General features: G+C 43.2%; 3 protein-coding genes across 8 annotated transcripts in view; 2 read left to right on the top strand and 1 right to left on the bottom strand.

The window, feature by feature from the left end:
* LOC118390712 (vacuole membrane protein 1-like) overlaps positions 1-2,199 on the top strand; it is a 115,095-nt gene extending 112,896 nt beyond the window's left edge. For all 4 annotated transcript variants that reach the window (XM_052457014.1, XM_052457012.1, XM_052457013.1 and 1 more), the window contains one exon: positions 1-2,199. This exon is cut by the window's left edge and continues 727 nt beyond it. The gene's annotated coding sequence lies outside the window, so the exon portion shown is untranslated.
* Positions 2,200-18,025: 15,826 nt separating this feature from the next.
* LOC118390082 (ribosomal protein S6 kinase beta-1-like) lies at positions 18,026-38,330 on the top strand. Of its 2 annotated transcripts, XR_008060489.1 has the most exons (15): positions 18,026-18,243; positions 21,702-21,745; positions 22,114-22,234; positions 22,357-22,425; positions 26,451-26,598; positions 26,724-26,781; positions 31,945-32,136; positions 32,324-32,414; positions 32,577-32,684; positions 33,637-33,699; positions 33,822-33,899; positions 34,019-34,126; positions 34,388-34,500; positions 34,727-37,687; positions 37,735-38,330. XR_008060489.1 is itself a non-coding variant. In XM_035780282.2 (14 exons), the coding sequence occupies exons 1-14, from the start codon at positions 18,103-18,105 to the stop codon at positions 34,980-34,982; spliced, it is 1,590 nt and encodes a 529-aa protein (XP_035636175.1). In that variant the 5' UTR covers positions 18,026-18,102; the 3' UTR covers positions 34,983-38,330. The 2 variants fall into 2 exon arrangements, 1 of the variants encoding a protein (XP_035636175.1); XM_035780282.2 differs by having other exon boundaries at positions 34,727-38,330.
* Positions 38,331-39,679: 1,349 nt separating this feature from the next.
* Positions 39,680-46,304, bottom strand: LOC118390083 (E3 ubiquitin-protein ligase RNFT1-like). 2 transcript variants are annotated; one of them, XM_035780283.2, is made up of 10 exons: positions 46,090-46,303; positions 45,848-45,939; positions 44,892-45,355; positions 44,715-44,791; positions 44,525-44,625; positions 43,365-43,518; positions 41,460-41,618; positions 41,244-41,309; positions 40,964-41,065; positions 39,680-40,776 (listed from the first exon to the last, which is right to left on the bottom strand). In XM_035780283.2, exons 2-10 carry the CDS (start codon positions 45,874-45,876, stop codon positions 40,642-40,644), a joined length of 1,287 nt encoding a protein of 428 aa, XP_035636176.1. In that variant the 5' UTR covers positions 45,877-45,939; positions 46,090-46,303; the 3' UTR covers positions 39,680-40,641. The 2 variants fall into 2 exon arrangements, with proteins under 2 accessions (XP_035636176.1, XP_035636177.1); XM_035780284.2 differs by lacking the exon at positions 45,848-45,939 and having other exon boundaries at positions 46,090-46,304.
* Positions 46,305-72,089: the final 25,785 nt, after the last annotated feature.

Below are 72,089 nucleotides of genomic sequence, written 5' to 3' on the forward strand. Positions count from 1 at the left end.
GTGTGCACTGTAATGCAGGGACTGATGTTATATATTATTTGAGTTGTGTAAGGCCTAATTTGTATTCCCAGTTCATTTATTAGGGTTTGTGTTTGTTGTTGTTGTTGTTGTTTCAACTGAAATGGGATAGACATGGAATGTACATCTTGTAAATATAGCTATGATCATATAGGATTTTCATAACTTCACTTCTACAAATCTGATGTAGATAGATCTGAATAAATCAAAACAGGGAGTTAAATCACTTGATTTTTATCTGTACCTATACTACTATTGATGTCATTTCTATGCTGTAAAATTCCACAGAGTGAGCACCTTTGGATCAGACTTCATAAATCGTCCATGAATCATTCTCCTGGTCCCTTTGTCTGGAGTTATTTTCTACTTCCAATAAGAGAGCACATGAGTCAGACCTGGGGCTGCTCAACCAACCAGATGCACTGATGGATTGAATCAGATCTGTGTTTGTGCCACTTCTGGAACTCTCTTCCTTATAGAGCCTTTCATTCGGATCACAAGTCGTGTTTGGTGGTATCTGTTTAGTTTATATGATCTTTTAGGGGTTGTGCCTGGTTTGAAGCTTGTGGTAAGTGATTCCTTTGTCTTCAGTGCCTGGCTATGGAGGGAGTTTCAGACAGTGTGTGTGTTAATGCAGCAGACTCCTCTGCACTCTCTCAACTCCCATGTAAAGCTTGAATGCTCCGCAAGCTCATGTTCACAATTCCTCTGGGAGGAAGGGCAGCACTTAAAATTATGTTATGTCATCAATATGTTACTTTTTCTGTCTTATGCTTGTTGGATAACGTCAGCTGGCTTGTGATCCAAGATTCCTATTTTTCGTAATTGCTTGTGAATTATTTGTGTATTATTTTGTACTGTTGCCCTGGTATGTTGGTTTGGGAGCTCCGGGCGGACAGGCAGGAAAGGGGGGGAGTGAGTGGAGAGAAAAAGAGAGCGAGCGCAGTGAAACGGGTCTGTGGCGTTACCTCCAGTGAACCCTCCTATGAACTCGCTGCACTGCCCCAGTGACGGAGCCAGGAGACGAATCAGTCGAGTAGATTCAAAACAGAGAGGCACTGTTGAACGCACAGAGCCTCAGCCTCCCTCCAGTCTGCTGCAGCTCTGCTAATCACCCAATTCAAATACAGCCTCTCTCTCTCAGGGTAAGTAATGGAAGGATTTTTTCCCCTCCTCTTTCCTCATGTTACGTGTGTGTTTGTGTCTCAGGCATGTCCGTCACTCTCTCGGCCTGTCAGATAGCTTATCAGACTGGTGTTGGCTGTTACATTGCAAGGCGACAACAGTCTGTAGGCTGTCTGACATTTCGGGCTCTTTCATCTGACCAGCATCCTGTTTTCTCCTTGTCCGTCTGTGGTTGTTATCATTGTGTTGAAGCATCGGTTCCCATTTTGAGCTGTGTGGTCTGATGTTATTGTTCCTTTGTTGCAAAATATTTTAGACATAAGTTTGGTTTATTCGCTCTCTTATTGATGTATTCTTTGTTGACTTCTTTTAAAGTGGTTATATATGTATATCTGTTTGTAAATTAAAATGTATTGCCGTTAATTTGTCCGATCGGTGTGTGTGTGTGTATGTATGTGTGCATGTATCATTGCCTATCTGTTAAAAGGGATTGTGTGTGTTTCTGGAGTTTGTCTCAATCCCCTTGAATTTCCAGAGAATCAAGAAAGCACACACCTTATTGCAACACTCCATTGTGACAGCCAGCCAGTATTTGCTATGGTACACACAGTCCTCACCTCAGATAGTTCCTCCTTCCACTTTACACTTCTCTCTTTTCTCTCACACACTTCTTTCCATTTTCCACTATTGCTCAATAGCTGATATTTTTTTGTCTAACGTTGCATTTTATTAGTACAGCTTTTTTCTTGTTTTTGCTTCAGGGTTTGTATTTAGAAGTAGCTGAAATCATGGCTTGACCAGTACATGTTCTTTTTGTGGTCATAAATTTGCTGAGCCAAGATGACTTAGCTTTTGAGAAATGACTTATGTTTTCCTTTGCAGTTTTAGAACATCTTGTTCCATACGGGAGCCCCATTTTTGCGTGTGTGTGTCTTTCTCTGTGTGTTTACATTTCTATGTGTAAATGTCTGTGTAATGGTAAGTGTCTGTACTTCGGAATTCTTTTCGATGTATGTATGTCCTGTTTTATCTTTAAATAAAGTGGACTGAAATAAAGTCACTGGGTTTTGTTCATTATTTTTGAATCATGTGATATGCCGTGACTGTGGCCACACAACCCATTAGGACTGGCCCTAGAGTCCTCAGAGACACTCACATATCAGCCTTGGGGAGGGACAGGGAGTATATTGACTTCTCTCTCACATTTCATCTACTTATGTTTCACATTCAATGGTTATCACGTTACAGAGCGTCTCTTTTCCTTAAACATTTACATCATATCACTTTCAGATTGCAAATCATGTCAGCGCTGTGAGGTTACAGTAACACATCTGATTGATTATAGTTAATGAAAAATGACTATTCCAAATCAAATCCATTTTTATTTGTCACATGCGCCGAATAGAACAGGTGTAGACTTTACCCTTATCCAACAATGTTGTTTTGAGAAAATGGAGTTAAGAAAATATTTACTAAATAAACTAAAGTAAAACATGTAAGAAAAAGTAACACAATAAAATAACAATAACGAGGCTATATTCCGGGGGTACCGGTACCGAGTCAATGTGCAGGGGTACAGGTTAGTCGAGGTAATTTGTAGATGTAGGTAGGGGTAAAGTGACTATGCATAGATAATAAACAGTGAGCAGCAGCAGTGTACAAAGCAGCAGTGTAAAAACAAAGGGGGGGTCAATGTAAATAGTCCGAGTGGCCATTTGATTAGTTATTCAGCAGCCTTATGGCTTGGGGGTAGAAGCTGTTAACCTCTTAGCGCACGGATCCCGCTGGCTTGGCCCCAGTGATGTACTGGGCCGTACGCACTACCCACTGTTGCGCCTTACGGTCGGATGCCAAGCAGTTGCCATACCAGGCGGTGATGCAACCGGTCAGGATGCTCTCAATGGTGCAGCTATAGAACTTTCTGAGGATCTGGGGACCCATGCCAAATCTTTTCAGTCTCCTGAGGGGGAAAAGGTGTTGTCGTGCCTTCTTCACGACTGTGTTGGTGTGTTTGGACCATGATAGTTTGTTGGTGATGTGGATGTGAATGGGGGTGTGTTCGGCCCTCCATTTCCTGTAGTCCACGATCAGCTCCTTTGCCTTGCTCTCTTTAAGGGAGAGGTTGCTGTCCTGGCACCACACTGCCAGGTCTCTGACCTCTTCCCAATAGGCTGTCTCATCGTTGTCGGTGATCAGGCCAACCACTGTTGTGTCGTCAGCAAACTTAATGATGGTGTTGGAGTCGTGCTTGGCCACACAGTCGTGGGTGAACAGAGATTACAGGATGGGACTAAGCACGCACCCCTGAGGGGCCCCCGTGTTAAGGATCAGCATGGCAGATGTGTTCAGCCTACCCTTACCACCTGGGGGCAGCCTGTCAGGAAGTCCAGGATCCAGTTGCAGAGGGAGGTGTTTAGTCCCAGGGTCCTTAGCTTAGTGATGATCAGGCACTCATTGGACTGCAAATTGAACCAGGGTTGACCATCTAAATGTTAGTTTGCAACCACTTGCATGATGAGGCAGTAATATTAACAAGTGTTGCTTATTTGCAAGTCATTATCAGTGATTTGTATGTAATTGTGGGAAAAAGTGAGAGGAAAATCTTATTCTGCTCCATTCTGCACAAACCACATTCATTAATGCAAGTCACCAGTCTCTGTTTGTCTTCTGAATATGCATATGGTTTCATTTCTGAGTAAGAAACACCTCACCTGTTCCAAACTAACCATAGTAAAGCTATTGGGTTCCTCTGAAAACACACACACCACCCACTGGGCATAAACATCAGTTCAACATCTAGTTTTGATTTACATTTAGTTCAGTTGTCAACTAACGTGAATTCACCTTAAAATCAACCAAACATTTCACCCTGACATTCAATTTAGGTGAAAAAAATGTGAAATGTTTGGCTTTTTGCAAATCCAATCAGTTTTCCAGATTTATTTAACGTCCTCACTCTTCACATGACATTTTCTGGTTTAAATGAGTTTGAAACAATGTTGATTTATCCAGTTTTCGCCCAGTGGGCACTTCCAAACTGTCTATTGTGCCGTTACAGTGTCTTTCCACTAAAATCACACATGCACACAGGCTCACACAATAACCACTTCTGAACAAAGGAAACTACAAATGTATTTCACAGCTATGGCATAAATCATTATTTTATTGTGATGTTATAGCCTACAACAATCTAATTAATCAACTGCTTCAAACAACATGTTCTCATGTTGTTATAACTCAGTTAATCTGAGTGTGTAGTCATAGTGGCATTCATGTTAATTGATATGCTGTTTCGGAATGACTGTAGCTGCGTGACTGAAACAGCTTACTGAGAGGTTTTAAAGCCAGTAGAATTGGTGTTACTGATGGTGATTGTAGACCAAAAGTGGTAAATTCCGGCTCCTCTGCACCACACCATTGCCAATATGGCAGAATGCTTCACCCTTAACCTAACTGGCAATGCCAGCAGGATACAGAGAGTGTGTGTGTGTGTGTGTGTGTGTGTGTGTGTGTGTGTGTGTGTGTGTGTGTGTGTGTGTGTGTGTGTGTGTGTGTGTGTGTGTGTGTGTGTGTGTGTGTGTGTGTGTGTGTGTGTGTGTGTGTGTGTGTGTGTGTGTGTGTGTGTGTGTGTGTGTGTGTGTGTGTGCGAACTGTGAGAATACAGAAGAGAACAGACACACCCTGGTAATCACCAGGCTGGCACAACCTGTTCTGCTCTGTCCCGCTGTACAAATCTCACCAGATTCCATTGACTCCAATTCAAAATTTGCATAACTGTAATCATGACATTTTTGGTGGTTGTTGTGTCACTGACTAATACATAACAAAAGAGCACCCTTGAATCCTTGTGGTGCATATCCTTTAGAAAGAGCGCCATCATGATTTTGTAATGATTCTTTTAGTGAAGAACCCGACAACATAACCATGTAAGTTAATGTCCAACTTTTCCCCCCTCCATCTTCTTTGAAGCCATTTTGGAAATTCCCTTTCGCAATAATTGTTAAATAAATGTTTTCTCTGTCTTTCAACACGTATCAACACCAGAAAGCCCCCGTTTAAATCTAGAGAGAATGGAGCCGATAGAAGGGTGCCATTTGTTACTGACAGACAACACTTGTTTCTACCTGGCATGGTCATCTACAGCAGTGGAAGCTGCTGAGGGGAGGGCGACTCTTAATAATGGCTGGAAAGGAGCTAATGGAATGGCATCAAACGCATGGGTTGATACCATTTATTCTGCTCCAGCCATTACCACGAGCCTGACCTCTACAATTAAGATGCCACCAACCTCCTGTGATCTAGTCATCTCTACAGCATATACACCCACAGTCTCTCTATGGCCATGAAATACAACCAATATTGTCTATTGATTTGAACACGTTTGTCTGCCTCTTTCTCTCTCAATTCCTCTCTTCTACTAACCCATTTTAATATTTTCATTCTCTCTTCCCCTCACCAACAATCTGGTCAAAGGATGCACATCACTCAGTCGTGTCTCAGACAGTTACTCACTGGAACAGACCACTAATGAATCAAACATCCTAACATCCTAATGTGCATGCCAAGACATGCCCACTATACGTGCATACACACACACACACACACACACACACACACACACACACACACACACACACACACACACACACACACACACACACACACACACACTCACACTCACTCTCTCACTTTCTCTCTCTCACACACACACACACACACACACACACACACACAGCCCCTTGATCAACCATCTGAAGAACGCATGCAAGTCCTCTTCCCCACTGTGTGTGTGTGTGTGTGTGTGTGTGTGTGTGTGTGTGTGTGTGTGTGTGTGTGTGTGTGTGTGTGTGTGTGTGTGTGTGTGTGTGTGTGTGTGTGTGTGTGTGTGTGTGTGTGTGTGTGTGTGTGAACAAATACTCCCAGGTATGTCGGTCATCATCACAGGCATGAAGGTGAAGCTATAAGTGCAACATAAAATCATAATATATTTCACACCTCCTCAACCCAAGGTGAGTGTGTACATTTATGTGGGTTATTCTACAACAGGAAGACAAGTGGACCTGAATCAGGCTGAGGCAAACTGTAACACTACCGAATACGGTTTAGCTACACAAATCTTTGGTAACACCATATGGGCGCCCCCTGTTGACACTTTAAGATCACTGCAATACTCAATACTCGAGGTTCAAAGAAGGATTCCTTTGTTCTCACTGCCATCTTTTGCTGACAAAGGGAAACCGCACAGAAACACTTATTCTGGTTACAGTTTAGCGTGATTACAAAACACAATATGATCAGAATCAATCATGTGATGATACAGAAAAAGGCTGTGAACATTTTTCCACAGTGCAATCACACTTGTTTTTGGAAGGAAGATACCAGTCCATTCGTGCCTGTGACTGACTGACTACAGTATCACCATCATGGCTAACTCCTGAGCCATACCACACACATCCCTTTGTGCCTGATGAAGGATAAGATAACTAAGAAAATGCCAAATATAAGATGGCAAAATCTCCTTAAAAAGAAAATACACAAATGGGGCCTCATGGACATTAAGCTACTATAATAATACCGAAGATTGTATAGTAGGTTTACAAACTCTGTGATAATACCAAAGATTTGTATCATTGTTCTATTGTTCTACTAAAGATATTTATAACTAACCCAAGTTAGTTAATCTGTGTTGTTTTCAATGGGAGCAAATGAAGCATAGTGGGCAGAACAAGCAAGGTGGGCAGAGCCAAGCAACAGTTAGAGAGATCCTATTGGAGCGTTCTAGCATGTATTTGCATATTATAAAACGATGGGGTCTAATCCTGAATGCTGATTGGTTAAAACCGCATTCCAGCCTGTGTCTATTCCACAAGTTACCACCTGCTAAATCTATGACATTAAAATGCCTACTTACTCTGTTCCATCTGACTGCGCAATCCACTGTCTCATCAGCCCAGCCAGGCAGTTTATAAACTTGATCTCCACTATAAAAAGCATCCTGACATTATCTCACATTTCTTTTAAACTAACATTTAGTTTTCAACAGCAGATATTTGTATAGACTTTACCATCTGCCTTGCCGACATTTGCAACATTATTTAAATGTATCCAGCTGACCAATATTATTGAATGTGTTGGGAGTAAAAAGGCAAAACGAAACGAAGTGCAGCTAGTTTGCAGTCTTTCCAGCTTCAGTTTGAAGTGATTGTGTTAGCTGTGTTGTTTACTAGCTCCTCTGAAGTGTCCTGACGAGTGAGCACGTGTTCTATGCCAACCGAAATCGGACCTCATTAGCTCATTGTTATGGATGTACCCAAATAAATAACACTAGATAACAGCTTAAACAAATGCAGCTACTTTGCTGTTCTTCTGGATGCACTTTTTGACATGACTGTAAGTTAGCCGTAGTTGGATACCTAGCAAGCAAGGGATAAGAACTTTGCCAGCCAGTATGGCAATGGAATATTCAGAACGAATGACTGGGTCACGTCTATATATACAAAACAAAAAGCCTGAACGACTGGGTCACGTCTATATATACAAAACAAAAAGCCTGAACGACTGGGTCACGTCTATATATACAAAACAAATAGACTGAACGACTGGGTCACGTCTATATATACAAAACAAAAAGACTGAACGACTGGGTCACGTCTATATATACAAAACAAATAGACTGAACGACTGGGTCGCATCTTTGGCAACTGAACTGATAGAAAGAACAACCTGCCGGATTGGGTAGCAACCCTAGATTTGTGTTGGGACTATATCTTGTGGAAGGAAATAGTAGTGTAACGACCCTGGATTTATAAGCGTGGATATCGATTCTGCCGCTGGAGCATGCTTTTGTGGAACAGTCGATAGCGCGCTGGACTCCGGGCTAGAAGATTGAGGGTTCAAGGCCTGCTCCCTGTTGTTTCATTACATTGGTGTCAGAAGTGATCAGACCTTGCATCCACGCATTACATTGGTGTCAGAAGTGATCAGACCTTGCATCCTCGCATTACATTGGTGTCAGAAGTGATCAGACCTTGCATCCTCGCATTACATTGGTGTCAGAACTGATCGGACCTTGCATCCTCGCATTACATTGGTGTCAGAAGTGATCAGACCTTGCATCCTCGCATTACATTGGTGTCAGAAGTGATCGGACCTTGCATCCTCGCATTACATTGGTGTCAGAAGTGATCAGACCTTGCATCCACGACAGTGCGTGTGCTTGGCCGGTGAGCGCATTCCTATAAGATGTTGAGTCGCAAGCTAGTGCTCTTTGAAAGGAGGGAGTAGTGCAGTGTTGCCAACTCCTCAGTAAGGAAAGTAGCTATTGGCTGTCCTAAAAGTCGCTAAATGACGCCATCGCCTAATTTGCATAATTGGCCATGTGCATGTTAATTGTGATGGACGCTGTAGGAGAGAGGAATAATGTCATGGGAGAGACAAAAAGTGATTTAAAAACACCCTAAATATATTTAGAACTACAAATTAACTTTCCTCTGTCGATTCTTGTTTTTTTTCTGTCACAATTCCAACTCTCCTCCTTTATCCGGGCTTGGGACCTACAAAAGTGACCAAGAGACACTTAGTTTTTTACATTTACATCCAGCGCTGAATGTAAGCCGCATGCGCAGAGGTGAACATCTCCTGCTCTGACTGCAGCGCGAGGACTGGGCCGCCTGTGACCTAAAGATTTTGCAATTGTTTTAGATGCCATTCCCTCAGGTGTTGCTATGTTATTCAGGAACATGTCAAGACCTGACCCTCAGAGCCTACCTTCTGTTGACCCTATTGACTCATCAGTAGGAAAGATTTGTTTCTCTTTTGGTCCATTCAACAACAGAGCGATACGATCCTTGTTTCAGCAGGATGTTGTATCTATCTATACCTTATGTCATGCCTTATTGGAATGGATTTATTGATAATATCTGTTGGAAAAAAGTTTGGATGTTGCCACACACATACCTACTTGTTAACAAAATTAAGGAAGTTTCCTTTAAAATTATTCATAAATATTATCCTGCCAACCACTATATGAAGAAGTTTAAGGAAAACATCAAATCAAATTGCTCCTTTTGTAATGACCACCCAGAAACAGTTGTGCATCTTTTTTGGCATTGTATGCATGTAAGAAAACTGTGGCAAGACATCAGTAGGTTTATAATTGAACACATTTATGAAGATTTTACACTATTGTGGAGAGATGTACTGTTTGGATTCTTTACATACAATAGAAATAAGCGGAATCATTTTTATGTAATTAATTTCATTATTCTTTTGGCCAAATTTCATATACACAAATGTAAATTTACAAACAGAAAACCACATTTTCTTACCCTACAAAAAGAAATTGAACTGTATTTTAAGAAATGCTCTACTAACAAAAGAGCTGTTAGAATTCTAAGTATATACATGTCCCTTAAGGTCCTTGTGTAATTGTAATGTGATATTGTACCCCCTAGCTCGATTGTCCATTGTTTTTTGGAATCTATGTATGTTTGTGTTCCCTCATGTGCTTTATGTGTTGATTTGTTGTTAATATATATATATTTTTTAAATAAATAAAAAAGACTGGGCCGCCTGTGAGTGCTTTGGGACTGGGGTGTGGCCCACGGCAGCACCTGCTGCTCGTTGAGAAGAGTAAGACCAATACGTGCTTTCACGTCAGAGTCTCCAAAAGTATACAATAACACCAGAAAAAGTCGCTAGATGTGTCGCAAGAGGGCTCTGAATACTAGCTAGACTTCGGGCTAGAAGATCGAGGGTTCGAGGCCTGCTCCCTGCCTGTTTCATTACAGTACTATAAATAAATTAATCAAAGTAACGTTTTTAATCAGCATATGTCAATCATAATTTGAATATGTTTGTAAACCGTTGTATAAAAGTGATAATGCCCTCGAAGCTGGTGTATGGAGGATATATTGGCACAGTTTGCCGGGCCTTCACTTCTTCTCGGGCCTAACAAAACACCGTATTTTTTTCAGCATTATCACTTAATTACCATTAAGGAATGCCTTCTCTGTGAAGTGCAGGTGTGCAAGAACTAAATTCGCACTTGTAAACAACGCAATTTTTTAGGAACTTTGGCAAATGGTCAAGTCTAGAACACTTGGTGCACTCTGTTCGTAACAGATTTTTAGTTTTCGGAACAGGAAACATGATTGAGATCGGGCTTTTCTTAGATTTGAAAATCAGCAGAATTTCGGCCCAGTTCCATCTCGCGCCATACTCTCCCGCTTCCGGCCACTGGGCATCCTCTCCTCACAATATTTGGTGGGGAGTGGAAATTGCTTCTTATTTATACATAAAGTAAAATATCTTACTCCTTGTTCTGTGATAATACCAAATATGTTTTATAAATAAACAAAGACAGACCACAGCCTGTCGTTTCCAATGTGGAACAAATTAGCCATAGTCTGCAGAAGAAGCCGGAGGGGGGCAGGCAGAGCCAAGCACGAGCTCGTGAGATCCAATTGGCGCGTTCTAGCATCGTCTGCATATTTCCGTAAGGGAATTGCTACCCTGTGAGGTGCGCGTGTACAATAACTCAATTCGCCTTTGCGCTCCTTCTAAACACTGGTTTAAATTCGGTTTCGAACAGTAGACCACTCTGTTGGAACAGAGAACTGTAATTCAGATCAAATGTTTAATCGAATGTCGGTCAAAAACTATCTCGTTCCATCCTCTCCCACTGTTCGCCAGTGGGCTTTCAATTCAATTCAATTCAAGGGCTTTATTGGCATGGGAAACATGTGTTAACATTGCCAAAGCAAGTGAGGTAGACAACATACAAAGTGAGTGGAAACGACGAGCGGATGCTTCACATTTAAACATCCAGTGAAATATCTGTCCCATTGTTCTATCTGTGGTAATACTGTGTCATTTCAGCAGTGCGCATGCTCGCTCACCGTCGTAGGGCACATTACTGCGCAAGTGTATTATTGCACCAGTAGGGAGGGAAAAGTTCCCGACCAGACGAACGAAAGATACGGAAGCGGATGAAGAAGTGGAATCTGAAAACAATGGCGTAGAATCAAGGAGAATTTGAGAATTGTCCAAAATAATGAAAAACAGAGTAAACTAGTGTACAGTGATGAGAATGACCATTCGTATCTAGTAGGAGTACGGTTTGTTAAATGAGGAGCAGTTGAGCATAGTACAAATCTTGAAGAAACCAGTTGAGTTATCCAAACTGTTGGAGAGAGTGCTGGGTAAAGTGAGGAGGCAGTCTTGTTTCGATTTTTTTGTTGTGATTCTTTGGATCAGAAGGGACGTGCGTTGTGTCCTAACCGATTTGATACGTTTGAAGTCTCGTGTGTGTCTCTTCGGAACAGGGCATCCCTCAAATGGTTATATCTAATGGTTATATCTGGCGTCTCGTGGGAAGTCGATTTTGAGGAGGTATGTCTTGCTTGATAGAAGCACGGCGGATGACGTATGTTGTCTACCTCACTTGCTTTGGCAATGTTAACACATGTTTCCCATGCCAATAAAGCCCTTGAATTGAATTGAATTGAATCGTGTGGCCAGTCCACCTGGCCATGCTGCTGCTCCAGTTTCAACTGTTCTGCCTTACTATTATTCGACCATGCTGGTCATTTATGAACATTTGAACATCTTGGCCATGTTCTGTTATAATCTCCACCCGGCACAGCCAGAAGAGGAAGGGCCACCCCACATATGCTCTCTCTAATTCTCTCTTTCTTTCTCTCTCTCGGAGGACCTGAGCCCTAGGACCGTGCCCCAGGACTACCTGACATGATGACTCCTTGCTGTCCCCGGTCCACTTGACTGTGCTGCTGCTCCAGTTTCAACTGTTCTGCCTTGTTATTATTCGACCATGCTGGTCATTTATGAACATTTGAACATCTTGGCCATATTCTGTTATAATCTCCACCCGGCACAGCCAGAAGAGGACTGGCCACCCCACATAGCCTGGTTCCTCTCTAGGTTTCTTCCTAGGTTTTGGCCTTTCTAGGGAGTTTTTCCTAGCCACCGTGCTTCTACACCTGCATTGCTTGCTGTTTGGGGTTTTAGGCTGGGTTTCTGTACAGCACTTTGAGATATCAGCTGATGTACGAAGGGCTATATGGCTATATAAATAAATTTGATTTGGTGAATGGTGAAACAGTGAAGAGTAACGTTATCTGTTCTTATATCTTTTGATATGGAGTCTCTCCCTACTCAAGTGCAGTTAGGGTATATTAACTACAGAGTCAGAGCATTTATCCCAATACCAATGCAGTGTGATCACTGTAAAGCTTTTGGTTATGCAGCAAGTGTTTGCAGATGGGAGAAGCCGACATGTCCTAGTTGTGGACAAATGCCCCATGAGGGTGAAAGAGAATGAGGTGGTCAGGGTTGTACAGAGCATTTCATATGCAGCAGCTGAAAAGGTTTTGAATGGTAGTGGATAGGCCTAGGCTGCAGGGGTTGCCTTTCATCAGCAGGATCCTGATATGTTATAGGTTAAGAAGGTGGATTTTGTGGCATTTATAGCTATGGTAATGAATGGCAATAAATGGCACTGCCAAAGTGTAGAGAAGGTCCAGGAAGATAGAAATAACAGTGATTGCGGCAGAGCAATCGATTTCCAAGATGGCGTAGCAGTCGGACGTGTGTTTTGTCTTGTCCCGTCCTGTCTAGTGTAAATATAGTTTTCTTCGTTTTTTTTCTGTATATATTTCGTACATATTTTAATCTCACTTTCAAACTAGAGCTGAATATACTCTCCTGCAACCCGCATCACCCAATGTGGTACGGATCTGCTTTTTCTATACTTTACTTTAGAACCGGAACCACCATCAGAAGCTAGCCAGCTAACTAGCTACTAGCTCGTACTCAGTTAGTCTTTGCTAGCGGTCTTCTAAGCTAACTAGGACACCAGCGCGACATCAACCCAGAGCATATCAGACTGCTCTTTCTCTACCACATCTCCGGATTCCTACCGCAAGCTCTGAACCTTTACACCGGATCATCGCAACTAGCTAGCTGCAATCCGAGTGGCTACTCCTGGCTAACGTCTCTGTTCCAAAACAAGCTACAGTTAGCCTTGAGCTAAGCCCATCTCCCGACTAGCCGAAGAGGCCCAACAATACCTCTTTTGCCAATTGGCCTGGACCCTTTACTGCCGACACGGAGCCCCGCCGATCCATCACGACTGGTCCGCCGACATAATCGTCCGAGGTGGTTTCAACAGGCTTTTTCGTTGCGACATCGCCAAAGATCCATCTGCTGGCCAAGGCCCGCAAGCTTTCTGAAACGCTGTGTCTCCAGCTCACCCAGCGTACTAGAGCTCCTGTAGCATACTCCTGGGCTACAATTACCCGGGCCCACGACCGGTCTGTCGATGTCACCGCAAGAAGAGGAATAAACAGACTCACCCCATCGCGACGTCCCCCAAAGGTTAGCTCTCTAGCCCTCGCTATCTCCCTGCTTGCTAATTCGGCCTGCTAACGGCTAGCTTGTCTAGCCCGGGCCTACGAACTGTTAGCTTGTTAGCACAGGCCTGCTAACCATCTGACTCACCGCATCCCAAACACTCTGAACCCATTTACTTTCTATCTCTCTTTGATTTTTATTTTGTTTATACCTTCCGGAAACCTGCCTCACCCACTGTGATACGGAATCGCTATCACTTTTAATTTTTATTTTATTTTTATGACACACTCAAGAACCTCCAGACGCTAACCAGCTAACTAGCTACAAGCTATTTAGTCATTGTTAGTTTTAAAAAAAAAAACCTGGATAACACTCGCCAGCCCAGCTTCCCTGCCCATCCACCGCTGCCCCCTGGACACTGATCTCTTGGCTACATAGCTGACGCACGCTGGACTGTCCATTACTCACGGTACCCCATTCTGCTTGTTTGTTTATCTGTCGGCCCAGTTGCCTAGTCAACGCCATTTTACCTGCTGTTTGTTGTGCTAGCTGATTAGCCTCGCCTACTGTTTTTAGCTAGCTTTCCCAATTCAACACCTGTGATTACTGTATGCCTCGCTGTATGTCTCTCCCAAATGTCAATATGCCTTGTATACTGTTGTTCAGGTTAGTTATCATTGTTTTAGTTCACAATGGAGCCCCTAGATCCACTCTGCATACCCCTGTTACCTCCTTTGTCCCACCCCCCACACATGCGGTGACCTCACCCATTACAACCAGCATGTCCAGAGATACAACCTCTCTCATCATCACCCAGTGCCTGGGCTTACCTCCGCTGTACCCGCACCCCACCATACCCCTGTCTGCGCATTATGCCCTGAATATATTCTACCATGCCCAGAAACCTGCTCCTCTTATCCTCTGCCCCCAACGCTCTAGGCGACCAGTTTTGATAGCCTTTAGCCGCACCCTCATACTACTCCTTCTCTGTTCCGCGGGTGATGTGGAGGTAAACCCAGGCCCTGCATGTCCCCAGGTACCCTCATTTGTTGACTTCTGTGATCGAAAAAGTCTTGGTTTTATGCATGTCAACATCAGAAGCCTCCTCCCTAAGTTTGTTTTACTCACTGCTTTAGCACACTCTGCTAACCCTGATGTCCTTGCCGTGTCTGAATCCTGGCTCAGGAAGGCCACCAAAAATTCAGAGATTTCCATACCCAACTATAACATCTTCCGTCAAGATAGAACTGCCAAAGGGGGCGGAGTCGCAGTCTACTGCAGAGATAGCCTGCAAAGTAATGTCATACTTTCCAGGTCCATACCCAAACAGTTTGAACTACTAATTTTGAAAATGACTCTCTCCAGAAACAAGTCTCTCACTGTTGCCGCCTGCTACCGACCCCCCGTCAGCTCCCAGCTGTGCCCTGGACACCATTTGTGAATTGATCGCCCCCATCTAGCTTCAGAGTTTGTTCTGTTAGGTGACCTAAACTGGGATATGCTTAACACCCCGGCAGTCCTACAATCTAAGCTAGATGCCCTCAATCTCACGCAAATCATCAAGGAACCCACCAGGTACAACCCTAACTCTGTAAACAAGGGCACCCTCATAGACGTCATCCTGACCAACTGGCCCTCCAAATATACCTCCGCTGTCTTCAACCAGGATCTCAGCGATCACTGCCTCATCGCCTGTATCCGCCACGGAGCCGCAGTCAAACGACCACCCCTCATCACTGTCAAACGCTCCCTAAAACACTTCTGTGAGCAGGCCTTTCTAATCGACCTGGCCCGTGTATCCTGGAAGGACATTGACCTCATCCCGTCAGTTGAGGATGCCTGGTCATTCTTTAAAAGTAACTTCCTCACCATTTTGGATAAGCATGCTCCGTTCAAAAATGCAGAACCAAGAACAGATACAGCCCTTGGTTCACTCCAGACCTGACTGCCCTCGACCAGCACAAAAACATCCTGTGGCGGACTGCAATAGCATCGAATAGCCCCGTGATATGCAACTGTTCAGGGAAGTCAGGAACCAATACACGCAGTCAGTCAGGAAAGCTAAGGCCAGCTTCTTCAGGCAGAAGTTTGCATCCTGTAGCTCCAACTCCAAAAAGTTCTGGGACACTGTGAAGTCCATGGAGAACAAGAGCACCTCCTCCCAGCTGCCCACTGCACTGAGGCTAGGAAACACGGTCTCCACCGATAAATCCATGATTATCGAAAACTTCAATAAGCACTTCTCAACGGCTGGCCATGCCTTCCGCCTGGCTACTCCAACCTCGGCCAACAGCTCCGCCCCGTAGTTCCTCACCCAAGCCTCTCCAGGTTCTCCTTTACCCAAATCCAGATAGCAGATGTTCTGAAAGAGCTGCAAAACCTGGACCCGTACAAATCAGCTGGGCTTGACAATCTGGACCCGCTATTTCTGAAACTATCTGCCGCCATTGTCGCAACCCCTATTACCAGCCTGTTCAACCTCTCTTTCATATCGTCTGAGATCCCCAAGGATTGAAAGCTGCCGCAGTCATCCCCCTCTTCAAAGGGGAGACACCCTGGACCCAAACTGCTATAGACCTATATCCATCCTGCCCTGCCTATCTAAGGTCTTCGAAAGCCAAGTCAACAAACAGGTCACTGACCATCTCGAATCCCACCGTACCTTCTCCGCTGTGCAATCTGGTTTCCGAGCCGGTCACGGGTGCACCTCAGCCACACTCAAGGTACTAAATGATATCATAACCGCCATTGATAAAAGACAGTACTGTGCAGCCGTCTTCATCGACCTCGCCAAGGCTTTCGACTCTGTCAATCACCAAATTCTTATCGGCAGACTCAACAGCCTCGGTTTTTCGGATGACTGCCTTGCCTGGTTCACCAATTACTTTGCAGACAGAGTTCAGTGTGTCAAATCAGAGGGCATGCTGTCCGGTCCTCTGGCAGTCTCTATGGGGGTGCCACAGGGTTCAATTCTCGGGCCGACTCTTTTCTCTGTATATATCAATGATGTTGCTCTTGCTGCGGGCGATTCCCTGATCCACCTCTACGCAGACGACACCATTCTATATACTTTCGGCCCGTCATTGGACACTGCTATCAAACCTCCAAACGAGCTTCAATGCCATACAGCACTCCTTCCGTGGCCTCCAACTGCTCTTAAACGCGAGTAAAACCAAATGCATGCTTTTCAACCGATCGCTGCCTGCACCCGCATGCCCGACTAGCATCACCACCCTGGATGGTTCCAACCTTGAATATGTGGACATCTATAAGTACCTAGGTGTCTGGCTAGACTGCAAACTCTCCTTCCAGACTCACATCAAACATCTCCAATCAAAAATCAAATCCAGAGTCGGCTTTCTATTCCGCAACAAAGCCTCCTTCACTCACGCTGCCAAGCTTACCCTAGTAAAACTGACTATCCTACCGATCCTCGACTTCGGCGATGTCATCTACAAAATGGCTTCCAACACTCTACTCAGCAAACTGGATGCAGTCTATCACAGTGCCATCCGTTTTGTCACTAAAGCACCTTATACCACCCACCACTGCGACTTGTATGCTCTAGTCGGCTGGCCCTCACTACATATTCGTCGCCAGACCCACTGGCTCCAGGTCATCTACAAGTCCATGCTAGGTAAAGCTCCGCCTTATCTCAGCTCACTGGTCACGATGGCAACACCCATCCGTAGCACGCGCTCCAGCAGGTGTATCTCACTGATCATCCCTAAAGCCAACACCTCATTTGGCCGCCTTTCGTTCCAGTACTCTGCTGCCTGTGACTGGAACGAATTGCAAAAATCGCTGAAGTTGGAGACTTTTATCTCCCTCACCAACTTCAAACATCAGCTATCCGAGCAGCTAACCGATCGCTGCAGCTGTACATAGTCTATAGGTAAATAGCTCACCCTTTTTCACCTACCTCATTCCCATACTGTTTTTATACTGTTTTTATTTATTTACTTTTCTGCTCTTTTGCACACCAATATCTCTACCTGTACATGCCCATCTGATCATTTATCACTCCAGTGTTAATCTGCAAAATTGTATTATTCGCCTACCTCCTCATGCCTTTTGCACACATTGTATATAGACTGCCCATTTTTTTCTACTGTGTTATTGACTTGCTAATTGTTTACTCCATGTGTAACTCTGTGTTGTCTGTTCACACTGCTATGCTTTATCTTGGCCAGGTCGCAGTTGCAAATGAGAACTTGTTCTCAACTAGCCTACCTGGTTAAATAAAGGTGAAATAAAAAAAAGAGCGGTTCCTGGGGCTGAAAGATTTATATGGAATATATTGGCACTTACCACACTCCCAGGAAGATAAAGATAAATGGGGGGGAAATGAAGTTTTGGCAATGTAGAATTTTATTAGGGTGGATTAAGTTAGTTTCACTATTACGTATGGATTAATTTATTTAATTTTATTTGGTTTCAAACCGTCCAGTTGGTGGCGGCAATACACCTTTTGGGGTGTAGTCCGCCATAAAACCCACAGAAGAAGTGCGCATGCTCAACACTTGAACTTGGTTTTGATTTTGGTCGGCAGCATGGTTTCTACTGTAGCCGGTATGGCGGCGATGTATGTTGTTCCATGAGGCAGTGAAGAAGAGCCTTTCATTCGCACTGAGTGAGAGGGAACAAGCAAAGGCCATGGCAGGAGTATTCGACATTGATTTGGATCAGCAGGACGAAAATGTGTCTGAGGACGAACTCGAGGATGGAGTGAGTTACCAAGCAAAACATAAGCTAGCTAGGTTCTATCGTTATGTTACTTAGAGCTAGTGAAGTAGGGAGGTGCAAACTAACTCGCGCTAGCTAGCCATTAGCTAGCGGAACCCAAGGCGGTCTTGACGTTGGTGGCTAGATGGTTAGCTAACCAACTAAAACAGAGACCTGCTATGTCTTCTCAAGAAACTATCCATGTTTCGCCTGATGTATTGTCTAATAGTTACCTTCTTCCCCTTTGTGCTGTTGTCTTTGCCCAATGTTTGCACCATGTTGTGTTGCTAATATGCTGTGTTGTCATGTTGCTGCTATGTTATTGTCTCAGATCTCAATGTAGGGTTATGTGTTTTGTCCTATATTTTTATTTTTAATTCCCGTCCCCGCGTGAGACCTTTTTGTAGGCCGTCATTGTAAATAAGAATGTTCTTAACTGACTTGCCAAGTTAAATAAAAATGAGACACGCATTGATGGATTCGTTTAACAACCATAATATTTTTTGAAGTGCATCAGCTAATAATTGTCTCGATTACATTTTTTTTTAAACACGTGAAACCGCATGATCTCTGTCATGCGCATAATAATCAGATTTCTGCATTAAGTGAAACAAGTGGTTGTACTCTTTCAAACGATTTATTTTAGCGTCATTAGCTTGTTTTTCTTCAGCAGTCTGCCACTTGACTGAGGTGCAGTCAGTCCCTTATGAATAAACAGTAGCAAATAGTAGTTTAATTTCTGAGATACAAAAGTATTTTATTTGTGTACATTAACCTGGTAATTGATTGTGATATGATTAAGAGGGGGGTCTGTGCTAGGGTGTGGTGCCTGGCTTTAACAGGACACCTGTTCCAGTACCATTAAGTGCTGTAAAATGTATTTCCTTTATCATATCACTATCAACTGAGTACCAGTTGAATGTAGATGCAAATAAAATATTTTTTTTGTTTACAATTTTGCCTGAAATATTTTATTAAAATATGCAAATGATGCAATCTTATTAAATATGAACATATTTGAAAAGAGATTCTGGACACTGGATGACGTCAGTCTAAATCTTTTGGTTTTATTTTAAGACACTCCAGGCCTGGACTTGTCCAGAGCAGAGTGTATAAATACTCTTCATCTTTCTATCTTCAAAATGCTAAAGATGTAAAATGCATTTATGGAGAAAATAATATTTTTTAGAATAAAACGCATAGTCAACAATTCCCTCTGGGCAAGTTGGGAGAATATATCTAAGGATAACCACACAACATTTGGACAATGCAAATGCTTCTGAAGCTGAGAATTTTTGGGGGGGGGTGTGTGAAGTCTGACTTTCAGGAAGTTACAGTTAAAGACTAGTACACTGAGTTAAAACTACCAAAAGCCTATTTAGACCCAATCACCATCTCTTCATAGTAAATTACTTAGGGTGCGTTTGTAAATTTAGTCAGGCTATCTACTCTCGTGTGAGTGTGCCAGAGCACAGAATAACTAGGAATTTACGAACACTCAACACCTGTTGAATATGGCTGGTGTCAGTCAGTAAATGTCTGCAAAAAAAGCTTAATTAAATTCATGCCAGCTGCAGAGTTAGTCACAAATGCTCTGGATAACATGAAAACAGCCTAACCAGCTGTGCTCAGGTGAGTAAAATGGTCAGTGAGGTGTTCTCTCATTTGTCTGGAAGTACCTAGCTAGCCAACGTTAGCCAGTTAACTTGGGTGCTTGACTGCTGTTGTGTGGTCAGAATGCTCAGATCAACCCTACTTCTCAGCCAGAGCGTCTAGTGTGCGCGCTGAACGCTCAGAGAGCGAAACTATCTGAATTTACGAACTGACAATCTGACAACGCTCTGTATTTACAAACCGCGCACTTCGGCACTACAGGTTGAATTTACGAACACACCCTAAATGTCATTCAGTTTGTAGCATTCTCTATGAAATGGGCTTGGAAATTATGTAATTCAATGTAGTGAGCTTTAAAATTGTTGACAATAGTAGGATAAACTAAAAATATACATTAAATTGTAAAAAATATATATCTTCCTCAATCTACACACAACTCCACAATGACAAAGTAAAACAGGTTTCTAAAATGTTCAGAGACTTGTCCCAAATCCACCCCTGCATTGTCTTGTTGGAAAGTGAACCTTTTCTCCAGTCTGAGATCCTGCTCCAGAGCACTCATGAGTTCATCAAGGATCTCTCTGTACTTCTTCCGTTCATCTTTCCCTCGATCCTGACTAGACTCCCAGTCCCTACCGCTGTAAAACATCCCCACAGCATGATGAAGCCACCACCATGCTTCACCATAGGGATGGTGCCAGGTTTCCTCCAGACATGACGCTTGACATTCAGGCCAGAGATTTCAATTGTGATTTCATCAGACCAGAGAATCTTGTTCTTGTGGTCAGAGTCCTTTAGGTGCCTTTTGTCAAGCTCTAAGCGGACTCTCGTGTGCCTTTTACTAAGGAGTGGCTTTTGTCTGGCCACTCTACCATAAAGGCCTGCTTGGTGGAGTGCTGCAGAGATGGTTGTCCTTCTGGAAGGTTCTCCCTTCTCCACAGAGGAACTCTGGACCTCTGTCAGTGACCATCGTTTTCTTGGTCACCTCCCTGACCAAGGCCCTTCTCCATTGATTGCTCAGTTTGGCCGGGCGGCCAGCTCTAATCAAAATCACATTTTATTTGTCACATGCGCCAAATACAGTGGGTTTCTTCACCTTACAGTGAAATGCTTACTTACAAGCCCCTAACCAACAACGCAGTTAAGAAAATTCCTTTTAAAAAAAGGAGATAAGAATAACAATATAAGAGCAGCAGTAAATAACAATAGCTATATATACTACAGGAAGAGTCTTGATGATTCCAAACGTCTTCCATTTAAGAATGATGGAGACCACTGTGTACATGGGGACCTTCAATGTTGCAGGAACTTTATCATTCACCAGATCTGTGACCCGACACAATCCTGTCTCGGAGCTCTACGGACAATTCCTTTTACCTCCCTCCCGTCTTGGTTTTTGCTCCGACATGCATTGTCAGCTGTGGGACCTTTTTATATAGACAGGTGTGTTCCTTTCCTAATCATGTCAAATCAATTAAATAACCACATGTGGACTCCAAGTTGTAGAAACATCTCAAGGATGATCAATGGAAACAGGATGCACCTGAGTTCAATTTTGAGTCTCATAGCAAAGGGTTTGAATAGTTATGTAAATAATAGATTTGCACTTTTTTTTATATACATTTGCAAACGTTTCTAAAAAACAGTTTTTGCTTTGTTGTAATGGGATATTGTGTGTAGATTGAGGACACTTAAAAAATATATGTGTATGTATGTGAATGAGTAAGGTTGTAACGTAACAAATTGTGGAAAAGGGAAGGGGGTCTGAATACTTTCTGAATGCACTGTAGATGCAAAAAAAATAATTTCAGCCTTTGGGGCCTGGCCTTCTTTTTTATTGTTGCTAGATCCAAATGAGCGAATATGGGCGACAATGCAGCGGGTTTGAATTGTGAGTATTTACAAGAGTTTCAGACTGTATTTTGGCACTCAAGCTTTATGTAGCACACTTGCCATAACATGTTTGACAACACAATTCTTCTTTGTCGTGTTATCCTGTTTTGTCTTAGTTGTCAATATATTTGCCCTACGGGCATCAGTGTAATCTGATCTTTGTCAATTACAGGAACACCTTTGATCACTTTTATGATGTATGCTTCGATGAACAGATACGGGACAATTGTGATGTTAGTCCAGAGATGATAGAACTCCTTGTGCAGAACTTGTCATTCAGGTCCATTCAACATTGACTCTGCAATGATGATGTGTATTTGACATGTATGATTTATGTTTCAACGGTTGTCTTTTTTATTTTTCAAGTAACATGGATGACTGTGAAAAGTTTGAAATCTCTGAAGACAGCGTCAACAAAGGAACGGAGCAGATTCGTCCGGAATGCTTTGAGTTGCTCCGAGTTTTAGGAAAAGGAGGCTATGGAAAGGTGAGCTATCCCTAATCGCCCTATGCCTGGATCAAGTATTCTCATGTCTTCCCCTTAGATTAGATGGCGTCAATTCAGTGAAATTCATGTTTTTTTTCTTCTTTTCCCCCAATCACATTCAGGTTTTTCAAGTTCGTAAGATGTCGGGTGCCACTTCGGGAAAGATCTTCGCTATGAAGGTCTTGAAGAAGGTGGGCTGTTTGGGTTATCTGGCTGAGATACTTGTCTCGTCTGCCCCTAAGGAACTGCACACTTAACTTCTGTAATATTTATTCTAGAGTTATTCTCAAAGTATTCCCATTGACATGACAATGAGCACAGATTGAACACTGACCCTCTTGTTACAGTAGTATAAAGAACGCACCGGTGCAGTCATTCAGACACGCACTCAGAAGTGAAGCTGCCGAACACACAACTTTAAAAAATTTGACTGAACAACTTACCATGAAACCTCAGGGCTGTTCGTTCTCCCCATTTTCTTTCCAACAGCTTTGCCTCCTTTCTGTAATTGACGACCGCCTGTCTGGTTTGCATCTTGGCCCAAGAACCCACCTCTGTTTCCCAGAAACCTTACAGGTTTTGGTAATAGGGGTTCTGTTTATAGTTTGTATGTGTCTTTATTTACTGTTGCTACCATGCAGGAGCTAAGAGCTCAGATTCCTATTCTACCTCTGTTACTGAGGATGAAGGTGTTTAAACAGGCAACCAGCAGCCATCATCACTGCCAAATGAAACCCAAGGGTCCCCCGCCTCTTTCCCTCACGTCTTGGAAACCCTCTCGCTGATTGGCTGATCTTTGTCCATCACCATCTAGCATAACCTTTAGAACCACCCCTTAGGATTTCATAGTGCAAGCAGCACAAGTGATTTAGGCTAAACAAGGAAGTGAGTGCGAGAAATCGTAAAGTATGCGTCTTAGAAATAGTTTTCACTAACTTTATATGTGCTAACTCCGAATCAATTGGGTTTTGAATGATATGGTCACTGTGATGGAACATTTATTTTGATTGCCGATTTTGATTATATATATATATTTTTAAAAAAAAGTGAATTTTTCAAAGTCCCATCTAATAGGCCTACAGCTGTAGCAGGCTTTCCTGCCTTGATATCACAACGCTCTTTTCAAGTCCCACTTTGTTGCAGTGTTTCCAGGTTCTACAGTGGGGCAAAAAAGTATTTAGTCAGCCACCAATTGTGCAAGTTCTCCCACTTAAAAAGATGAGGCCTGTAATTTATCATAGGTACACTTCACCTATGACAGACAAAATGAGAAGACAAAAATCCAGAAAATCTCATTGTAGGATTTTTAATTAATTTATTTGCAAATTATGGTGGAAAATAAGTATTTGGTCAATAACAAAAGTTTATCTCAATACTTTGTTATATACCCTTTGTTGGCAATGACAGAGGTCAAATGTTTTCTGTAAGTCTTCACAAGGTTTTCACACACACTTGCTGGTATTTTGGCCCATTCCTCCATGCAGATCTCCTCTAGAGCAGTGATGTTTTGGGGCTGTTGCTGGGCAACATGGACTTTCAACTCCCTCCAAAGATTTTCTATGGGGTTGAGATCTGGAGACTGGCTAGGCCACTCCAGGACCTTGAAATGCTTCTTACGAAGCCACTCCTTCGTTGCCCGGGCGGTGTATTTGGGATCATTGTCATGCTGAATGACCCAGCCACGTTTCATCTTCAATGCCCTTGCTGATGGAAGGAGGTTTTCACTCAAAATCTCACGATACATGGCCCCATTCATTCTTTCCTTTACACGGATCAGTCATCCTGGTCCCTTTGCAGAAAAACAGCCCCAAAGCAGGATTTTTCCAGCCCCATGTTTCACAGTAGGTATGGTGTTCTTTGGATGCAACTCGGCATTCTTTGTCCTCCAAACACGACGAGTTGAGTTTTTACCAAAAAGTTATATTTTCTTTTCATCTGACCATATGACATTCTCACAATCTTCTTCTGGATCATCCAAATGCTCTTGAGGCAACTTCAGACGGGCCTGGACATGTACTGGCTTAAGCAGGGGGACACGTCTGGCACTGCAGGATTTGAGTCCCTGGCGGCGTTGTGTGTTACTGATGGTAGGCTTTGTTACTTTGATCCCAGCTCTCTGCAGGTCATTTGCTAAGTCCCCCTGTGTGGTTCTTGGATTTTTGCTCACCGTTCTTGTGATCATTTTGACCCCACAGGGTGAGATCTTGCGTGGAGCCCCAGATTGAGGGAGATTATCAGTGGTCTTGTATGTCTTCCATTTCCTAATAGTTGATTTCTTCAAATCAAGCTGCTTACCTATTGCAGATTCAGTCTTCCCAGCCTGGTGCAGGTCTACAATTTTGTTTCTGGTGTCCTTTGACAGCTCTTTGGTCTTGGCCATAGTGGAGTTTGGAGTGTGACTGTTTGAGGTTGTGGACAGGTGTCTTTTATACTGATAACAAGTTCAAACAGGTGCCATTAATACAGGTAACGAGTGGAGGACAGAGGAGCCTCTTAAAGAAGAAGTTACAGGTCTGTGAGAGCCAGAAATCTTGCTTGTTTGTAGGTGAACAAATACTTATTTTCCACCATAATTTGCAAATAAATTCATTAAAATCCTACAATGTGATTTTTCTGGATTTTTTTTTCTCTCATTTTTGTCTGTCATAGTTGAAGTGTACCTATGATAAATTACAGGTCTCCTCTTTTTAAGTGGGAGAACTTGCACAATTGGTGGCTGACTAAATACATTTTTGCCCACTGTATATGCGGTAGAAATTGAGCCTGGGATGAGGTTATGGAAACTCCTATGTGTGCAGCAGACATTTTCCAGCATTGGTTTTTAGCATGGTTGACTTAATCTGCCGTGTCAGAACCCAGCACTGGGCATGTAAGTGGCTATGTAGCACAGTAGGCACAGAACCTCACACAAATGACTGACCATGCTCTGCTCTTGTGCTCTGGCTTCTAGTTCTGCCACAGGGCTCCGGCTTAATCCAACTGAAACGGATCTACTATTGGACCCGACGGCTGAAATACAGTATACTGATATAAATGCAACATGCAGCAATTTCAAAGATTTTACTGAGTTACAGTTCATATAAGGAAATCGGTCAATGTAAATAAATTCATTAGGCCCTTATCTATGAGTTTTTTAGGACTGGGCAGGGTGGGCAGCTATGGGTGGGCCTGGGAGGGCATAGGCCCACCCACTTGGGAGGCAGGCCCAGCCAATCAGAAAGGGCTTTATTATAGACGAATACTCAGCACCCCCCCACACCTCCTCAGACTATCCTGCCAGGTGTGGAGGTCCGTCCAGGGATGGCGTGGTTACATGTGGTCTGTGGTTGTGAAGCCGGATGGATGTAATTGCCAAATTCTCTAAAACGACATTGAAGGCAGCTTATGGTAGAGAAATGATCATTTAATTCTCTGTCAACCACTTGATGGACATGCCTGCAGTCATCATGCCAATTGTGCGCTGCATCAACTTGAGACATCTGTGGCATTGTTGTGTGACAAAACTGCATGTTTTAGTGGCCTTTTATTGTCCCCAGTACAAGGTGCACCTGTGTAATGATCATGCTGTTTAGGCAGCTTCTTGATATGCCACACCTGTCAGGTGGATGGATTATCTTGGTAAAGTAGAAATGCTCACAAACAGGGATGCAAAACACTTGTGCACAAGATTTGAGCCAAAGGTTTTTGTGCGCCTGGAAAATTCCTGTGATTTTTAAAAACAATTTTTATATCAGCTCATGAAACATGGGACCAACACTTCATATGTTGTTTATATATTTGTCCAGAGTGGTTTGAATGTTTTGGATTCCTTTTGAGCCAACAAGATTTGCAAGTGATCTGAACCTGAGGGCGAAGATAACTACATTAATGACATGGTTCAGAGCAGAGAGGTTCCCTCCCTTTACTAAGGCTGGGCTGGGGAAAAAGGGAGAGCAGGGAAATAATCATCTAAACCAGATACCAAATGATAATTTTCTTCATGCTGTCATGTCTTCAGAGCGTCTGGATCCGGTAGTCAGTTACCTACCATAGTGTCCTTTTCAAATGCATATCATACCTCAGTTTCTATCTGTAAGAAATGTTTCATTTGGGCTGACTAACTTACCATACTATTACCAGGTTATTACCACTTTGTTCTCTGCTGTGAATATAAAGTGCTACCTTTGTTATGATACTGACAATGCTTGACAATCCAAGCCTTGTTTGATCCCTCCAGGCCATGATAGTGCGTAACGCTAAGGACACTGCTCACACCAAGGCAGAGAGGAACATCCTGGAGGAGGTGAAGCACCCATTCATAGTGGACCTCATCTATGCCTTCCAGACAGGGGGCAAGTTGTACCTCATCCTGGAGTACCTTTCTGGTGAGTGGCTGAGGCATGGTGTGTGCGCATACACACAAACCACACAACACAGCGTAGTGTACACCTACATGCATTATTCGCTCACACATTGGCAAATAATTAAATGCTGTATTTGTTATTTGTAGGTGGGGAGCTGTTTATGCAATTGGAAAGGGAGGGGATCTTTATGGAGGACACAGCGTGGTAAGTGATCAGTCATGCTGGAGATGTGTATCTTTAGTGTGTAGAAAAGATGAGTTTCTGGACCCTGCAGTCCTCACTCCCATGTGTCAACAGATGGCAGATGAAGGTAGTGATTACATAGCATAAGGTTGAACCATTTCTAGAAGCAGACAAATGTTTCATGCTCGAATCTAGCGATAGAAAGTTTTAATATTTTTTTTAACTCTTACCTTTAAACATTCGGAGTTAATGCCTGAACTTAACCTTAAACACTTTGAAATTTGACGTTTGGAACCACTTTGAAATGTTATGTTTGAGAAACATGGATGAATGTCTAATCCTGACAGAGGTTTTTGGACATATTCCATGTTTTGTTGTTTCAGCCTGATTTCAAAATGGATTAAATGTATATATTTTCTCACTCATCTACATGCATTACCCCATAATGACAAAGTGAAAACATGTTTTTAGAATTTAACACATTTATTGAAAATGTAAATGCTTAATTATCTAATTTACATAAGTATTCACACCCCTGGGTCAATACTTTGTAGAAGCACTGTTGGCAACGATTACAGATCTGAATCTTTCTGGAAAGGTCTTTAATAGCTTACTACACCCGTATTGTCCAACATTTGCCTATTGTTTATTATTTATTTGTTCAAGTAGATTTAGTCAACTGTAACTTGGCCACTCAGGAACATTCACTGTCTTCTTGTTATGCAGCTGCAGTGTAGATTTGGCCTTGTGTTTTAGGTTATTGTCCTGCTGAAAGGTGAATTAATCTCCCAGTGTCTGGTGGGAAACAGACTGAACCAAGTTTTCCTCTAGGATTTTTGCCTGTGCTTAGCTCCGTTTCTATTTTATCTTTAAACTCCCCATTCCCACATTTTGAATATTTTTATTCTGTGCAGGCTTCCATCTTTTCACTCTGTCAATTATGTTTAGTATTGTTGAGTAACTATAATGTTGTTGATCCATCCTCAGTTTTCTCCTATCACAGTCATTACTACTCTAACTGTTTTAAATTCACCATTGGCCTCATGGTGAAATCCCTGCTGGTTTCCTCCCTCTCCAGCAACTGAGTTAGGAAGGACACCTGTATTTTTGTAGTGACTGGGTGTATTGATGCACCATCCAAAGTGTAATTAAGAACTTCACCAAGCTCAAAGGGATATTCAATGTCTGTTTTTATCTTATTTTTTAGGCTAGCCATAACAAAGTGGTTGAATACTTATTGCCTCTAGACATTTCAGCTTTTACATTTTTCATTTGTCAAATGTCAAACACAATTCCACTTTGACTTTATGGGGTATTGTGTGTAGGCCAGTGACAAAACAATCTAAATGCAATCCATTTTAAATTCAGGCTGTAACACCACAGAATGTGGAAAAGGGCAAGTGGTGTACTTTCTGAAGGCACTGTCGATGTCATATTTGCTGAGGCACACTGAATGTACAGTTGAAGTCGGAAGTTTACATACACTTAGGTTGGAGTCATTAACTCGTTTTTCAACCACTCCACAAATTTCTTGTTAACAGACTAGTTTTGGCAAGTCTGTTAGGACATCTACTTTGTGCAGGGCACAAGTAATTTTCCCAGCAATTGTTTACAGACAGATTATTTCACTTATAACTCACTATCACAATTCCCGTGGGTCAGAGGTTTACATGCACTAAGTTGACTGTGCCTTTAAACAGCTTGGAATATTCCAGAAAATGTCATGGCTTTAGAAGATTCTCAGTCTAATTGACATCATTTGAGTCAATTGGAGGTGTACCTGTGGATGCATTTCAAGGCACCTTCAAACTCAGTGTCTCTTTGCTTGACATCATAGGAAAATCAAAAGAAATCAGCCAAGACCTCAGAAAAAAAATTGTAGACCTCCACAGGTCTGGTTCATCCTTGGGAGCAATTACCAAATGCCTGAAGGTACCACGTTCATCGGTACAAACAATAGGAAGCAAGTAGAAACACCATGGGACCACGCAGCTGTCATACCGCTCAGGAAGGAGACACGTTCTGTCTCCTAGAGATTAACTTACTTTGCGAAAAGTGCAAATCAATCCCAGAACAACAGCAAAGGACCTTGTGAAGATGCTGGAGGAAACAGGAACAAAAGTATCTATATCTACAGTAAAACGAGTCCTAAACCGACAACCTGACAGGCTGCTCAGCAAGGAAGAAGCCACTGCTCCAAAACTGCCATAAAAAAAGCCTGACTACGATTTGCAACTGCACATGGGGACAAAGATTGTACTTTTTGGAGAAATGTCCTCTGGTCTGATGAAACAAAAATAGAACTGTTTGGGCATAATGACCATCGTTATGTTTGGAGGAAAGGGGGAGGCTTGCAAGCCGAAGAACACCATCCCAACCGTGAAGCATGAGGGTGGCAACATGTTTTGGGGGTGCTTTGCTGCAGGAGGGACTGGTGCACTTCACAAAATAGATGACATCATGAGGCAGGGAAATTAGGTGGATATATTGAAGCAACATCTCAAGACATCAGTCAGGAAGTTGAAGCCTGGTCGGAAATGGGTCTTCCAAATGGACAATGACCTCAAGCATACTTCCAAAGTTGTCAAAATGGCTTAAGGACAACAAAGTCAAGGTATTGGAGTGGCCATCACAAAGCCCTGACCTCAATCCCAAATAATATTTGTGGGCAGAACTGAAAAAGCATGTGCAAGCAAGGAGTCCTACGAACCTGACTCTGTTACCCCAGCTCTGTCAGGAGGTATGGGCCAAAATTCACCCAACTTATTGTGGGACGCTTGTGGAAGGCTACCCAAAACATTTGACCCAAGTTCAACAATTTAAAGGCAATGCTACCAAATACTAATTGAGTGTATGTAAACTTCTGACCCACTGGGAATGTGATGAAAGAAATAAAAGCTGAAATAAATCATTCTCTACTCTTAATCTGACATTTCACATTCTTAAAATAAAGTGGTGATCCTAACTGACCTAAAACAGGGAATTTTTACTAGGATTAAATGTCAGGAATTGTGAAACACATAGTTTAAATGTATTTGGCTAAGGTGTATGTAAACTAGAGGTCGACCGACTATGATTTTTCAACGCCGATCCCGATTTATTAGAGGACCAAAAAAAAGCCGGTTCCTATTAATCGGACAATTTAATTTATTTATTTTATTTGTAATAATGACAATTACAACAATACTGAATAAACACCTATTTTAACTTAATATAATACATCAATGAAATCAATTTAGCCTCAAATAAATAATGAAACATGTTCAATTTGGTTTACATAATGCAATAACAAAGTGTTGGAGAAGAAAGTAAAAGTGCAATATGTGCCATGTAAGAAAGCTAACGTTTAAGTTCTTTGCTCAGAACATGAGAACATATGAAAGCTGGTGGTTCCTTTTTAACATGAGTCTTAAATATTCCCAAGGAAGAAGTTTTAGGTTGTAGTTATTATAGGAATTATAGGACTATTTCTCTCTACCATTTGTATTTCATTAACCTTTGACTATTGGATGTTATTATAGGCACTTTAGTATTGCCAGTGTAACAGTATAGCTTACGTCCCTATCCTCGCTCCTACCTGGGCTCGAACCAGGAACACAACGAGGACAGCCACCCCCGAAGCAGCGTTACCCATGCAGAGCAAAGGGAACAACTACAAGTCTCAGAGCGAGTGACGTTTGAAATGCTATTAGGCTTGAAGTCATAAACAGCTCAATGCTTCATTGCGAGGAGCTGCTGGCAGAATTCACGAAAGTGCTGTTTGAATGAATGCTTACGAGCCTGCTGGTACCTTTCATCGCTCAGACTGCTCTATCAAATCAGACTTAATTATAACATAATAACACACATATACGAGCCTTGGGTCATTAATATGGTCGAATCAGGGTATAATCACAAACACTGCGTTACGTGCTCCACTAAGGCAGTTATTTATCTTATAACTTGTCCTTGTGGTAAAAATTATGTAGGTAAAACAAAGCGCGAATTAAAAGTACGTATCTCAGAGCATCGTAGCACCATTAGGTGTAAAAACTTTACTTATCCAGTTGCGTCCCACTTCTTGGAGGCAGGCCACTCGATATCGTCTCTGCGTAATATTGCCATCGAACATGTCACCCTCACTAGGAGAGGGGGTGACCTTTTAATTTATTGTTAAAACGAGAGGCTGCCTGGATCTTTAATTTAAAGACCCTTGCGCCCTTCGGTCTTAACGTAGACTTTGATCTGAAGCCATTCTTGTGATTATTGTGACTTTGCCATTGTAATTGTTTGTAAACTTGTATAGTCAAATTAATCTATGATCGTATGCTATCCATTTGTTTGTATGCTGTTCTTTGTATGACATTTTAATATTTGATTATTAACCAATGATATTAGGCCACTCCTGGCCATGATTACAGACACCTGTGTCTTTTGACACTATATAAACGAGTCATCCCGCAGTGTTTGTGATTATACCCTGATGAAGACAACTTGGCTGTCGAAACGTTGGTATTAAAAATTTTGCATCTTAGCTCCTAGAGTGTGCTGCTCTCTTTTATTTTCTAATATTGCCTGCTAACCTGGATTTTTGTTTTAGGTAAATATGCAGGTTTAAAAAATATATACTTCTGTGTATTGTTTTTAAGAAAGGCATTTATGGTTAGGTACACATTGGAGCAACGATACTCACAGCATCGATTATATGCAACGCAGGACACGCTAGATAAACTAGTAATATCATCAACCATGTGTAGTTAACTACTGATTATGATTGATTGTTTTTTATAAGATAAGGTTAATGCTAGATAGCAACTTACCTTTGCTTACTGCATTCACGTAACAGGCTGTCTCCTCGTGGAGTGCAATGTAATCAGGTGGTTAGAGCATTGGACTAGTTAACTGTAAGGTTGCAAGATTGAATCCCCCGAGCTGACATGGTAAAAATCTGTCATTCTGCCCCTGAACGAGGCAGTTAATCCACCGTTCCTAGGCCGTCATTGAAAATAAGAATGTGTTCTTAACTGACTTGCCTAGTTAAATAAAGGTGTAAAAAAAAAAAAAAAATGGCCAAATCGGTGTCCAAAAATAACGATTTCCGATTGTTATAACTTGAAATCATCCCTAATTAATCGGTCGACCTCTTAATGTAAACTTCCGACTTCAACTGTACTTGATGTAAAAGTTCTGTTTTCTGTTCTGCAGCTTCTATCTGGCAGAGATTTCCATGGCTTTGGGACACCTGCATCTGAAAGGCATCATCTACAGAGACCTGAAGCCAGAGAACATCATGCTCAGCAACAACGGTCACGTCAAGCTCACAGATTTTGGCCTGTGTAAAGAATCAATCCATGACGGCACTGTTACTCACACCTTCTGTGGCACCATAGAATACATGCAAGTTATGGTCCTAATCATTAAACAACGAAAAGTTAATGTCAGCCTCCTCGTCTGTTGTAAACGTCCCATCTCCTCAGAGCAATACTTTACGTACTCTTTTGTTTGAGGAAATTTGTGTTTGGTTGCACATTGTATGGGCTTACCTGACTGTCCTCACCAACTCCCCTCCCATCTGTCACTCCAGGGCCCCAGAGATCCTGATGAGGAGTGGACACAACCGGGCTGTAGACTGGTGGAGCCTGGGAGCTCTCATGTACGACATGCTGACAGGAGCAGTGAGTACAACTCTTCTTTCAAGAGAAACATTGATTTGCTTAAAAACGTATGTACTCTGTACAAGACAACATCAACATTTAATTGATAAATATTTATGTTTAACCTCAGCTGGACACAATGTCAGTATTGTAGTTGGATATACCTTTTATTTTACTCCACAGCCACCATTCACTGGGGAAAACAGGAAGAAGACCATTGACAAAATCTTAAAGTGCAAACTGAACCTGCCACCTTACCTCACACAAGAAGCTAGGGACCTTCTAAAAAAGGTACGGGTGTTAGATGTTCTAATAATAGTGTGTTGATGGCATTTCAGGTAGGCTCTGCCTTCTGAATGTTTAATGCTGGGCTCTCCAACCCTGTTCCTGAAGAGCTACCGTCCTGTAGTGCTGAGCGATTTGAGGTCTGTTCGATAATTAAAAAATAATCACGTTTCTTTTATTTGTTTCGATAATTTTAAAACATTAAATGTATTACAATTTTAAAACATTAAATGTATTATGTGGGTTGAATGCTGTAACACAGAATTAAAACAATTAAAGTCCCATGATGGTAGTGACTGTCCATTACTGCTCATCACTTATTAACCATCATTTATTGACATTAACTTACTTTAATAAAATTTGATATTTATTTGATAGCTTTATTTCATTCCAAGTCATCTCATCTCCATAGAACTGCTGTCTGACAAAATCACTATTTTGTAGTTCTTCAAAGTAAATAAGGCAACCTTGTTTTATGAAGGTCTCTTTCGTAGCAGGCATAAAAGAAACACAGACCGGACAAGTAGATGCGCAATGGATTATGGTCATTGTAGTTAATTACCACATTTATATGCACTAAACTATGTAGAATATTGGCCTGTTGGAAACTACAGCTCCCTACTACATAGCACAGTTCAGGCTGGATCTGATTTATCTCAAGAGAAACTGTTTAATGTGTGCATTGAGCTCACAGGGGGGTGTAACGAAATGGAATTCAAATCATTTAACCTACTATAATTTATAGTTTTCGCTCCAACCCTAATCTAGCACACCTGATTCTAGTAATTAGCTGGTTGATATGCTAAATCAGGTTAGTTACAACTGGGTTTGGAGCGCACCTACAGGAGGCTAGCTATTCAGGAACTGTGTTGGAGGACCCTGGTCTAATGTAACACAAGTCAGATCAGATGACAACTGAGGAGCAGACTTGCATTACCTGTCACTCCCGCTGTTCCAGCTGCTGAAACGCAATGCATCGTTACGGCTGGGGGCAGGCCCAGGAGACTCCTCAGAAATTCAGGTATTACAGTTTAAACAGACCTGTTGTAGGATCAATAGAACGTTGGTGGTGGTAAAAAGAGCAACCTTCATGTGTTGTGGCTTTCTCTGGGAAAAGTAAAGTTATTCTGTCCGCTTCTCCAGAGCCACCCGTTCTTCAGGCATATTAATTGGGATGATCTTCTCGCTCACAAAGTGGAGCCTCCATTCAAGCCTTTTCTGGTGAGCCGTTATTCCTTATTCATAGCATTTCCATTGTGAACAGCACCTGTGCCTACCAAGTCCTCCTTGACCCACAGAGACTAGAGGTTAACCGGTTTCCTTCTTTCCTTCCGTTGCAGCAATCAGCTGATGACGTGAGCCAGTTTGACTCAAAGTTCACTAGCCAGACTCCCGTGGACAGCCCTGATGACTCCACGCTCAGTGAAAGTGCCAATCAAGTCTTCCTGGTAGGCTGTCTACTGCTTACTCTGCACATTCCGTTTGTGCGCGTGTCTTTTACTGTGTGCACGGCTGCACATAAACGGGTAGGCAGAAGCTACACTCTTTGTTTGTTCTCTTTTTGAGAGAGAAGAAAAAAAATAGTTGGTTAATGCATTGCATCTGTTATAAAAATTAAAAAAATGAAACATATAGTTTAATGAGTGTTTCATTGCACATCTCCTCTGGCCTATGTTGTTTTGGTTGTGATTGTGACAACCTCCCCACAGGGTTTTACGTATGTAGCCCCCTCCGTCCTCGAAAACATCAAGGAGAAATTCCCCTTTGAGCCAAAAGTCAGCTCACCAAGAAGGTTTCTGGGAAGCCCAAGAACACCAGTGAGGTAAGCTTTTTTTCTGTCTAATTTTCCTCTAGATTTGTGTAGAAATTGAATTTTCCCATAAAGTTGTCCTGCCAACCAGTGGTTGAATCCAGTGTCATTCTGGTACTCTGTTCTACTGGGATTTATCCTCACTGTTAAAATGTCACCATTCTGTCTGCCCTCCCCCAGTCAGTACTATAGTGTACTATTCTAACCTTCCCTGTATCCTCTTCTCTTGGCCCCCCAGCCCAGTGAGGTTCGCTGTGGGGGACTGCTGGCCCCGGGCCCCCACCCAGGCTGGAACCTCGTCCCTTGGGGGTTTTGGGTCTGGAGACCAGCCCATGGAGGTTGGTGTGGAGCAGATGGCCATTTCCTCCGAGGTGTCTGCCCCCCTGCCTATCAGAAAGCCCTCTGGCAACACCACCACAGGCGGCCCCTTCAAGAAGCAGGCCTACCCCTACCCCATCTCCAAGCGGCCCAAGCACCTCCAGATGAATCTATGACACTGCTCCATCTAGAACTTCTTTCCTAAATCCTCCATTCACTTATTTTTTTTTATTTTAAGAGACTTATAGAAATTAAATAAATGACTGACGGACCGTCGGCACCATTCACCAGCTCCTTCAGACGCACCTTCCATCCCTGCCTCCCTCCTTTCCTTCCATCCCTGCCTCCCTCCTTTCCTTCCATCCCTGCCTCCCTCCTTTCCTTCCATCCCTGCCTCCCTCCTTTCCTTCCATCCCTGCCTCCCTCCTTTCCTTCCATCCCTGCCTCCCTCATTTCCTTCCATCCCTGCCTGTCCCTCTCTCCCTGGTTGGGCAGCTTGGCAGCCACACAGGGCTTTCTACCCTAGCAGATATGACAAACTATAGGAGCCTCTTGTTAGGGAGAGGAGGAACTAGGGAGAGAACTCCCTCCCACCAATTAGAGCTTTAGTCAGACAGCAAGAGGTCTTGACTACTTCCTTCAGCCCTGTAGAGTATATCTAGAGGAAGAGATGAGAGCAGTGCTGCTAGATGCTGCTGTCAAATTCTGGTGTGCTCCACTGGGCTGGCTTCTCATGACACGCTGGTGCTTTGTACTTTAGGTGAGTGGGGACAGTGTGTTACTCCTGATGCAGCAGTGCTTTCCCTCACCAGGAGTGAGACATTATTGATCAATGAAACTGGGTAATAGACTTTTAAAGCCTGAGGGTGGAGATGATTCCCCCTTAAATGCCTCTACTTCATTTTTAGAACTTGCTGACGAGGGGTTACAGGATCCATTGTAGCTGAATACAGTAGATGGAGTCAATCACAGTGACACAATGTACACTGAACACAATATTCACTGTAGACTCAGTTATCCTGCTATATATAGTGTATTACATTGTTCAATTTATAAAAAATATGGAATCAACAATTCCTTTTTCTGCTTTGTCACTTCAACATCCCATCCCAAACGTATTGGCACTGAGTGAAACAGGAAGGTACAACCTGAACTCGTCCAATGAGAACACCGATTTCCCTGATCCCTACTTAACATGACCCTGAGCCACGTTCATTTGCTAAGCGTTGTTGTACGTTGCCGATAGAAATGGCATGAATAGAGCTGACATGATTCCTTGGTCTACATCTCACATTTAGACCTGAACGTTGTGTCCTTCTGAACACGCCCCACGTGTGGTGTCATTGATGGAGGGGCAGCTAAAAACACGACGTGTACTATTTCAGCTGAATGCATCACCTCCTGCCCCACTTATCCTTCAATACCAAATGCTGACACTGCTTTACCAGTCTGACTGGATCTCTAGGTAGATGGAAAACCATTTATGTATGTAGTACGTTTTTGCGTTGAATGTAAACTGACTCGATGCCTTTTCGAGTGTCACTTACTCAGATGACCCACATAAGTTCTCCACGATTATGATGCATGCAGATTTATTCTAATATTATGGACCTATTCTTTTTGGGCGTCTGCCAATTTGTGATTGTCAGAGATCAACAGAGAGCCTGTCCTTTTTTAATTGAAAGAAGCAAAGCATTGAGGCCAAATTCTCGTCACCACTGCCTTTTAGTGTTTAGCTAATCGCCAGGTTGCATTTTTCTAATAGTGTACCTGGCTAGGTGCTTCATGGATGCTTCCCTCAGTCTTTATGCAGCCTTGGTGATATCAGTAGGGCTAGTACCTCTGATTCCATTTTATCTAGGGATTGTTTGAAATATGGTGTGACTTGAAGCTTATGTATGCATATATGTGGTATTTAACTGTCTTAGCCTCTGGAGAAAAGCCATTTGATCCTCCTCTTCCCCAAACAGGAACATTTGTCACAATAATCCAATCATACGGTTCTGTCTAGAGGAAGGCAGCTTGCTTCCTGAGACCTAAACTTGAAATGATTCCTTTCTGCCTGGAGATGTAACAATATTTGCTCCAGTGAGTTTAGATACTGTAGTTTCCCCCCACCGTGGAGCTATCAGATTCACATGACCAAGATAACCATAATGTATAAGTGTGTGTGTCTGTGATTTGATAAACTTGAAAATATGCCTCATTCAATAAGCAAACAATTGTACTATTCTGTATATTTTTGAACCAGGCAGTTTTATTTGGGTCGTTCTCTAGAATCTGTTAGGCCTACGTCATGACTGATAGGTTTGTAGAGGGACACACACAAGTAATTTTAATACAATTGAATGTGTATCCTGACAAAGGATTTCCTATTCCAAGACAGGTTTATTCAAGTATACATTTAGCTTGTCAGTGAAGGAATGGACGAATTGTTTTGGCTTCAGGTTCCATTGGAGAGGATGTTTGGTGTGCTTCAGAGCAACTTTCACCCCCACAGTGACCATGGCTTACCTTTTTTGAATATATTTATATAATCCAACTTCTGTTTTATTTTTTATAAGTGCCATTATATATTTTTTCCACTGCATCAGTCACACTATGCAACCAATGTATTTATGTATTTTGCATTATGTTTAAAAAATGTCTAAGTATATGTTTTTTCCAATGAATCTGTTTTGAGAAACCTCAAAATGCAGCAGTTCTTTAATTTGGAATAAAGAATGTCTTAATATGTAAGGTGCAAAATAGAATCCTATTGTACGAGGGACAAGTTCAGAAAGTCAGGTGCAAAATAGATTCCTATTGTACGAGGGACAAGTTCAGAAAGTCAGGTGCAAAATAGATTCCTATTGTACGAGGGACAAGTTCAGAAAGTCAGGTGCAAAATAGAATCCTATTGTACGAGGGACAAGTTCAGAAAGTCAGGTGCAAAATAGATTCCTATTGTACGAGGGACAAGTTCAGAAAGTCAGGTGCAAAATAGAATTCTATTGAAGTTCAGAAAGTAACTGATCATCTTGTGCCGGCTTCTTTAATTCTGAAAACGTGATATTTAATGAGATGCCTGCAGCGTGTTGAAACATGGGCAGTTTAGGTAGGTGTGTGTGATGAAAAATACTCACTGATGCAAAAACGAATGGGGGGGTTGGGGATGTGCCTTGAAGAAATTGCATGTATTTTCAGATGTGTATGGAATGTTAGTTACTGAGGAAGATGACTAGACCATATGTTTCTATTTAGTGGTATAGGGTCTTTGATGAAGTGGTTTTCTGTGCTGCTCTAACCTGTTGATACTGAAATTGTCTGAATGATACTGATCTGAGTGATTACAGAGCTTGAGGACCTTTTTATGAGTGAGTGTTTGGGAACATAAATCATATTCATCTTCTCATTAGAAGACTGCTGCAAACAGTTCATCAGAGTCAATATTTCACCCCTATATTTATTCTGAGACATTTCAGGGGGTTTGGATGTTGATATGTAAGTGGATGGATGTGAACAAAATAAAAAGCATAACTCAGTTGAAGACTGAAAGTGATTTATAGTGCAACCTGGATGGAATACGCAACCCCAAAGTTACTGCTCAACTCCTAACAGCATTTGCACAGGAATGGCCAAAAGGAACACTGACTTATGGTAAGCGGTGATTGTGGCCATCTAGTTGTCTGACATTTTTCTTCAGTGAAAGTTGTAATTGTCATAGAAAATCCTGAATAAATAGCCTGAAATTCTTCATTTACATTGCACTGCAGATGTTAGCTGAATTGGAAATTACCTTCAGATGTCAACCATGCTTCAACAAGGATCTTCTGTGGTACAGATTGAATCCTGTCCCTAGGTTGCCTTGACCCAAGACTAGTTATTGGCTGCAGTGCCTCAGAGCTAAGCACAGGAAACATGGTTAAGAACCAAACTAAAATGACTGTCACTACCTGAATAGATGTGAACTCACCCAACTGTTGAATAAATGCCAAATGCAAAAATATCAATTTTACTGAGTTACTGTTCATATAAGGAAATCAGTCAAATGAAATCAATTAATTAGGTCCTAATCTATGGGTTTATGATTGGGCTGGGGTGCAGCCATGTGTGAGCCTGGGAGGGCATAGAACCAGCCAATCAGAAAGGGGCTTTATTACAGACAAATACTCATCAGTTTCATCACCTGTATGGGTGGCTGGTCTCAAATGATCCCACATGTGAAGAAACCGGATGTGGAGGTCCTAGGCTGGCGTGGTTACATGTGGTCTGGTTGTAAGGCCGGTTGGAGGTACTGCCAAATTCTAAAAAATGACATTGGAGGCCGCTTATGGAAGAGAAATGAACACTAAATTCTCTGGCAACAGCTTTGGTAGATATTCCTGCAGTCAGCATGCCCTCAACTTGAGACATCTGTGGCATTGTATTGTGACAAAACAGCACATTTTATTGTCCCCAGCACAGGGTGCATCCGTGTCATGAACATTCTGTTTCATCTGCATGTTGATATGACACCTGTCAGGTGGATGGATTATTTTGGTAAAGGGGAAATGCTCACTAACAAGGATGTTAACAAATTTGTGCACATAATTTGAGAGAAACAAGCTTTTTGTGTGTTTGGAACATTTCTGGGATCTTTTATTTCAGCTCATGAAACATGGGACCAACACTTACCAAGTTGTGTTTATATGCTTTCAGTTCACTTCTATGGCAGGCCTAATGGAACATTAGATAATATGGTACATATGTTTCATGTTACTGTGAATTCCTCCTGAGAACAGTATGTGAACAGGGACAGGCTAGATTGATGCTTTTCTGTGTGTCCCTCAGACCTCTGCACACTTAATTTTGATGATGAATGGATTGTAAATAAGACAAAGTTGGTTCATAACAAGCTTAAACATTGTGTGTATTAGAGTAAATGTAAACGCCCAGAGCCAATTTGCATCTAGGCTATAATTGAAAAGAAAATGAATTTTATATATTTCATTTCATTTGTTGATTGAACAACTTTATGCAAGAAAAGAAAAAAATCACTACATAGTTAAATATGATAAAATAAATGGATTATCCCAGTCTTTGGTTTTCAAAAAGGATGTAACTGTCATTGCTTTAGAAAAATATTTTAAGGATTGAACCAAATCTCATATTTGTCATCTGGAAAACAAATGTAAAAAATCTGACTTCATTTGAAAAGAATAAATCCCCAAAATGAAGAACTTCATAAATAGCAACCTTGGTGTTTGTTATTGTTTCCCAATGTGTTGAGTACATTTTGTTCTTTAACCACTACTAGTCTGAGTGCCTGTATCAGACACAGAATGGCATCCCCTTTGCAACACGCTGTCAGTTTGCTGTCTTGCCAACTCCTATGGTCAATGGCAAACACAGATGTGGTAACGGGCTATTCCCTGACAACTGGCCTAATAAAGAGGCTGTCTGGTCTGTTTTTTTAGGCTGGCTGTGAAAACAAAAAAACAGGAATATTTCCACATGATAAAATCTAAACATTTGAAAAGAAAAGGAACTAAAAACAGCACTAGAGGGCATGCAGAGAGAGAACTACCGTCAGTCAGTCGTGTAGAAAAGTGACAGTCGGAGAAGGAGTTACAGTTGCAGCAGTAACAGTAACATGCCACGGTGCTGAATGCATCCCAATCCTATTGCAAATATTATGCGCCCTTACTGACGTTGGCCAGTAGTAGGCACAGCCCTTAATGAATGGAGGAACAGTGTGGTCATCAGCTTCACAAGCCAATGATGAGTGGAGTATTGCTGTTAATACAACTGTCATTCACACATCGCAAACAGTGTCTAAGAGTCTCCACTTCTTTCCTCCATTGTCTCCTTCTCTCAGTAGATTTGGAGGTAAGGTGACGTGGCCCCGTCCCTCCACTTGTGGACCTTGTCTGTGATGGCCGTGCAGCAGAGTGGACACATCTTCTCCCGGTTGAACCAGAGAGCAATGCACTCGTCACAAAAAATGTGCTGTTGTTGAGAGAGAATAAACAGGCATTCTTTATCCAACCATGTGCAGAATCAAAAGGAACACAATGAGTATCCCCTTGTGTGGCTGGAATATTGAAATCAAACTATAATGTGTAACTACACAGGAGTAAAGAAAAAAAGTCAGTAATATTAGTGTTTTCCATCTCATGGATGAGTGGTGTCTCACCTGACACAGGAGGGCCCTTGGGTCTCTGTACTCTGCCTGACAGATAGGACAGATGTCCCCAGCCTCACTGCACTGGCTCCTGGTGGCTGCTGCCCCCGTGTGCTGAGGAGGAACAACGCATATTTACAACCCACAAAGTCCTCCAAACTCCTTACAAGTGTCGCAATTATACCCACATGATACACATGAGCAAGACTGTTCAAGACAGTAGTCACTTGTCAGTCAACCCACATACCACCACTAAGGAAACAGTAAACATGATGTATTTAAAGTACTGTACCTCACCACTGAGAAATATCCTCACAGTTTTCTGGAAAGACCCCCACTGTCCATACAATCCTAAAAGCTACATTTAAAAAGTAAGAGTTTAGTACATTTAAACAAAAGGTGAAAAAAAATACAATTTAGCAGTTTTCAGAATTTCCACTACTAAGGAGCCACTTCAAAGCATACATCTTTGATAAATGCAGTTTGATGCAGTCATAAGGTCAGTCACCTTGAGTATGAAGTAGACCAAAGCCAGCAGAACTCCCAGGGTGAGGCCAGTATTTCCATCCACTTTCTGGTAGGTGACCAGGTAGCGGAACCATAGGGGGGTGGGAGCCACAGCCTGGTACACCTGGCCCACCTCTTCAGTCAGCATGTACCACCGTCCCTGGGGACAGACAAAGGCATAGATGAATGCTTTCTCTCCTTAACTTTTGGGCCCCCAAAATGCTGGTAGAACCTACATTTAATTCAGAAAGTATTCAGACCCCTTGACTTTTTCCACATTTTGCTATGTTACAGCCTTATTCTAAAAATGGATGAATCCCCCCTTATTTACACACAATAACCCATAAAGGAAAAAGTTATTTTTTAAAATTCTAGACAAAAATCTGAAATATCACATTTACATAAGTATTCAGACTCTTTACTCAGTACATCGTTGAAGCACCTTTGGCAGCGATTACAGTCTTGAGTCTTCTTGGGTATGACGCTACAAGCTTAGCACACCGGTATTTGGGAGTTTCTCCCATTCTTCTCTGCAGATCCTCTCCAGCTCAGTCAGGATGAATGGGAGCGTCGCCGCACAGCTATTTTCAGGTCTCTCCAGAGATGTTCAAATCGGGTTCAAGTCCGGGCTATGGCTGGGCCACTCAAGGACATTCAGAGACTTGTCCCGAAGCCACTCCTGCGTTGTCTTGGATGTGTGCTTAGGGTTGTTGTCCTGTTGGAAGGTGAAACTTCACCCCAGTCAGAGGTCTGGAGCAGGTTTTCATCAAGGATCTCTCTAGCTCTCTGTACTTTGCTCCAGTCATCGTCTCCCAGTCTCTGCCTCTGAAAAACATCCCTACAGCATGATGCTGCCACCACCATGCTTCACTGTAGGGATGGTGCCAGGTTTCTTCCAGACGTGACACTTGGCATTCAGGCCAAAGAGTTCAATCTTGGTTTCATCAGACTAGAGAATCTTGTTTCTCATGGACAGAGTCCTTTAGGTGCCTTTTGGCAAAATCCAAGTGGGCTGTTATGCCTTTTACTGAGAAGTGGCTTCAGTCTGGCCACTCTACCATAAAGGCCTGTTTGGTGGAGTGCTGCAGAGATGGTTGTTCTTCTGGAAGGTTCCCCCATCTCCACAGAGGAACTCTGATCACTCTGACAGAGTTCCATCGGGTTCTTGGTCACCTCCCTGACCAAGGCCCTTCTCCCCTGACTGCTCAGTTTGGCCGGACGGCCAGCTCTAGGATGAGTCTTGGTGGTTCCAAACTTCTTCCATGTAAGAATGATGGAGGCCACTGTGTTCTTGGGGACCTTCAATGCTCCAGAATTGTTTTGGTACCCTTCCCCAGATCTGTACCTTGACACAATCCTGTCTCGGCGCTCCAAGGATAATTCCTTCGACCTCATGGCTTGGTTTTTGCTCTGACATGCACTTTCAACTGTGGAACCTTATATAGACAGGTGTGTGCCTTCCCAAATCATGTCCAATCAATTGAATTTACCAAAGGTGGACTCAAATCAAGTTGTAGAAACATCAAGGATGATCAATGGAACAGGATGCACCAGAGTTCAATTTCGAGCCTCATATTAAAGGGTCTGAATATTTACGTAAATAAGGTATTAAAAAAAAAAAAAAGTTTTTGCTTTGTCATTATGGGATATTGTGTATAGATTGATGAGGGAAATGTTTCATTTAATCCATTTTTGAATTAAGCTGTAATGTAACAATTTGTGCTGCAATTTCTATTTCAGTTCTTCACAGTAGAGACTAGAGCAATCTGTCACCTGTATCTGGCAAGAGCGAATGAGCATAGCCTACTTGTAGTCACACAACTGGAGAGAGCATCCTTCCATCTGTGACAGAAAAATGTACAATTGTATAGTGGATCAATAAAGCTGTATTGTATTTCTTCGTTACCTGGGCTCTGTAGGTCACCAGGTTAGAGGGCAGCAGTAGGATAAGGCACTTAAACCCCATGATGAGGAACTTGAGTGTGAAGTTGGTGATGCCCACCACCCATAGGACCTCCCAGAAACCTAGAGGCTCAACAGCTGGGTTTAGGAAGATGAGGCTGAGAACGAGGGAAAGATGTGGATTACATATTATGCTCCTGATGATTTTAATGTTGGTTTATTTTGTGTATTATGTCACTATGTCAACCGCAAATGTTCACAATAAGGTTTTCCTATTCTATTGTATTCGGTTTTCTGCTCTGGGCCCGGTTTCCTAAAAGCATCTTAAGGCTAAGTTCATCGTTAGAACTTCAGTATCAGCATTGTTAAATCTCTGAGCTGTTTCACAAAATAATTGTTACTAAAGTTGCACTTGACAAATCTTGTTATAGAACAGCTGTGCTTCGTTAGATTCGTTTTTTCCTTACCATGTCACTGTATACACAGAAGACCTCCACTAAACATAGAATCAATATGTGTATCTGTCTCTCTGTGACCACTGATAACTTCACAACAAAGTTGACTACAAATACAAAGTTGCCAATGTCGAAGGATATAAAGATGATTCAAATGAAAACAGATGATTGGATTAAAAGTTGAATAGCTTACAGTATATGCTACAGGCCTATATCATTTAAAATGTTTAAATCAATTTCATGTTCATTCAACTGAGTTCTATTTAGCTAATTGGAGGCTAATGTTACATTTTTGACTCATTTCATGAGGTGTAACAACATGTGCGCATTGTGGTGGAAAATCTTGATTTAGTGCATTATTGTAGGGTAAGCATTAGAATAAGCCGCCTCAATATCGGCAGTAAAAGGTGATATCTTTCTAGGAGCTGCTCCATCATCAGTATTGTGGAAAAACTTGAATTTTAAGGTAAGATTTGAATGGATAAAGCTGATCCAAGAGCAGCTCTGCCTTTCCTTCGGTCCTATCAGTATCGACACAGGCCTCAACGACGTATTTAGTGAACGTTCTCGGAAATCCCGTTACATCTTTGGCCTTTGTAGGAAAGACACATCACTTAAAAACACTTGTAAAAAATATTCCATTGCTATCGGGAAGTTGGGCCCAGGTCTGCTCTGGTAAGGGAAGTAAGGGGAAACGGAAGTGTCTCACCAATAGTAAAGTGTCTCAGTGAGAAAAGTGTAGTACAGCAGGAGTGTGGAGGACGCCAGGAAGAGGAGCAGCCATACGCACTCTATCTTTGACCGACGATCCTGAGGAGATAAATGAAGGATCATATTCAGAGGTTTGAAACACTGATGTAGAAATGAATGAAGAAAGAGTGTTACTGTTTGTGACTTACCTGAAGAAAGACTTGGGTTTGAATGTTCTTATTCACATAAAGAAAAGTTGTAAATAAGCCAACTCCAACAGCTAGACCTGCAACAATGTCATGAATGATATTTCTTTCAAACTAACTTGAGATAAATAAAAAGTTGTTCCTGACTGTATATCTATGTTATTGTTGCCCCACACTTACCTAGGGCATGTTGGATGACCAGTTTAGCACAAAGGATGATGATGAAAGGAAGACTCTTCTGAACCCAGCGGAAGAGGTAGCGCAGCTCCAAGAATGAGGTGCTGGGCTCCCCTGACTCCAGATCAGCTTCAGCCGGGTCCACTTCACTGGGCTCACTGTGGGAGTGCTGGTGTCCCCCACCATGTGAATGAGAGTGGCTGTGGGAACTGGTTCTGGAACTGGCTCTGGACCTACGGGATGACGCCCCTCCTCTACATGACTCCCAGGACCCGCTGGAGAGGATAGGTACCCGGACCGCTCCACTAGTCTCCGGGACAGCAGAGCCCCCTGTAGTCCCTGCTGGTGTCCTGGTCAGTAGCGTCAGAGACAAACCATGTCCTGCCTGATGGACACCCAGCTCACTGGAGTTAGGCTGCATCACAGTTGGGGATACCCTCGATTTCAACGTTCTTTTGGAATCACTCCTTCGACAAATAAATTGTTAGAGGTTAAGGAAGAAAGACAAGATACCGTGTGGTTATAAAATGTGCAGATGCTAGCTAACAATCTAGCGGACTTTTTCAAGCTATGTTCGCTAGCTAGGCATAGCTACAGTAACGTACAGGTTGTTGACAGCATAAACACATATTGTGATGCAGCCTAGTAATGTTACTTTGGCTGGGTAAATGACAGTCAGATTCAGGACGGTGTGTTCATCAATATATATCAATACACACTTTTGTATTTGGTCTATCTAGCAACTGTTTTCTCTTTAGTTTACATTTAGGGAGTGACAGTTAGCTAGCTAACGTACATGAGTAGCTAGCGAAACAGCTAGCTAACATTAACTGTGTCGTTAACTGTGGCAAGCTGTCAGATCAACATTACAATTGACAGCTTTTTGACAAATATAAATATCATTAAGAGGTTGTTGACCGTGTTGGCACTGATTACATGATTTTAAAAAGGACCCTTACTTCACCAAGTAAGTCGACTGAAAACACATATTTACAGCAACGACCTGGGGAATAGGTTCTGCATGGGAGAGGAGGGGGGATGAATGAACCACCTGGAACATGATAGAGATGGCAGTTAGCTAACTACTGTACTGTTAGATTTCGGGTGATAGATCTTTGCCAAACGGCTAACGTTAGCAGCTAGCTAGGCTACTGTTGTTATAACGTTTCTTTAGCAATGCAAGCAGAAAGGTTTAAAATACCTGTCATACTGAGTCTAGAGTTTCATGACAAGCCACCGTTCTCCATCGAATAATCTGTCCAAAACCCCAAATTGAACGAAAATAAAAGAAACAACCTAAAAGAAAACTAATTCGCAAGTTAAACCATAATCCTATCATTTGGGAGCATAGAGCTAGATAGAGGACTCATCCTTATATCTGTGCCATTATTCGCCTTATGTAGCCCCGCCCACTTGACCCAGTTCCATGCTGATTCGATTTTGTTTCCGTTTCACAACTTCCGTCAACGTCAGCTAATAATATAAAACCGCACATCATTAACAGGTCTTAACAAATAAACAAAAACATGGCTCACATTTGGGAACACACACACATGGCTATACGGAGGTCGGATGATAACCATAGACCCTCCTTCCATGATTAATTGATAAAATTGCCTGAAATTACGTATGGGTACATTTGAATTAAGTCGTGCTCACCTTGGGAGTGGATGGTTCCACTATTAAAAATTACAAGAATACAGACGCCTATCAGTACCTCCACAGTGGGAATGTGAGCCGAGTTCTTATTCACCAGGATGGGAAAAGGATTGATATTTTTGAAGGCAGATGTTCAGGCCAGCCAATCAAGCAGCTCTTACCACACTTCTCAGGTACCTTTCCAACAACAGTTCAGTAGAGACGGCTGGATGCGCGTGCATCGCTGACATTGGAAAGTCAAATAATATTGGAAAGACAAATAATTTCACAGCCAGTAGCACCCCAGGTAAAATTGGACTGAAAGGAATATTTGTGGCTCTACCATTTTAATATATTTAAACTGATGTGTGTCTCTTCTGTTCAATGCTATCTAACTTCATATAATAACTTATATAGATTCTCTACTCTTTCCCAGTCACATGGAGAGCATGTCAATTACAACTGCCAGAAGTGCCTGTCCTTCTACAATGAAATTGTCAAACTTAACCCAACCCATTCGACTGCTTTGGAACAGATCACAAAGGAGCAGAGTGCCTCACACTTGTGGCAGGACTTAAGGAAGCTTTGAGTTACTGCAAGCTCAGCCACAGAGGTCCCTGTCAGGGAATCCACCAACCCTGGTAAGTTTCTCCAGGAGCATCTGTATCCCAGGTTCTGAGGGAATGTAGCCACACGCTACAGGAAAGATAATGAGCTGTTGGCCTCCCAGTGTCTGGAAGACTGTGAATACTCTGTGGACCACAGAGCCACTGTTGTCAGTGTTGAAGAGCCACGGCTATCCGAGTGCTGAAATCCAAGGTGCTGTTGGAGATCTAGTGCCCTGTCATGGGGAAGGGCTGTGATTCTTTGGATGATGTCTTCAATGGGAAAGCCAGTTTAAAGATGGCGCCGGAGGGGATGGCTGCAATCTTATCGGCTCTTAACAAATCATTTTATTTTGTTTGTTTTTTCGCGTTGTTCGTAACTTGTTTTGTACATAATATTGCTGCTACCGTCTCTAATGACCGAAAAGAGCTGGACATCAGAACTGCGATTACTCACCTCAGATTAGATAAAGAGTTTTTCTTCAATGAGTCGGAGATACTACAAACACCCGATCAGGGTCAGATACCCGAAACTGAGATTTTGCGAAATAAGACCAGGGTGCCTTGTTGATGATCAGGCGACGAGTGGCTAATCTGCCTTTGCCTTCTGTCCTGCTAGCTAACGTTCAGTCTCTGGAAAAAAAATGGGACGAACTGAAAACACGTATATCCTACCAACGGGATATTAAACACTGTAATATCTTATGTTTCACCGAGTCGACAACATTAAGAACAAACAGCTGGTGAGTTATACACTCTATTTGCAGGATAGAACAGCAGCCTCTGGTAAGACATGGGGCAGGTGTAGCGGCTGTCGTCGGTGGAAGAAGGTGAGGACCAAGGTGCAGCGTGGTAAGTGTTCATGATTTTTAATATAATCAAAACAGAACACTAAACAAAATAACAACTAGGAAAAACGAACAAACAAAACAGTCCTGTCTAGTGAATACACACAAAACAGAAAATAAACACCCACGAAACACAGGTGGAAAAAGGCTACCTAAGTATGATTCTCAATCAGAGACAACTAACGACACCTGCCTCTGATTGAGAACCATACCAGGCCAAACTCAAAAACCAACATAGAAAAACCAACATAGACTGCTCACCCCAACTCACGCCCTGACCATACTAAAACAAAGACAAACAAAACAAAAGTACCCCCAAAGGTGCGGACTCCGGCCGCAAAACCTGAACCTATAGGGGAGGGTCTGGGTTGGGCGTCTGTCCGCGGTGGCGGCTCTGGTGCGGGACGTGGACCCCACTCCACCATAGTCCTTCTCCGCCTCTCTACCCGCCTCCGTGGCCTCTTTAACGCAGTGCCCCTCGCCACCGACCTCGGACTGGAGACCCAAGCCACGGGTCCCGAATGGACAGGAGATTCCGGCAGCACCGGACGGACGGGAGATTCCGGCAGCACCCGAGTAAAGGGCGATTCTGGCAGCTCCTGGCTGACTGACGGTTCTGGCAGCTCCTGGCTGACTGACGGCTCTGGCAGCTCCTGGCTGACTGATGGCTCTGGCAGCTCTTGTCTGACTGACGGCTCTGGCAGCCCCTGGCTGACTGGCGGCTCTGGCAGCTCAGGACAGACTGGCGGCTCTGGCAGCACAGGACAGACTGGCGGCTCTGGCAGCTCAGGACAGACTGGCGGCTCTGGCAGCACAGGACAAACTGGCTGCTCTGGCAGCTCAGGACAGACTGGCGGCTCTGGCAGCTCAGGACAGACGGGAGACTCTGGCAGCTCAGGACAGACGGGAGACTCTGGCAGCTCAGGACAGACGGGAGACTCTGGCAGCGGGAGACGGGAGACTCTGGCAGCGCTGGACAGACTGGAGACTCTGGCAGCGCTGGAGAGGAGGAGGCTCTGGCAGCGCTGGATGACAAAAAATGTAATGTAAAAACAAACACTTGCAACGCATGCTGGATATTATTTGAATGAGCTCTGTCCCCCAAACAAGTGCAAATTTGGTCAGTGTAGACCAGATCCAAATCTGAACGAATCATAGATGGATAGGTTTCAAAGTTTGAACATCACATTACAGTACGGCAGTTTAGTGCAGTACCTTATTTACATAGGTATTCAGACCCTTTTGCTCTGAGATTCGAAATTGAGCTCTGGTGCATCCTGTTTCCATTGATTATCTTTGAGATGTTTCTACAATTTGATTGGAGTCCACTTGTGGTAAATTAAGAGAGCAAAAACCAAGCCATGAGGTCGAAGGAATTGTCCATAGACATCTGAAACAGGAAGCCACTCCTCAGTAAAAGGCACATGACAGCAAAAGACACCCAAAGGACCCATGAGCAACATGATTCTGTGGTCTGATAAACCAAGATTGACTTCTTTGGTCTGAATGCCAAGCTTAATGCCTGGAGGAAGCCTGGCACCATCCCTATGAGGAAGCATGGTGGTGGCAGCAACATGCTGGTGGGATGTTTTTCAGCAGCAGTGACTGGGAGACTAGTCAGGATTGAGGCAAAGATGAATGGAGCAAAGTACAGACAGCTCATTGATGAAAACCTGCTCCAGAACGCTCAGGACCTCAGATTGGGGTGAAGGTTCACCTTTCAATAGGACATCGACCCTAAGCACACAGCCAAGACAACGCAGGAATGGCATCGGGACAAGTCTCTGAATGTCCTTGAGTGGCCCAGCCATAGCCCGGACATGAACCCGATCGAACATCTCTGGAGAAGTCAGTCTTCTGCTGGCTGTTCCAGGTGGAGATTATAAGAGTACATGGCCATTAAGGGCAGATTGTTCTTCAAGATGGCCAAACGTTCGTAGATGATCAGCAGAGTATTTTTCTTTATTTCTTTATTTTCGAATGAGGCTGAATATTGTGCTGCTAATTAGTAGGTTGTCATGTCTTCCTGCATTATGAAGGACAGCTTCATTGTGTGTGATCTTTTCAAAAGTACAGGTAGGAAAGAATAGAAATAAAAGACATCAAGGTCCTGTGAGACTTTAATTAAGTGTATTTAGGGGAATATGGGTTGCTTTGCACTGGTATGAAAGCCATTTCGGATTTGTAATATCGGTGCAGGGTTCAAAATCTCACCCGCATAGCTGGGTTGCTATGAATATACTTAATTGGTGATTCAATTAACATGCAAGGAACAAAGAGCATTGGGAAATGTCTCTGTATGAACAGTGTATTGTTTTTTTCTTGATTATGCAGTAGTGTATGTTTGCTCTATGCTTCTGCAGTGGATCAAACCCCTTCACTGTTTTTTATTTATTTACCAGAGGAAACAAGCCCATCCCATCTGAACATGAACAGGCTGTTAGTCTTCCTCTATGGCCCGTCTGTCCTGAGCTGCCAGAGTTGCCGGTCTGTCCTGAGCTGCCAGAATCGCCGGTCTGTCCTGAGCTGCCAGAGTCGCCCGTCTGTCCTGAGCTACCAGAGTCGCCAGTCTGTCCTGAGCTGCCAGAGTCGCCAGTCTGTCCTGAGCTGCCAGAGTCGCCAGTCTGTCCTGAGCTGCCAGAGTCGCCAGTCTGTCCTGAGCTGCCAGAGTCGCCAGTCTGTCCTGAGCTGCCAGAGTCGCCCGTCTGTCCTGAGCTGCCAGAGTCGCCCGTCTGTCAGGAGCTGCCAGAGTCGCCCGTCTGTCAGGAGCTGCCAGAGTCGCCCGTCTGTCAGGAGCTGCCAGAGCCGCCGGTCAGTCAGGAGCTGCCAGAGCCGCCGGTCAGTCAGGAGCTGCCAGAGCCGCCGGTCAGTCAGGGGCTGCCAGAGCCGCCGGTCAGTCAGGAGCTGCCAGAGCCATCCGTTACTCCGGTGCTGCTGGAATTGCCCTTCACTCCGGCGCTGCCGGAATCGCCCATCCATTCGGGACCCCTTGCTAGGGTCCCCAGTCTGAGGTCGTCAGCGAGGGTTGCCGCGTTAAAGAGGCCACGGAGGCGGGTTAAAAGGTGGACAAAGACTGTGGTGGAGTGGGGTCCACGTCCCGCGCCTGAGCCACCACCGAGGACAGACACCCACCCAAACCATCCCCTATAGGTTCAGGTTTTGCGGCCGGAGTCCGCACCTTTGGGGGGGGTACTGTCGTGAATGCACCAATTTGTAAGTCGCTCTGGATAAGAGCGTCTGCTAACTAACTTAAATGTAAATGTAATGTAAATGTCACGTTCTGACCTTAGTTCTTTTGTTATGTTTTTGTTTTGGTATGGTCGGGGCGTGAGTTGGGTGGGTTGTCTATGTTAGTTTTTCTATGATTTGGGATTTCTGTGTTTGGTCTGGTATGGTTCTCAATCAGAGGCAGCTGTCAATTGGTGTCCCTGATTGAGAACCATACTTAGGTAGCCAGGTTTCACTTTTGAGTTGTGGGTGCTTATTTCCTGTTTAGTGTTTTTTGTCTTTCACCTTACGGGACTGTTTGTTTGTTATTTATTGTTTTGGTCAGTGTTCAGTATTTCTTATTAAAACAAGATGAACACTTACCACGCTGCACCTTGGTCCTCCTGTCTTTCTCCCAACGACGAACGTTACACATGATCTACACATTCTGGTTGTAGTCATACACATTCTGGTCATAGTCATACACATTCTGGTCGTAGTCATACACATTCTGGTCGTAGTCATACACATTCTGGTCGTAGTCATACACATTCTGTATAATGTATGAAACATGAAAAAACATGAATCTCTACAAATACTGCATGTGAGGGATGATATACTCCTCTGTAACCCCTCTCTAACTTAATTTCTCTGAGAGGTAATCTTTAATCTATGTCTCTGGGGTTGCCTCTATAGTGCAGCAGGGACTAATATGAGCTGCAGTGTTTTGTGATCTGGGCAGCAGCGTTGGCTAGTTAGCTGTACCCAGTCATCATCCTGAGAGTAGGTTAATGTTGTGTGTCTATGAGCTACTTCCAGTTCCCCTGCCTCTCCTCCGCCTGCCTGCCTCCTCACCGCCCTGTAATTGTGTTATTACGTCGTAGGATTGTCAGAGGACTCCTGGGTCCCAGTGAAGACGTCTGAGCACTGAGCAGCAATGACTATGGAGGTTAACTTGACATATAAATTGCTATCTGACTGCCGGGAAAGAGAGAAATTGAGCTCGCCAGAGAACCGTTGCAGGGAGCAGTGACCTGACATCGCTTTTGACAGACTCTCTGTCGATTCTTGCTATCTTCCCTGATTGTTCTTTCTTTCTCTCTCGCTCACTCACTTTCTCTCTGTTTACTTTGTCAGTTGCTGCTCCTTGCTTTGATATCTTTACTAGTAGAGTTGCTAGAGACAGAACAGCAACACGGGTTCCATTGGCTTGGTGGGCTGGGTAGGCCTACTAGTGCATTCTCACACTGTTTGGGGCCGGGGACCCCTTTTGTGATAGCAACTTAATCAGGGACCCCTTCATAATCAGAACACAACTCAAGTTGTAACCTGTACCATACCATAAAATATATTTTTTGTTGTTGTAACTTTTAAAGCTAATATCCTGCAATTCTACACATTTTGCCATGAGGCTTTGTTTTAAAACTTAAATTACAGTGCATTTATGTTTTTTGGGGGGGATACAAGAAGTATTGATTAAAAAATTGGTGGAGTACTGAGGATATCAATATCCCTGTGAGCCTCCCAGGCCCATGTTGCCCAGGGTTAAGAACAGAAATTGTAGATGAATCATCTTAAATTGTATTGCATTACACCCTCTACACTTATTTTACGGATCCCTTTGACAAAATTGGTTTAATCTGTTGTTGTTAATAATACTAATTTAAAAAATGAAATGTAAAAGAATATACAAAATGTAAAATACTTTGAGATCTAGCCGTGGACCCCTGTAGTAACTCCACTTTGAGAATCCGTGTCCTAGTATGTAGTTGTACAGACAGGTTGGGGACAGGTTGGTTATACTGTACATGATGGTGGTCAATGACTCATGGCCCTAGGGTCAGAGGTCAGGTCACTAAGGCAGCATTTTCACAGGCAGCCTAATTCTGATCTTTTGCCCAATTATTAGAAAAAGACCTGATCTGATTGGTCAAAACACTAGTTGAAAAAGATCAGAATTGGCCTGCCTGTGTAAAAGCAGCCTAAGGTCATTGAAAGAGATAATAATATTTAGGTCAAATGAATGTTGTTTTATTGCCCAGATGATTAGCACTGACCTCACAGTTAGAAAAGGAACCATCATCTTACAGTTATGTTTCCCAAGAGGATGTTTTTCAATCTCAATATGTTGTTAAGGAAACATCTGCTACTTTTATCTATCTTCATACAGTGATACAGCTGATCATGCTGCACATTACACTTCTAGTTATTGTGCTCAGTTTGAAGCAGCAAAACAGAGTCTGTGCCTACATGCTCCAGCTCTCACAGTAGCCATTACAATCCAGCTTTGTTTGTTTGTGCAGTTGAGGATACAAAAGTGTTAATGATTTATATCATGTTAGATTGTGGAGATGTTGTAATGCTGTGTGTGTGTGTGTGTGTGTGTGTGTGTGTGTGTGTGTGTGTGTGTTTTGAGGTCACCCTCTCACCAGTCTGGAGACCCTCCAGTTGGCAGAGCATTGTGTACATGAGCATCACATCTGTTATTTTGGAGCGTGGTGCTGGACTGGGCAAGGAAGGACAAACAGGGTGAGATACATAGGAATTTCGTTCCACACACAATAACATTAGTTATTGACTAAGTGACATCCAGGGGAGAATGGAGGACGAGGGTTGGGGGATTGGAGCCTCGCACAAGGACACCAAGATAATGAAATAATATATTTTACTGCACATGGATACAGTCTCTCTCTCTCTCTCTCTCTCTCACACACACATTTTCTGCTAGCACTTTCTTTTAAGGGTTCGTAATAAACTATTGGTAATGCATTATACATTGTGTGTGTATACCATTTATTAATCATTACTCCCACATTTATAAACCATTCACTAGTCCCTAATCTAAATTGAGTGCTATTTAATACTTAAAAATACTTTCTAAATGTTTTCAATGATGGTGTTATTTCCCACAAAAGATATGTCACGTTCTTTTAAAATCGAACCCAGAAGCAGACCAGGACAAGGAGAGTAGGAAGAAGGTGAGTATTTATTTACAAGTGAATGTGAATGGGTAGATATATCCAGGTGGCGTAACGGGCAGCGGTGGTGAGTTGATGGGAGTAAATAGGTGGATCCAATGGGGTAGCGGAATCCTCCGATGACCAGGCGGGAATGGGGTAAATGATCCGGGTGAGTAACTGAAGACAGAACAAACGGAGGTAAGTTTAAGGCAAGCAATACGTAAAAAACAACAAAACAAATTCTATCCAACTTGAAGCTGATACTATGGCACAACATACTGTTCATGGCTAACGATCCGGCAGGGAATGGATGTGAGGTCAGAGCTTTTGAAGGGGAGAGGTGATGATCAGGACAGGTGTGCAGATTACTGATGGGATACAGGTGCGGGTGAACATCGATCTCCCAACAAGCTAATTCGCCCGGCAACCAGACAGGGTGCGTTCCAGGACACCGGAAACACACTCCAGGACAGAAACACAGGCAAACACAGACTCAGGAAGCGGGAATCGTGACAAGATAGGCATGACATTGGTAGACATTCCTGCAGTACCTGGTAAAAGAATAAGCACACAACACAGGATATTTGAGAAAATCCATGTTGCATTTATACTTTTGTTCAGCATATATGTGACGTGCCAGGGAATGTTACCACCACACCACGGCTCTGCACACCACCATTGTTATGAACAGAGTGGCTGCGGATCCAACTTTTTTGGACCATTCTTCCTGACAGGTCCCAAAGCTTCTGTGCATGTGCCATATTCTCAACTTTATGCACAGTCTCTGCTCTGCGCTAATACAGGACTAGTAAAGACCCAGTGCACTATTTTAGTGAAGATCCCCCCTCAACACTTCCCTCTGCTATGTTCAAGTGCATATCCCATGAAACTGATTTGAGATCAGTGGTTGGTATGCAGATGCTGCATGGACCCGTAAAACATGGAGAATTATCATTCAAGATTGACAGTGAGAAATGTAAAGGGAGTGTGACCCCCTTTAAAAATGTGAATTTGCAGAACATGGTTCAGGTCTGCGGCTACGGGGTAAAGAAATCCAGGGGGGCAGGAAGGGGCGGTTACCTACGGTTACGCAGCCTCGGCCTATAGCCTAAATTACAGGACATGAGAGGAGTGGAATTAGCTATGTTCTCATCACAGGACTGGTAATAGAAATGGAAGGCATTTTTCTATGCCAAATCAGTTTTGTGATGTTGAATTGATTTTGGAAATACTGAATTATCACCTGGTCCTCGTGTGAATAGAAAGGGGTACACTCCGTGTGGCTGGCAAGCCCAGAAGCCATGCAGTGCTTCGGTTGTGTAATGTACATCGTGGATCATGTGGATGGGGTGTGGAGGTATACATCCTCGAGGCGGCATGACTACCAAGGTGAACAAAACCGGTCCACAGTGACATTTGCTTGCACACCGTGTGTGTGAGCTCACCAGTCACGGTCCATGCTCTCTTATTATCACTGTGCACGATGTGTGTGCAATGGTTATCTGGGACATTGCATTGCTTGGGATCGGTGGGTGCAGGGTCAGTGGATACTACTGTAGCTTCCACTCCTCCCCATCGTTTCATACTGTTGTGATGGATTGACTGTGTTGTTGCTCTCCACACAGGATAGAGGAGACTGGGGACAACTGTAACACAACTGACCCATGTTACATTTGGCCCTACTCTCCACTACAAATTCTTAGCAGTATCCCCTTGAATATTCAATGTCCATTATTAATTAACCTTCATTTGCATTCTGTGTTGTTTTTCTCTCTAGTGGTGCAATGTCAATGTGTGTATTGGAACAGCCTAGTCGAGGTGTTCTGAAAGACACTGTAAACAACAATACTTTGGAAAGAGCCTTAGGATGTGTTCCAATATTCACACTAGAATGCATGCCCAGTACATTGCTTCATTGTAAGTGGTATGCTAGTATTGAACAGAGCCTTAATGTAAGCAAATGGTATCACTATCCAGTTTGCCGCCCACTACATTATGTAGTGGTGATAGATTACAGTAGTATATCCCAGCAGAGGTCCTCCTAACTCCACTGCTTTTCTGTGCTCCTCTCCCAGAGGCTCCTCTCTAACCGGCTGGGCCCATATTCAGAAATCTTTGAAGAGTGCTGATCTAAGATCATGTCCTCACTGTCTATATACACTTAGTGTACAAAAAATATTGAGTTGCCCTCAGAACAGACTCAATTTGTCGGGGCATGTACCTTACAAGGTGTCAAAAGCATTCCACAGGGATGTTGGCCGACGTTGACTCCAGTGCTTCCCACAGTTGTCAAATTGGCTATTTGGATGGTGGACCATTCTCGATACACACGGGAAAGTGTTGTGGGAAAGTGTTGTGCATGAAAACCCCAGCAACGTTGCAGTTCTTGACACACTCAATCCGATACACCTACACCCATACCCTGTTCAAAGGCACGTAAATCTTTTGTCTTGCCCATTCACCCTCTGAATGGCACATATACACAATCCGTCTTAATTGTCTCCTCCCCTTCATCTTCACTGATTGAAGAGGATTTAACAAGTGACATAATTAAGGGATCATAGCTATTTTTTTAACCTTTATTTAACTAGGCAAGTCAGTTAAGAACAAATTCTTATTTTCAATGACGGCCTAGGAACAGTGGGTTAACTGCCTATACTTAGATTCACCTGGTCAGTTTATGTCATGGACAGAGCAGGTGTTCCTAATGTTCTCTACACTCAGTGTAATTCTTATTCAGTATGATTTAAAAGGCCAAACTGATCCTGTATCAGCAGCTCTGGAACACCATGCCAATCCTAATAAATACTGGTCGGGGTGTCACGACTTTACCACCGCGGTAAAGGAGATGCAGCGATTTTTAGGGTATGCCAATTACTACCGGAGATTTATCCGGGGTTTTGGCCAGGTGGCTGCTCCCATTACCTCACTGTTGAAGGGGGGTCCTGTACGTCTGCAGTGGTCGGCTGAGGCTGACTTTTGGGCAGCTGAGAGCTCTGTTTACCTTGTCTCCTGTGCTGGCCCATCCGAATCCCCCGAATCCGCGCATCAGAGACTGGGATAGGAGCCATGCTCTCTCAGCGCTCGGGCACGCCACCGAAGCTCCGGCCCTGTGCTTTCTTCTCGAAGAAGCTCAGCCCGGCTGGGCTATGGTTAAGCCATTGAAAGCATGGAGACATTGGCTTGAGGGGGCTAAACACCCTTTCCTTATCTGTCTCAGCCTCCAGTATTTATGCTGCAGTAGTTTATGTGTCGGGGGGCTAGGGTCAGTTTGTTATATCTGGAGTACTTCTCCTGTCCTATTCGGTGTCCTGTGTGAATCTAAGTGTGCGTTCTCTAATTCTCTCCTTCTCTCTTTCTTTCTCTCTCTCGGAGGACCTGAGCCCTAGGACCATGCCCCAGGACTACCTGACATGATGACTCCTTGCTGTCCCCAGTCCACCTGGCCATGCTGCTGCTCCAGTTTCAACTGGCCTGGGCCCTAGGACCATGTCCCAGGACTACCTGACATGATGACTCCTTGCTGTCCCCAGTCCACCTGACTGTGCTGCTGCTCCAGTTTCAACTGTTCTGCCTTATTATTATTCGACCATGCTGGTCATTTATGAACATTTGAACATCTTGGTCATGTTCTATTATAATCTCTACCCGGCACAGCCAGAAGAGGACTGGCCACCCCACATAGCCCGGTTCCTCTCTAGGTTTCTTCCTAGGTTTTGGCCTTTCTAGGGAGTTTTTCCTAGCCACTGTGCTTTTACACCTGCATTGTTTGCTGTTTGGGGTTTTAGGCTGGGTTTCTGTACAGCACTTTGAGATATCAGCTGATGTACGAAGGGCTATATAAATAAATTTGATTTGATTTGATTTGCTTTGATTTGATCTGGACTGACCACCGCAACCTGGAGTACATCCGGGCAGCGAGGAGACTGAATCCTCGTCAGGCAAGGTAGGCCATGTTCTTTATCCGTTTTGTGTTTACCCTGTCCTACAGACCAGGTTCCCAGAATACGAAGGCAGACGCACTGTCCCGGCTGTATGACACAGAGGAGCGGCCCATGGATCAGACTCCCATTCTCCCGGCCTCCTGCTTGGTAGCGCCGGTCGTGTGGGAGCTGCACGCGGACATTGAGGGGGCGTTGCGTACTGAGCCCACTCCACTCCAGTGTCCCATCGGACTTCAGTACGTTCCGTCTGCTGTCCTTGACCAGTTGATCTATTGGGCCCACACATCACCCTCCTCTGGTCATCCGCGGATCGGTCGGAGGGTGCGCTGTCTGTCTGGGAAGTACTGGTGGCCCACCTTGGCTCGGGACGTGAGGATTTAAGTTTCCTTCTGCTCGGTGTGCGCCCAGTGTAAGGCTCCTAGACACCTGCCCAGAGGTAAGCTACATCCCTTACCTGTTCCACAACGGCCTTGGTCACACCTGTCGGTTGATTTTCTAACGGATCTTCCTCCCTCACAGGGGAACACCATGATCTTGGTTGTTGTGGATCGTTTCTCTAAGTCCTGTCGTCTCCTGCCTCTGGGGGGGGGTACTGTCAAGTTGTCTCCCTTCCTTGTTCGGGCGACGTTCGGCGGTCGACGTCACCGGCTTTCTAGCCATCGCCGCTCCATTTTTCATGTATCCATTTGTTTTGTCTTGTTCCCTGCACACCTGGTTTTCATTCCCCAATCAATCCAAATGTATTTATTGCTCTGTTCCCCATTATATATTTGTGTAAGATTGTTTGTGTTACTTGTATTTTGGAATTGTGGATATTGTTGCTTTTTGTGTTTGGGCACATTTTATGTTACTTTGTGCTGTCATTTTGGACCAGAATAAAAAGTGCGCCTGTTCACTACACTCTGCTCTCCTGCACCTGACTTCGCCTCCAATACACACTCCTAACACGGTGAGCAGCAACCCCACATTCCACACACACACACACACACACACACACACACACACACACACACACACACACACACACACACACACACACACACACACACACACACACACACACACACACACACACACACACACACACACACACACACACCTCAGCCCTACATTCCAGAACAACAAGATCTTCCCTTAATCTGCCTCAGAGTCAGAGATGGAGCAACAGTTGGTGGGCGGGATGCGGGAGAGGGCTGTTGGGAGACTACCAGAGGAGAGGAGAGCTTCCTGCTGGCAGCAGTGTGATGTTTATGTATAACGCTGGGAATGTTGGAATTGGATTGATTCTCTACTCGTAGCTCTCCAGGCAGCTCTATAACGAACCACTGACTGAAAAGCAGATTTTCGCAGTTGTGCAGCTTTTCCCAAAGATGCAGGGAAAACAGATCCTATTACGTTGTTTTTCCCATAATGTCGTGTGTGTGTGTGTGTATTTGGTTTGTGAAAGGGCGCCTGTTGAACTTGGAAATGCTTTGCAGATGTGCAGAATGTCTATAGTTGAGCCCTGTTGCCATTTGTCTGCCAATTGACTGTTGTTGGCAGAGAGATGGACATTATTCACCTTGTAAGAGGGTTTGATGGGTTGGGTTCCGGGTTCCCACCCTGTACAGATCTGGGTTATTTGTGGGGCAGATTTTGTGAATGCATTGCTGTTATCATACACATTATGCCTCTTATGTTGAGTTATTGACTGATAGATTGATAGAGCCATGTTAATAGTAATGGCTCCAGTGGGGTTTTGTGCTGACGTGGCCCACACACAGGTAGCAGACTGAAGTGGTCTGGACTGGAATGTAGGAAGTGGCCTATGGTCATGTTTTTCTCTCTTGCTGCTTGCCGCTAGCCTCAATTGATTGCTTTAATTTGGCCTGTAATGTGCCATGACAATATATCGCTGACTATGTACCTGTCCAGGTTATCCACTTCTGATAGTGATGTTTTGAAAGCTGATAAAATGAAGTGAATTGATGCAACATTGTTGAATTTGTGACTTGGGTAGCACATGTTTTACATTTGTTTTGATACATTTATGAATCTCAACGCACCCTGAGAACACAGATGGTCTCTCCTAAGAGATTGTGGCCTGTGAATATGTTTTGGCCTCTGTTATTATTAAACCCATGTACTGTATCTGTTACGGTACAGTAAAACCCCCTGCTGACTATGATGATCCATACACTGTTGGTATGGATTTACAGTACAGGGGTGTGTAGGGAGGAAACCCTATCCTGCAGCCTAATGACCTAGTGGCCTCATGGGTGGAATGTTATTCATACACCGAAAATCTGCTCTTTGTTTTAAAAACAGTTTAGTTATTTCAGTCTTCTGTGATGTATATAAAGTGTAATATCGAGATATTATCTCAAAATGTAATACATTTCAACTCTATATCTGACATGGTACAGGTGTTTTCTTTTTTTAAGTGCATAACCATGTGTGTGAGGTGTATACTTTTGTTTCAAACTATATTTGTTTAAGACTACCAAGAAACACTGTGTGACCCTGATTTAGCCCACTGCAGTAACATGTTAATAATGATGCCTGCTACACCCATAGAAGACCAAAAGAGGAGACGTTTAAATTATTATTATTTTTTTAAATAATAAGTGACAGAAAAGAGTATCTTGTCTGAACTCAAGTGGTCGCGCGTATCGGCGTGATTTGTAATTACCCAAAGATATCCCGCAAAAAGGAAAGGCCTCCAAAGTGTCCAGCACACCACCAACTGTGTCATGCAGTGAGTATTGAGAGGAACCAACATTTTGGACAGTTAAAAAGTATGTGGACACCCCTACTAATTACTGAGTTCAGGTGTTTCAGCCACACCCATTGCTAACAGGTGCATAAAATCCAGGTACGCCTTTAGTTCCAGTGACGGGTCATCTTAATGCTACAGGATACAAAGACATTTTAGACAATTGGGTGCTTCCAACTTTGTGGAAACAGTTTGGGGAAGGCCCTTTCCTGTTCCAGCATGACTGTGCCCCACAGAAACACTCCAAAATCTTGTGGAAAGCCTTCCCAGAAGAGTGGCAGCTGTTACAGCCGCAAAGGGGGGCCAACTCCATATTGATGCCCATGGTTTTGGCCCATGGTTTTGGAATGGGATGACCATCAAGCTCATAGAGGTGTGATGTTCAGGTGTCCACATACTTTTGACCATATAGTATATTTAAAATATCATCACATTTCATTTAAAATCTGAGGTGGACAAGTACAGATCTAAAATGTCTGTCACTGTCCATGTATCTTTGGTGTTGACTGTAATAGCATATTGAATTCACATACCTGAGTTTTATCTAATCTTCTACAACTTCCTACAGGTCTACCAGCCAAAACAACAATTGGCGGAGTAGCGCTACCTGCAGCATCCAGTATGAATTGTGCATATCTGTTACAGCACATAGTCAACCTCCCTTAGTAGTGCCCAACAGCATCAACACATCCCTCTCTTTTTTTCCCCTCAACCAAAACCATTGTGTTTTTCTGAAATGTCACAATGCACTGTTAAGAATGAATGAATTGCTTTATGCTAAACCTCCTATCCATCCTCATAGGTCTCCAACAAAAGGAATCTGCATCCACAAGTCCTGCGCAGTCTCAAGAGATAATTACAATGTCTTGTTAGTACTGTACATGTTCATCTGTCATTTAACAGTGCTTTGGTCAAAATAGCAACTCCCCTTTAATCCTTTCTGCTAAAACAACTTGTCTAGGACCCAATTATATCTCCGTTCTAATCAATGATGTTGTCATGCTAAGCCTTTCAAATAGTAACTCCCCTTTAATCCTTTCTGCTAAAACAGCTTGTCTAGTACCCAATTATATCTCTGTTCTAATCAACGATGTTGTCTTGCTAAGCCTTTCAAATAGAAACTCCCCTTTAATCCTTTCTGCTAAAACAACTTGTCTAGGACCCAATTATATCTCCGTTCTAATCAATGATGTTGTCATGCTAAGCCTTTCAAATAGCAACTCCCCTTTAATCCTTTCTGCTAAAACAGCTTGTCTAGGACCCAATTATATCTCCATTCTAATCAACGATGTTATCATGCTAAGCCTTTCAAATAGCAACTCCCCTTTAATCCTTTCTGCTAAAACAGCTTGTCTAGGACCCAATTATATCTCCGTTCTAATCAACGATGTTGTCTTGTTAAGCCTTTCAAATAGAAACTCCCCTTTAATCCTTTCTGCTAAAACAGCTTGTCTAGGACCCAATTATATCTCTGTTCTAATCAACGATGTTGTCTTGTTAAGCCGTTCAAATAGAAACTCCCCTTTAATCCTTTCTGCTAAAACAGCTTGTCTAGGACCCAATTATATCTCCGTTCTAATCAACGATGTTGTCTTGCTAAGCCTTTCAAACAAAGGTACTGATGAAGCTAGACATAATGTAGAACCAGCGAGAGCAACTGAGGCTCCTTAATCCTACAAGGCCATCGACTTCGACATTCTGCCATCACCGCTAGACTCTGTGGCTGACCTGAAGCTACTGTGTTAGTGGATCTCAACAGAGGATAATTTTCACAAACAGTTGGTATGTTCTCACTGCAAGTACTGTCAGACATATCAGTAATCAAATGGTCAATTACTCAACTAGACAGCCTATCTCAGTATGTATGGGTCCAATACATTGGAGAAGACTATGAGGAGGATGATAGGGCGCATTGGGACCAACAGACTGTGGTCCCAGTTCAGTATGAAAGGGAGAAAAAAGTTGGCATTCGAAGACCTACCTCTTTTAAGTCATGACAAGTAGGTGCACATTCATACCAGATACCCTAGTAGAACCATTATTATTTATAGCTCAGAAGACAACCAACATCTACTTACCCAGAATCTATTGGCCTCCTTGTCATAGATCTACAGCATAATCAAATCAAATGTATTTATATAGCCCCTCTACATCAGCTGATATCTCAAAGTGCTGTACAGAAACCCAGCCTAAAACCCCAAACAGCAAGCAATGCAGGTGTAGAAGCACTGTGGCTAGGAAAAACTCCCTAGAAAGGCCAAAACCTAGAGAGGAACCAGGCTATGAGGGGTGTCCAGTCCTCTTCTGGCTGTGCCGGGTGAAGATTATAACAGAAAATGGCCAAGATGTTCAAATGTACATAAATGACCAGCATGACCAAATAATAATAATCACAGTAGTTGTCGAGGGTGCAACAGGTCAGCACCTCAGGAGTAAATGTCAGTTGGCTTTTCATAGCCGATCATTAAGAGTATCTCTACCGCTCCTGCTGTCTCTAGAGAGTTGAAAACAGCAGGTCTGGGATAGATAGCACGTCCGGTGAACAGGTCAGGGTTCCATAGCCGCAGGCAGAACAGTTGAAACTGGAGCAGCAGCACAGCCAGGTGGACTGGGGCCAGCAAGGAGTCATCATGCCAGGTAGTCCTGAGGCACAGTCCTAGGGCTCAGGTTCCCCGAGAGAGAGAGAAACAAGGAGAGAATTAGAGAGAGCATACTTCAATTCACACAGGACACCGGATAAGACAGGAGAAGTACTCCAGATATAACAAACTGACCCTAGCCCCCGACACAAACTACTGCAGCATAAATACTGGACGCTGAGACAGGAGGGGTCAGGAGACACTGTGGCCCCATCCGACAGGGCCAAACAGGAAGGATATAATACCATATTGTGCTACTTTACTACAAATTAAACTGAATTATGTGTTTCAATCTCATTCAGAGGCCTGCAGCAGATGCCACAGAGACCAAAATAACTGAATGCATGAAGCATGCGCCATTTAAGGACGGGGGCAACAAATACAGATCAAAGGTAGGACAGGTGGAGTTCCACATCAGATATTTGGTGTCCATTAACAGTACACAACAGTAGCACAAGTGTTTTACTTACTTGAAAATGTTCTTCGTAATTTCTCAGAATAATTCATTTGTATGATCGACTCCGTCGTAACTCGCTAACACGACAGCTGGATGTTTAGCCTAGTGTAGCTAAATACCGTAGTAATCCACGAAGCAAAACATTAGCTAAGTAACAGCAGTAGCTATGACTTACCACATGCAAGTTATGCCTAACTATACATGAGTAACTATACAACCTATTTAGCTGTCGACGGGTCTAGATCATGTTTGTTTACTTCATTATCCCATAATGTTAGGTAACTTTCTTATTCCTTAACATTATTGTCAAAATTGACACATCTGTCTCCAGAGATTCACAGATAAATAAAGAGCTCTGTGCCCAAATGGTGTGAGCGAGCACGAGCTGACTGTGCCGCTCAGTTAAATGTTATTAGTTCAATGATGAGTTTTAACACTAAGTTACTTTGATTCAGACCACAGCACCTGAAATGATGGAGAGAGACGGAATGTCACGATCGCTGTCGTCGTGGAATTGACCAGACCAAGGTGCAGCATGGTGAGCGTACATTTTGTTTATTGATAAATGTCACCAACAAGACAAAGAACAAGGAAACAACCGTGAAGCTTACTTAGACTATAATGCCACTAACAAAGACAACTACCCAAAAGGAAAAAAGGCTGCCTAAGTATGGTTCCCAATCACAGACAACGATAGACAGCTGTCCCTGATTGAGAACCATACCCGGCCAAAACATAGAAACAAAGAACATAGAGTTTCCCACCCGAGTCACACCCCGACCAACCAAACATAGAGAATAAAAAGATCTCTACGGTCAGGGCGTGACACGGAAGCCCAAGAGAGAGAAGGAGCACAAGCATGGTGTCGACCCTAATTATTTTTGACTAAAGAGGACATTTTGTATCTCCAGTGATTTTATTAAATGGGCCCAGTGGTAAAAAGGGAAAATACTAGGGAAGTAGTCATGTAATTAGTTGCTAATCCAATTATAGTTCATCAATAGTTAGTAATTAACAGTTTTATATTGTATTTTGTATTTCCTTGTTGGTTAAATCATTTAAATGTTATCTAGAATAGTTTCCTTTTTAGTCATGTAAATAGTTACCAATCCAAATATAGTTAATCAAGAGTTAGTAATTAACAGTTTTATATTGTATTTCCTTGTTGGTTAAAAAAATAAATATATATAGTCTTTATTAGTTGAAGCCATCATCGCATATAACATCTATTACCATTATCCAACGTTTGTTAAACATTGGTGAACGTTGATAGACGTTTGAAACACAACCAAACCAACGTTGTAAAATACACCTATTATAAACATATGCCAATGTTTGTTAAATGTTGGTGGATGTTCATTAACATTTAAAAGGAACTACTAGCCAATGTTGTAAATGACACTAATACCAACGTTAACCAAAACGTTGATGACACAGTGCCAACATACTTGTTTTATAGGAAAGGATGCAATGTGTTGTGTTTGATTAATATCTTGCCGAATTAAAAGCATGTCTTGTGAAGGCTTGTGGAGTTGCATTTTGACAGGCTGTTTCAAAGACAGTCACAACCCAAGTCTCATGTGAGTACCGAAAAGACTCCCAGATGAGTTGCATATGAGTACCCAAGAGAGTCCCATGGTACTCATGTCCAATAGCTGTACCAAAACAGATTGGGCACCAGGTACCATGATAACTGCATCCTTCAGAGACAATAAGTCGTTTGTATTCAATGAGCTACATGTTTATGCATGTTGTGTACAACAACGAAATCATTATTTACAAAACAGAAACTCTTATCTAAAGTAACCTCAACCACTGTTTTAATTATCAGCTTTTTATTCATGTTGATTTGAAGTTTGGTACGTGCTTCCTAATGATGGTGTTTCTTTGACCACACTGGAGCGTGTGTGTGTCTACCTCCAGCAGAATAAATAACAGTTGTTTTTCTCTTTCATTAAGCAGATAATCGCACATTGATTAACAAAGCTCATTTCAATTTCCAATGCAGCACAAGCTGCTGATCTGAGTTCTATAGCGCTATAGGATCTAGCAAACTGCCATGTTGAGGAGTAAACGGCTTGTCTTTTTTCTCTTACACTCTTTTCAGATATCTGAGTCCTTCTACATTATCCTTGACTGATACACCTCTCTGCTGTTTTTCAAGGAGGTTCATGAGCATGCATGTATGGCCCAGTACATCACTGGGGCCAAGCTTCCTGCCATCTAGGACCTCTATACTAGGCAGTGTCAGAGGAAGGGCCAAAAATGGTCAAAGGCTTCAGTAGCCCAAGTCATAGATTGTTCTCTCTGCTTCTGCATGGCAAGCGTTACCGGAGTGCCAAGTCTAGGCCCAAAACTGTCATGCCCTGATCTGTTTCACCTGTCCTTGTGCCTGTCCACACCCCCTCCAGGTGTCTCCCATCTTCCCCACTTATACCTGTGTTTTCTACCAATTCTTCTTGTTTGTTTAAGCCTACCAGCGTTTTGTGTCTCGGCACCTGCCTTTTCCAGTTTCTCTTTTCTCGCCCTCCTGGTTTTGACCCTTGGCTGTCTTGACTCCGAGCCTGCATGCATGACCACTCTGCCTGTCCGTGACCCTGACTGCCATCCTGTATCTTTGCTCTTACTCTGGATTATCGACCCCTGCCTGCCTTGACCTGTCTTTTGCCTGCCCCTGTTGCTACAATAAACATTGTAACTTCAAACAGTCTGCATTTTGGTTCTTGATCCCTGATAAAAACTCTGCTTAACATCTTCTACCCCCAAGGCATATGTCAGGGTTTTCGCTGCTGACCATTCTAGTCAATTGCAGGAGGGCAGAGAATAGGTGATCAGGCGACTTTATTAGCCAAGAGCAACACACAGATGGGCGCAAACAGCTACAACTCAAGCCAACCGGCAAAGGTGACATGCCCAAAATACCGTCAATAATATAACAATAAGTTTCACCAATAATTCCCCAAATAGGGTACAGGCAATGCCCAGGGTGAAAAATCAGACTGGCGTGATACAACAAACACAAAACAATTCCACACAAAGACATGGGGTGAACAGAGGAAATTATATATGCAGTGTGATTAGGGAATGTAAACGAGGTGTGCGGGGAACAAGACAAAACAAATGGAACAATGAAAAATGGAGCAGCGATGGCTGAAGGCCAGTGACCACCGAACGCCGCCCGAACAAGGAGAGCCGACTTCGGCGGAAGTCGTGACAGCATAAGACTGCTGAACAATTAATAAAATGGCCACCCAGAATACTTGTATTGACCCCCCCTTCCTGCTACTTTGTAACAGCCGTTGGTGGAAGAAGGGGAGGACCAAAGCACAGCATGGTACGTGTTCGTAATTTATTAAATAGAACTGAACACTAAATACAAAGTAACAAAAAGAACAACAGAAACAGCTCCGTCAGGTGCAAAACACACAAATAGAAAGCAACTACCCACAAAACCCATGTGGGCAAGACCTACCTAAGTATGGTTCTCAATCAGAGACAACGATAGACAGCTGTCCCTGATTGAGAACCATACCCGGCCAAAAACAAAGAAATACTAAAACATAGAAAAAGGAACATAGAACCCCGACCCTAGTCACACCCTGGCCTAACCAAAATAGAGAATAAAAGCCTCTCTATGGCCAGACCGTGACATTATCTGTTTATTATCTGTGCATAGTCACTTTACCCCTACCTACAAATTACCTCGACTAACCTGTACCCCCTGTATATAGCCTCGTTATTTTATTGTGTTACTTTTTTAAACTTTAGTTTATTTAGTAAATATTTTATTAATTCTATTTTCTTAAAACTGCATTGTTGGTTAAGGGCGTGTAAGTAAACATTTCACAGGTCTACTAAACCTGTTGTATTCGGAGCATGTGACAAATAAAATGTGATGTGATTTTCATTCTCCTGAACAGTGGTCTACATCATCCCTTTGCCATCATACGGTGCACTTCATTTCACTGCCCCAATGTTGCCTTGAATTTATAGAGGAGGTCTGAGGCGCACTAACAGTAGGTTATAATCGCTACTGAACTGTCTGCTCTCTGTGACTTGTGCTGCAACACACTGTTAATATAAACCATTCACTACATTCCATCAAGACCTACGTTTATAACATATTGTGCTGTTGTTGTAGAATTGCTATATAGAATTTCTAGGGTTAAAGTTAGGGTTATGGTTGGGTTTAGGATTGAACCAGGGTGTGGACATGAAGCTGGGGTTAGGGTTAGGGTTATGGTTGGGTTTAGGATTGAACCAGGGTGTGGACATGAAGCTGGGGTTAGGGTTAGGGTTATGGTTGGGTTTAGGATTGAACCAGGGTGTGGACATGAAGCTGGGGTTAGGGTTAGGGTTATGGTTGGGTTTAGGATTGAACCAGGGTGTGGACATGAAGCTGGGGTTAGTGTTAGGTTATTTAGTTGGGTTTAGGAACCAGGGTGTGGACATGAAGCTGGGGTTAGGGTTAGGGTTATGGTTGGGTTTAGGATTGAACCAGGGTGTGGACATGAAGCTGGGGTTAGGGTTAGGGTTATGGTTGGGTTTAGGATTGAACCAGGGTGTGGACATGAAGCTGGGGTTAGGTTTAGGGTTATGGTTGGGTTTAGGATTGAACCAGGGTGTGGACATGAAGCTGGGGTTAGGGTTAGGGTTATGGTTGGGTTTAGGATTGAACCAGGGTGTGGACATGAAGCTGGGGTTAGGGTTAGGGTTATGGTTGGGTTTAGGATTGAACCAGGGTGTGGACATGAAGCTGGGGTTAGGGTTAGGGTTATGGTTGGGTTTAGGATTGAACCAGGGTGTGGACATGAAGCTGGGGTTAGGGTTAGGGTTATGGTTGGGTTTAGGATTGAACCAGGGTGTGGACATGAAGCTGGGGTTAGGGTTAGGGTTATGGTTGGGTTTAGGATTGAACCAGGGTGTGGACATGAAGCTGGGGTTAGGGTTAGGGTTATGGTTGGGTTTAGGATTGAACCAGGGTGTGGACATGAAGCTGGGGTTAGGGTTAGGGTTATGGTTGGGTTTAGGATTGAACCAGGGTGTGGACATGAAGCTGGGGTTAGGGTTAGGGTTATGGTTGGGTTTAGGATTGAACCAGGGTGTGGACATGAAGCTGGGGTTAGGGTTAGGGTTATGGTTGGGTTTAGGATTGAACCAGGGTGTGGACATGAAGCTGGGGTTAGGGTTAGGGTTATGGTTGGGTTTAGGATTGAACCAGTGTGTGGACATGAAGCTGGGGTTAGGGTTAGGGTTATGGTTGGGTTTAGGATTGAACCAGGGTGTGGACATGAAGCTGGGGTTAGGGTTAGGGTTATGGTTGGGTTTAGGATTGAACCAGCGTGTGGACATGAAGCTGGGGTTAGGGTTAGGGTTATGGTTGGGTTTAGGATTGAACCAGAGTGTGGACATGAAGCTGGGGTTAGGGTTAGGGTTAGCGAGAACCACACAATCAGATGCTGACTGTTGTGTTTGTATACTGCACAGTAAGCACAGGCTGAAATAGGTCTGTGTCCTGTGGTTGTATCTTTACAGATCCACCCTTTACTCACTGTTTACTTACATACCTTAAGGGAAGAATTCGGCAGTACCTGTATGGTTAGTGAGAAAGTCCATATTGCAAATGTACGGTCCCTTACTAGACGTCCGAAATCGTTTGTAAAATTCGCGGACGGCGTCGGGCCGAGCGGCAGGGCCGGACCTACCAGGAAGTCATCAAATGAACGTTGTCGGACATTCGGTTTCCGTTTTACAAAAATAATAAGATTTATGTCATTTTTCCCATGTCCCGGAAATTCCCACAAGAGGGCATAAGCAATCATATGGCTATTGCTACAAAACATCACGATTCACGACGGGGCCTTATCTCGAAAACTGAAAATATTTAGAAGCCGAAACTCGGTGAGCGTAGGGGCGGCATAATGGGCAGTTGGCCCCGAACAAGATGGCGTCTAGGCCTCAACGGTTTTTGAGTTATGGCCATTTATCTGGGATTAAAGGTCCAAAATGAAAATAGAGAAATTATTTTTCCACTTCACGTCAAAGTCAAGGAGCCTCCGGTGTCAATAAAAAAAAAGAACCAGCCATTTATCTATCGTCATTTAAGAGAAATCGTACAACGACACCTTGGTGATGTTCACGGATAGGTGTTTTTTTTCAACGGTTACAGATCCAGTTGCAGGTTGTTCTTACGAATCTTTTTAAAGTGTGCTGCGGAGCTCTGCGAGATTTCTGTGATTTTCTATGATTTTCTGAAATAACACACACTCACTAAACCCTCCGTAAATAACTCAGTTCTTAACGTAAAGACTTAAAACTCGGGATTCTGTAAAGGCATACCCCAATCATGATATGAGTTTATTTATAGCTTCCTGTGCCAACCGGAAGTGCCTTTAATGGTGTCACAGTGGCAGTTTCCATGGGTTAAAAAGGTCAGATCTTTTCAAAACTTCATATGTGTGACTAGGTAACCCTCGTGAACTGTAAATCAGTCATTTCTCCCAACAGATGTCAAAGAAAATCTCTCACACGCACACACAGCAAGGATGGAGTGAAAAGTGCGGTTCTCAAAGACACAGAGAGCAGGCAATGGCATAAACATAATAATCTCTAGGCCGTGCCGAGTTCAACGAGATATCCCACTTGACCGTAGCTCGCTCGGTCTAAGCGCAGCGACCATTAGAAAATTAGGCCCAAAATGAAGCCTGCCCCACAACGTCATTTGCTTTTGGGTGACAGTGAGAGAACCGTTAGGGTGAGAAGCACAATTCGACCTCAGGTACGTTCCTAAGGTCCTTCCGATCCGTGCAAGCCTAACGTTGACCGTGTGGCATTAACCCTTAATAGTTAAAAGATGGTGTTTACTTCAAAAAGTTTGCATTGATTTCTCTCCCCATAGGAATACATTGCCTTTACCCCTAAATTCAACCTGAAGTCTATATGGGTTATGAATGCCGTATGAACCTGTCTTTGGTAACAGTCCATCAGGCCAGTATGAGGTCTACCTGTGTTGATTCTAAGCTTCCTGGACCAACCGGAAGTGGTTAAAATCACCCTAAAAGTGTTTTTCCATTACCTGCCTGCAGTTTGATAGACATAGTGCATTCAACCCTGTGTAAATCAGTCAATTCTTAACGTAAGGACTTAAAACTCAGGATTCTGTAAAAGCATAGCCCAGTGAGGATATGTGTTGACTTATAGCTTCCTGTGACAACCGGAAGTGCCTTAATTGGTGTCTCAGGGGCTGTTTCGAGGGGTTAAAAAGTCAGATCTGTCCAAAACTTCATATGTGTGATTAGGCAACCCCCATGAACTGTAAATCAGTCATTTTTCCCATAAAATTTCAAAGGAAAACTAAATCACACAGACACACAACTTGGAAGGAGGGACGTATTGGGGGTTGTAGAGACAGACAGTGCCTCCAATAGTTAGCTTTGTTCGAGCTAAAAGAACCGTCAGACCTAGAGTTCGAAACTTTAGAAACCTGTTCTAGACCTCGGGTTGATAGTGCGTGGTGAGTTAGGTGGCTCTAGAAGGTTCTCGGACCGAGAAATAGCCTCGTACATTTGCAATGACTTCAATTCATTTTGACCATTACGAAAATGGCGACATTTAGAAAAGTCTCAGAGACACAAGACTAGGTGCATTGAAACCGGCTCGGGCCATAGAGACGGACCCCAACGTTTCGGTCCGATAGCTCATTCAAGGACCCCATAGCAAGGCATGGAAAAAGTGGATTTTCAGCACCAATTAGGGTTTTACTCGGGCACCGAAGGACCTATCGAGCCGAAACTCGGGATTCGGGGTCGCCTCACATAGGCCTTCACATAATGTCTGACCTGGACCCGCAGCTAGAACGTAACTATGTGTTTTACGTTTTTATTATGTTTTAAACTAATGGCGCTGTGAATTATGGGCCTGCTCTGACATATGTGATAGTTGGCTTCTAAATGAGTTGGAAAAAGTGGGTTTGGTGTCAATTGGTATCAGTTTGGTGTCAGAATGACATCTAATTGACTGGTGGACACTGACTTGCTAGTTGACTTTTGTACATTAGCAATATGTTTAAACGGAGAGGGACCATCACCAAAATGGCATTCTGAAATCAACACAAAAAATGGCATCACCATAGTCTCCAGGCTGTGCAGA

Source organism: Oncorhynchus keta, chromosome 11 (genome assembly GCF_023373465.1).
Source record: "Oncorhynchus keta strain PuntledgeMale-10-30-2019 chromosome 11, Oket_V2, whole genome shotgun sequence".
In the NCBI taxonomy this organism is placed as follows: domain Eukaryota; kingdom Metazoa; phylum Chordata; class Actinopteri; order Salmoniformes; family Salmonidae; genus Oncorhynchus; species Oncorhynchus keta.

Bases quoted from the DNA above. Each gene is read 5' to 3' on its own strand.
- LOC118390082 (XM_035780282.2), top strand. From the start codon at position 18,103: ATGTTGTTCCATGAGGCAGTGAAGAAGAGCCTTTCATTCGCACTGAGT. The intron at 21,746-22,113 runs GTGAGTATTTAC...TTATTTTTCAAG, and splicing joins CAATGCAGCGGGTTTGAATT to TAACATGGATGACTGTGAAA. The intron at 22,426-26,450 runs GTGGGCTGTTTG...TGATCCCTCCAG, and splicing joins CTATGAAGGTCTTGAAGAAG to GCCATGATAGTGCGTAACGC.
- LOC118390083 (XM_035780283.2), bottom strand. From the start codon at position 45,876: ATGTGTTTTCAGTCGACTTACTTGGTGAA. The intron at 44,626-44,714 runs GTAAGTCACAAA...TTATCTCCTCAG, and splicing joins AAACCCAAGTCTTTCTTCAG to GATCGTCGGTCAAAGATAGA. The intron at 41,619-43,364 runs GTAACGAAGAAA...GTCTGTCCCCAG, and splicing joins TGGTGACCTACAGAGCCCAG to GGACGGTGGTACATGCTGAC.